At 44.7% G+C, this 72089-nt stretch overlaps 1 protein-coding gene across 1 annotated transcript; it reads left to right on the forward strand.

Moving 5' to 3' along the window:
- Nucleotides 1–2458: 2458 nt before the first annotated feature.
- Nucleotides 2459–57347, forward strand: NKTR (natural killer cell triggering receptor). Its single transcript, XM_066584850.1, has 17 exons — nt 2459–2544; nt 9605–9681; nt 17202–17276; nt 17460–17567; nt 19025–19069; nt 26209–26296; nt 28938–28967; nt 36634–36779; nt 38435–38657; nt 38738–38890; nt 41064–41154; nt 41801–41949; nt 43588–46239; nt 51352–51441; nt 54853–54912; nt 56954–57046; nt 57134–57347. The coding sequence occupies exons 2-17, from the start codon at nt 9624–9626 to the stop codon at nt 57204–57206; spliced, it is 4134 nt and encodes a 1377-aa protein (XP_066440947.1). The 5' UTR covers nt 2459–2544; nt 9605–9623; the 3' UTR covers nt 57207–57347.
- The last annotated feature ends 14742 nt before the right edge of the window (nt 57348–72089 follow it).

Raw genomic sequence — 72089 nt, forward strand, 5'->3', positions numbered from 1 at the left:
ATGAACGTATATCGGCTCGGTTTTCACGCTGAGCCGATATACGTTGTCCTCGTGTGCAGGGGGGGGGATGGAAGAGCCAGGAGCAGGAACTGAGCTCCCGCCCACTCTCTGCCTCCTCTCCGCCCCTCTGCACTATTTGCAATGGGGAGAGGCAGGCCGGGGGCGGGGCTAAGTGCAGCGAATTAGCCCCGCCCCGTCTCGCCTCTCCCCATTGCAAATAGTGCAGAGGGGCGGAGAGGAGGCAGAGTGGGGGGGGGTGGGAGCTCAGTTCCTGCTCCTGGCTCTTCCATCCCCCCCCCCCCCCCCTGCACACAAGGAAAACGTATATCGGCTCGGCGTGAAAACCGAGCCGATATACGTTCGTGGGAATGTAGCCTTAAAGGGGTTGTCCCGCGCCGAAACGGGGTTTTTTTTTTTCAACAGCCCCCCCCGTTCGGCGCGAGACAACCCCGATGCAGGGACTTAAAAAAAAAACCGCACAGCGCTTACCTTAATCCCCGCGCTCCAGTGACTTCTTACTTACCGGTTGAAGATGGCCACCGGGATCTTCTCCCTCGGTGGACCGCAGGGCTTCTGTGCCGTCCATTGCCGATTCCAGCCTCCTGATTGGCTGGAATCGGCACGTGACGGGGCGGAGCTACAAGGAGCCGCTCTCCGGCACGAGCGGCCCCATCCAGAAAAGCAGAAGACCGGACTGCGCAAGCGCGTCTAATCTGGCGATTAGACGCTGAAAATTAGACGGCACCATGGAGACGAGGACGCTAGCAACGGAGCAGGTAAGTGAATAACTTCTGATAACTTCTGTATGGCTCATAATTAATGCACAATGTACATTACAAAGTGCATTAATATGGCCATACAGAAGTGTATAGACCCACTTGCTGCCGCGGGACAACCCCTTTAAGGTGTTGAATGACAAATTCGTAAGTTTGTCATCCAGCCTTTCTAGAGTCCTGCACAGCAAACCCTCCAAGCACCATCGTGGAGCGCCAATGTCTGTGCATTTTGGACTGGTGGGGGTCCAGCTTCCACCCTGCCATGCGGCAGCTACATTGGCTTTGGGCAGAATGCCCACACTGCCACCTTGCAGGTGTTCTGTGTTCCAGGCAGATGAAGCGTATAATTATGTGTACACTGCGGATGAGATGCCGGATACAGGCCGCTCCATAGTGCAGTCACATCCTGGTCTGGCGACTTACGAACTGTCAGAAGTTCTTCCAATGCGCTGAGAGCCGCGTCACTGAACCCATCGGCACTACATGTCAGTAAATAACTGGCACGGTACCAGTAATGTCACAGGTGGGCCGTGCCAGAGACACGGAGGCGAGAGCGCAGCCGAAATATGAAAAGCCCCTAATTAATATAGGGTGGCCAGAGAAACGTAGACCGGAACCACAGCGTGATGGAAGCGGAGTAAGAGAATATCTGTTGTCATAGCAACCAATCACAGCGCAGCTTTCATATCTCAGGCCTCTCTCACACAGGCGCTAGTTAACGCAATTAATTAATCACGATATACCGCTGCCATTGAAATCAATGAGGCCTCACAGACAGTGCCGGATATGTTTTGGATTGTGGACAATAGACTTTAATGGAGGGGCCGAAATCCACACTAAATTCGCAACAGTAGCCAAAATCCCCCCTAACCCTCCCAGCATTTAGGCCTCCTTCACACGAGCGTCTGCACATTTTTGCGCACTGAACGAGCCTTTTTTTGCGTGTGCATCGGTGTATTTCGACGCCTTTTTTGCCCCCGCAGGACATGTTCATTTCTGTGCGACAAACAAAAACGCGCTGATCTGATTGAAATGGCTAATTAACTTTAATTAGTGTGTTCTTTTCCCTGGCCATTACGCAGTTTCACGCATCTCCTCGCATATCACGCACCCGCACTGACTTCTACGGGGGGCTTTGGTGCGCATATATGCAGAAAAATAAAACATGCTCTATTTTGTCTCGCGCAACCGAAACGCGGACACAAAATACGTAAATGTGAACGAACTCATTGAAATCAATGGTTTCTATTCTCTTGCCACCTTACGGGTCACCGGGCACCTTCAGGGTCGCCAACCATCCTGAAATTCCTGGACAGTCTGCAAAAGTAGGGCAATTTTTTTCCAGTATCAGTCAGAAGAAAAACCAGGCGCGCCGTGATTTTATTTTAGGCCATCAGTATTTGAGTAGGTCGTTATGACTGTAATTATCAGCATTCTGCAGCTCGCAGTAAATTCTGTTAATGAGATCCTATCAGCATCCGACCTAAAAACATGCATTACTCATACTCTGTGCTCATTCATTAGGCCGCAAGGCATGCTGGGAGTTGTAGTTCATCTGGCTATCACAGATTCCCCCTACTGTTCACACACTGGTATCTCTAGTATCTCTCCCAGTGCATGGCTGCAGACAGGCGTTCACAGCGGGCAGCCCCTCGGACGGCTCTACTCCCAGCTCTCCGTGCGGCGGAGGACCCCTGACGCTCCGCCCCTCTTGCGGAGTAAGGACATCGAGGAGGAGGAAACCGGACGGTGAATGAGACGCTGAGGGGTAAATACACGTCACACCGCACGTATATATATATACCCTCGTCACAGTGCTGTAGTGGCCCTCACTGTATACAGCCCTATATACTCCATACACACCCAGCACCCGGGGCTGAGGGGTAAATACACGTCACACCGCACGTATATATATATACCCTCGTCACAGTGCTGTAGTGGCCCTCGCTGTATACAGCCCTATATGCTCCATACACACCCGGCAGAGGGGTAAATACACGTCACACCGCACGTATATATATACTCGTCACAGTGCTGTAGTGGCCCTCACTGTATACAGCCCTATATGCTCCATACACACCCAGCACCCGGGGCTGAGGGGTAAATACACGTCACACCGCATGTGTATATATATATATATATATATACACCCTCGTCACAGTGCTGTAGTGCCCCTCGCTGTATACAGCCCTATATGCTCCATACACACCGGGGGCTGAGGGGTCGGTATGGGGTACTTTTACGGAGACCGATTGTTGCCCGCACAATTGCGCTTTCTTGTGACTGTCGGGCGTGTAAACGCCCGGTTCGCCTGTAACACTTCTGCGCTGTGTCTTACGTGTAAACTGCACTAACGGCACGCGGTGGATGGATCTCTTTAATTGTTATGGGTTCGGTCGTACATCCGTTTTTTTGGGCCCGCATTTCGGTTGTGCAAAAAACACCCCCGCAGCGCCGTATTCCGCCCCCGTTGGCTCATATTAAGCTTAGCTGGCCATTGAAATCCAAGACGGGAGGCCTGCGGGATTTGTTTTTTTAAATGTGCGTCCAAATACGTTACGCTCATCCTGAAAATGTGCGCAGAAATACGCCCGTGCCCGTGTGATAAACGTATCCATGCGTTTGGGGTGCGTTTAGCGTAAATGCTGCGAATTTTCGTCTTCAGAAAATCTACTGCAAAATCGGAATAATTTCCGCATCAAAAAATGACTCACAATCGTCTGCAGAGCTCGCCGCCGCCCGAACGGGTGAAATGCAGATCCGCAACAATGGCGCAGATTTTGACTTGGTTTTCAATACGAATTGCGCCTCAGATTTCCGCAGCATTTCCACCAAGGCCGCTCACACGTGCGTGCAGAGAGCACCGCGCCATACCGCAGCGTTTACCGCAATTTCACGCTGGTTTTTTTCGAATGCAGGTTACAGCATTTTACAGCGTTTTGTTAAGCCGCTCGTCATGGTGACGGGTGATGAATGCGTGAAAAAAGCAGCGTTAGAAATGCAGCATTCGAGCGCTGGTCTGCGAGGCCCGATGAGATCAATGGCGGCGTTTTACTGCGGTTAATGCCGCGATGAACACAAACATACTGCGTAATCCGTAAATATGGAGGCGCGTCCGGTCTGACCTCAGTGGAGTTCAGGGTAGGAGACCAGTGGTCAGTGTATTTCCAGCAGCCCATTGAGATGAATGGCGCGGTGTTACTGCGGGTGGGTGTGGCCAGCCCCAGTAATATGGAGAACGGTGGAGAGTGATGAAGGTCAATCGTGGTGCAACCTGTTTACGTAAACCCACCGTGTTGGTCGCGTCACCGAGGCGCCTCCTAACTTCTGCGTGGTTCTAAAGCCCCGTAAATACGGCGTAATTACTGCGCAAATCGCTCATCGGATCTCCCATGCAGACCTGAACATCATTTGTCTGGCGCCGCGTCGGTCCGTGAAATCAGGCCGTCGTTTATCTATAAAGGACGGCCTGCCTACTGTGAATACTGGCAAGCGTGGCGGAGCGTTCTCCCTGGCGCACTCCGTTCACTGAGCGCCGCTCCTCCTGTGTACAGCACAGCAGCGATGGTCGGCTAGTACCTGCCTACAGCTTCCGCATCCGTTCCAGCGCTATAGACAGACCCGTCCTCGCCGGCTCTTTCACGCAGGCGAGAAACGTGCGCAAGAAAGAAACACGTAAACATGCATGCATTTCTAAGCACACATTCGCGTTGTGAAATGCGCGGTACATGTTGTTTTTTGTGGTTTTTTACGCTTTGATCTGTTTTGCTCCCTTTTTGATGCCGTACGTTTTCCATTGATTGCAATGTTGAAAAATATATGCGTTTCTATGCGTTTCATTTGCGGGACGGAGGCGCCGCGGGCTGCGGTTTTCAATCTCACAAAGCAACGCAGGGAAATGTAGGCGTTGCTAAATGTAGTGAAACGTTTGCGCTGGAAGCCTGCGAGTCCAAGAAAGGCTGGTTTTCATATGGTTTTTGGCGTAAAAACATGCTTTTCCCATGCGGCCGCGTGGATGGGCCCTCGCCGTGCGTTGGAGAGTAGGTCAGCCCTGCTTAAGGACGGGGCGCAGCAAACACTCGGAGCGCTCTCAGCTGTGCCCCAGTAATGATGAATGGCCGGAGCTTGAGGCAGAGCGTGCTCTCAGCGCTGCGGGCATGCTCTCACTGCTGTCATGTCCCCCTCGGACAGCCCTGCTGATTCTGCTAGTCACTTATGTTGTGTAGTTTTTCTGTACGGACAGTGAAGCAGCAGCTCCCAGTGGGGAACAGGTTTGGGGTCTCCATGAGGTGGCGCTCCCCGCCGTGACTGACATCTTCCTCAGCATGCAGTATAATAGCCATAAAGATACCAATCCCAGAGAGCTGGCAGCACCTCACGAGTACAGCAGAGTCATCTGACGCCAGGCGCCGTATCTATATGTACACTATACACTTATATCATCCCTCACGTATCCTCATACACATGTACACCATACTGTTCTGTAATCCCCCTAATATTAACCATATGTACACTGCAGTCCTGTAATCCCTCATATATCCCCATATATATACACTATTCACTTCCATGTATGCACCAAATGGGCAATGTATAATTCCCCATACATCCTCATATGTTCCACATATACAGTCCTATAGTCCCTCATATATCCCTGTTATCCATATGTACACTGTATAATTCCCCGTACATTATACCTTCACATCCATATATGCATCGGATGCTCACTGTACAGATTTGTAACTGCTCATACATCCTGATATGTCCCATATAGATACTATACACTCCTCTAATTCTTCATGCCATATGTACACTATACAGTCCCATACCCCCTACATATCCTTGTGTTACCCATATGTACACTATACAGTCCCATACCCCCTACATATCCTTGTGTTACCCATATGTACACTATACAGTCCCATACCCCCTACATATCCTTGTGTTACCCATATGTACACTATACAGTCCCATACCCCCTACATATCCTTGTGTTACCCATATGTACACTATACAGTCCCATACCCCCTACATATCCTTGTGTTACCCATATGTACACTCTACAGTCCCATACCCCCTACATATCCTTGTGTTACCCATATGTACACTCTACAGTCCCATACCCCCTACATATCCTTGTGTTACCCATATGTACACTCTACAGTCCCATACCCCCTACATATCCTAGTGTTACCCATATGTACACTCTACAGTCCCATACCCCCTACATATCCTTGTGTTACCCATATGTACACTCTACAGTCCCATACCCCCTACATATCCTAGTGTTACCCATATGTACACTATACAGTCCCATACCCCCTACATATCCTTGTGTTACCCATATGTACACTCTACAGTCCCATACCCCCTACATATCCTTGTGTTACCCATATGTACACTCTACAGTCCCATACCCCCTACATATCCTTGTGTTACCCATATGTACACTGTACCTTCCCATACCCCGTACATATGCTTGTGTTACCCATATGTACACTATACAGTCCCATACCCCCTACATATCCTTGTGTTACCCATATGTACACTATACAGTCCCATACCCCCTACATATCCTTGTGTTACCCATATGTACACTCTACAGTCCCATACCCCCTACATATCCTTGTGTTACCCATATGTACACTATACAGTCCCATACCCCCTACATATCCTTGTGTTACCCATATGTACACTCTACAGTCCCATACCCCCTACATATCCTAGTGTTACCCATATGTACACTCTACAGTCCCATACCCCCTACATATCCTTGTGTTACCCATATGTACACTATACAGTCCCATACCCCCTACATATCCTTGTGTTACCCATATGTACACTCTACAGTCCCATACCCCCTACATATCCTTGTGTTACCCATATGTACACTCTACAGTCCCATACCCCCTACATATCCTTGTGTTACCCATATGTACCCCATACAGTTCAGTGATTTCTCATGCATTCCTCTGTTCTCCATATGTCCTATATAGAGTCCTCTCCCATATATACATTCTATGGTCTTACAGACTGGCTTATGTTAGCTGAGTGCAGTTTGCCATGTATGCTCTTGTAGACTGTATAGCAGCTGGGGTGTCTATAGGTGACCCTTCTTCGTCCAGCCCTCATCTGATATTTGGGATGTCCCTTATGGTGACGTACGCTGGATCTAGTTCTTTAGAGCAGCATGTGAAGTTAGAGGGGGATTTCCTCCATGCTGCCGGCCGGACGCGTCCCACAAGCATGCAGAGTCCTGGCTGGTAGCCGGACCGGAGGCCACAAATGCCAACCTCCAGCGCTCCTCCGTAAAGGACATCCATGAGCTCTGCCGCTCTCTCTGCTTGTTGTCAGTGAATGGGAAGATCCATCCTGACCGAATATAATACTTCTCGCTGAATAATAATTGTCGCCGTTTAGCCGCTCTCATACAGCCGTCTGCGTAAAACCATGTGTGATTCACACAGGGCTTTACTGCTGCGGAGCCGGGCTTATCACTGCATATGTCACTGATATTGTTCTGCGCACGACAGCTAATCTCGCGCGCGCTGTCATGTGCAGTCTTCCTTTTTTTTTCTGTTTACGTTTCCCGCGCTGTCGCTTCACAGCGGCGTGTACATACACCGCCCCATACGCAATACCTTGTGTTGATTATGTGCCTATAGAGAACAATGGATTCTCGCTCGTAGTACACAGCAAAATAGAACATGCTGCGTCATTTCTTGCTTTTGTGTATTACGCCATTCCTGCATGCAGATATGAGTGAAAAAGCATAAGGCAATGTATTTGATTGCCTGCGAATAACGTATATCACCCTCACGTACATCGTAATACGCCGTAATATTACGCTCTTGTGAGCCCGGCCTTTACCTGTGTCCTAATCATTGGTTACACTGTATCCGTTGTGAACTCCAGGCTGTATAACTCAGGCCGGGCTCAAACAAACGTATTTGCGGCTGCGTTTTACACGCACCATGTATGCATGCATAACACGCGGTAAATGGCGTCATGGAAAGTGCATTGATTCTCATTGTTCCGCGCACACTTGTGTATATCTGCGAAAGATGTGCGCGGAAAGAGAGCGCAGGATGTTTTTTCTTACCGCATATTACGCACATATTACGCCTGTTGTCCTCTATGGGTGCTTCCAAAATGCAGCGCATACCAGATTACATTGCATATGTGCTAGGAGACAAGAGAAGGAAATTGAAGAAGAAACCTGGAAGCGAGTGCAGGACGGCACGCGTAAAATACGCCGTACATGCGGAGGCATACGCGAGTAAAACACAAGGATACGCAGTTCCATATGTCGGTAAAACGCTGTGTTTTTTTTTTTGGGTCACAGCATATTACAATACAGCCGTGTGAGCCGACTCTACAGAGGATTGTCTAGACTGAAAACAATTGTAACAAGCTCTCAGCTGTGAGAAGTCATGATGAGTTTTCAGCTTTTGGATGTAAACCAGAATGTCCACATTCACTTACAGCAAGCGGAGGTCTTGAGACGCAAAGCCTATTAGAAAGCTGCAGAACGTTCCATTATACGATGGTTAAAGGGTCGCTCCCATCCATCACCGCTGGTTACAAGATGGCCGAACCTCGGCTGCACCTCGCTGTTTCCCTAACTCCCATAGAAGTCAATGAGTCACGCAAACAAAGTAGCACAGCGAGGTGCGTTATGCCTGCAGCTCTCCAGTGGGGCTCATTCACACGACTGTGGTTTTTGGCTCTTATTCCGGCCGCGGTGAATGGAGTCCGTGAAAGTAAATAGATTATCATTGATGCGTTCACATTAGAGTGTAAACCCTGCGGGTCGATACGTATGAGAAGTAGATCGCAGCACGCTGTATCTCTCTGCGGAAGCCCAATACTGTTGTTTGGCAGTGTACGCAACTCTGTCTATACACAATTCATTACATATGGGCGGCGTTTTCATATACAACCCCACTATGAAACAGCGGGGAATTTTAAAAAAACAGCGTCGCACTGCGCATGTCTGTATGCGTGAGATACGCGGTCATGTGCAATGCGCTCGCTGCCATATGCGGTCCCCCACAGTGTTTTCCTGATACGGTCGTCTGAATACACCCTCATTAGGCCGGGCTCTATACACCCGTGCGATACGCGGTAGCTCGTAGGCAAACAATTACGTCACCTTATGCAATTCCGCTCACATTTGCGTGTCAGAATTTCCTAATCCGCGAGCACAAAACAGAATGCAGTATGTTCTATTTTTCGCATACATACACGAGAAGAGACCATTGTTTCTCTCTTGTCACATATATACCCGCAGCCTATACACAATTACATTGCGTATGGGCTGCAGCTATACAGGTCTTTGCCAAGCGACGGCGCAAAAAATCTGAACGGAAAACACCAGATGTATGGCGCAGGATTTCCTGCGTGAGTACGTGCTCATGCGCGGTGCAATCACACCACCAAGCGTGGCCACATGGAGGGTCAAGGCCAGGTTCACAGCTGTAAAACGCTGGGGGGGGGGGGGCTGCGGCGTTTTGCGTTTACAGCCGAGTGAGCCCGCCTTATGGGAAGAGTAGAATTCCCTGTGCTGCACTGTTTGCAAACTCAGAGTTACGGAAGCTGCGTAGTGCGGAGCGCTCCGTTATGGCCATCGTCCAGATAGGACTGCACAATCCCTCTAAGCCCTTATAGGTCTCTTTCACCTGTGAGATGGCTCCCCCTACTGGTACCTGCGGGAGGAGCCTCATCTACCCACTTTAGCTGGCTGAGTTGTGAGATGACGATGGTTCCCACAGGAGGAAGTTCTGCTTTTTACACTTTGCAGTGCTGATAATCTGCTTTCTTCCGTGAAGGTCGTGTCGGAGGCGCAGGATGGCAGAGAAGGCTCGTCCCCAGTGCTTCTTTGAGGTGGAGATTAACAGGGAACCCAGTAAGTACAAGTCCAGCCACTTGTCTTGTCTGTGTGGAAACTTTTTTGATCTGTTTTTCTGTCTGCTTGTCTCGGACCAGCAGTCAACAACACGTCACTTTACAGCTGTTGCAAAACTACAACTCCCAACTATTGTAGCTATGGGGTTGCAATCTTGCAGCAGCTTGAGAGACACATGTTATCTTATTCTTTGTTTTTTACCATCTGTTATGCCTGCTTGTTCCTATAGATCTCCGCTGTCATAGAGACATATGTACAGTATAATGTCACAGAGGCTGAACAGGACCGCACACTACACTATCAACTCACGCCGTTATCTGCCATGTTTTGCAGAACCTTTTATTTTACCTTGCTGATAAGGGGGTTGTTGCTGGCTTCCTTCTATCTGTGATCAGCTGTCACCGGTACTGCTACCTGGGCTGAGTGCTTGCAGGGAGCATTATCGGTGTCCCATAAGGTTCAGGGCATGAAGTGGGAGATGTGTTCTGATCTGGCTTCTAAAAGGGTTGCCCAGCCTAATGCCCCTCTATATTAAGAAAATGCCCAATTGGGCTCACCTGAACCACGTAAAGAGGAAACGCTTGCATTTTCATAGGGCACAAATTCAGGTGTAGCAGATGGAGAGCACCGTATGGAGCTGTGCTCATCAGACACAAGTTTGCTGAAGCACAAACACCTGTCTCGGCACTCAGTACACATTTAATATCTGAATAAAAATGTCTAACCATTATATATACTAACCACATAAAAATATAAGGTTCTTAGCACATATTTTGATCAAAACATGTGTGCCCATCCGCCAATGTCCAGGTGACCATGCTTATGAATGGGTCCTAGTTAGAGATAAGTGAGTATACTCGCTAAGGCACATTACGCGAGCGAGTAGTGCCTTAGCCGAGTATCTCCCCGCTCGTCTCTAAAGATTCGGGGGCCGGCACGGGTGACAGGTGAGTTGCGGTGGGGAGCGGGAGGGAGAGAAAGGTCCCCCTCCGTTCCTCCCCGCCCCCCGCAAGCCCCCAAATCTTTAGAGACGAGCGGGGAGATACTCGGCTAAGGCACTACTCGCTCGAGTAATGTGCCTTAGCGAGTATACTCGCTCATCTCTAGTCGTAGTACTAACGGATACCTGTCTTTTGGGCCTGAGCCTTAAATTGATTCCGGGTAGAAGGATGCCAGGCTCTGATTAAAATGACTTGGGAAACTTAGTGCATAAAAGGAAGAAAAGCAAGAAAGGAATAACCCCACAGCCTAAGGACAGAGGTAACCTTAAAAAAAAACAACTCCACAGAGAACAAATGCCCTGGCAAAAAATTTAGGAAGAGAGACCGACCAATCCCAAGAACAGGGATACGTACTTAAGTAAAAGGTTAAAGGGGTTGTCTCGCGAAAGCAAGTGGGTCTATACACTTCTGTATGGCCATATTAATGCACTTTGTAATATACATCGTGCATTAAATATGAGCCATACAGAAGTTATTCACTTACCTGCTCCGTTGCTAGCGTCCCCGTTGCCATGGTTCCGTCTAACTTCGGTGTCTTCTTGCTTTTTTAGACGCGCTTGCGCAGATGCATCTTCTCCCTTCGGCTGGTCTTGGAAGCATCGGCGTTTTGGCTCCGCCCCCTTTTCGCGTCATCGCGTAGCTCCGCCCCCCGTCATGTGCCGATTCCAGCCAATCAGGAGGCTGGAACCGGCACACGTCATGGGGCGGAGCTACGCGATGATGCGTACAAGGGGGCGGAGCCAAAATGCCGAGCGGAGCCGAAGGGAGAAGAAGGGAGAAGACGGATCTGCGCAAGCGCGTCTAAAAAGGCAAGAAGACACCGAAATTAGACGGAACCATGGCGACGGGGACGCTAGCAACGGAGCAGGTAAGTGAATAACTTCTGTATGGCTCATATTTAATGCACGATGTATATTACAAAGTGCATTAATATGGCCATACAGAAGTGTATAGACCCACTTGCTTTCGCGAGACCACCCCTTTAAAGACATACTGCAACATAAGGTATAATAAGCGAGAGGGGGAAGGGATGGAGGGGGGGAGAGAGACAACTCGCAAACAAAACAAATTCACAAACACGATCAGCCAGTGTGGACTCACAATTGTTCATTTTGTTAACAAATGTTATATTTTCAAATACATGTAAACTTGTACCAGAGAACTCACAATTATTCTCAAAAAAAAAAAAAAGTTTTACATTTTGATCACAAACTTGTTATTTAAGACCCCCTGCGTGGGGACATTTCAGAATATATCTTACTGTTAAAATTGAAAACTTAATAAAATACTTTGAGACAAAAAATGACTTGGGAAAGATGGGTTTCCCACCTTTAACAGATACCTCTCTTTAGGCCTGAGCCTTCAGGGAAAGTAGGATACCAGGCTGCAGAGTTAAATTAGAACGTCATGGGGTAGATGGGTGAAAGGAGCGCCAACACAACTGGAGGCAGCCAGGGCTCCACAAACACAAGGTCTGCACATCCAAAAAATGAATGCCTCTGTGCATGTAAGCCATGCTGGGATCGAAATAGAAAAAGAGACTTGGAGATTTATGAGCCACGTGCTTCTGCTTGTAATGTATTGGCGCAGTTAGGGTTTACGTGTACATTAATGTGTTAGATGTGCAGCCGCTCTGACCTATAGATGGGAACGAAGACTTAAAGTTCTCCCATGGAATACATTTATCCCCTATCCACAAGTCCGACTGCCGGGATCCCCACCGATCCATGGAATGGAACAGCTGTGCGCATGCTTGACTGCCACTTCATCGGCATGAAGGAGGGCAATACGTTTGTCAATCTCCCTTGTCCCATAGAAGTGAATGGAGCGATAATCTAACGCGCGCTCCGTCCACTCCATTCACATGGCCGCTACTTGGACTGCACAGTTCCTGCGATCACTAGGGTTCCTAGCGGTCGGACCCCAGTGATCAGACATTAATGCGCTACTTTTTAGATAAGGGAATAAATGGCTTTAGTAGAAAAATAACTGTAAGGTCTTCGAGGTTGCAGCCCTTAATAATCTATAGAAGGCTCCGCCTCTGGTTTCCCTATGTTGCAGTACCCTCCTATTACACACATTTACAGGCTGCGCCCGTATTGTAAGTCCTGCGGGCTTCTATCCTGTGTATCTATGGAGGACGCAGTCATCAGCTTCCCCCACTAAGTTACCCCTATGTTCACATCTTGTTTGACTAAGGCCGATTTTGCATGGGCGAAATAATCACGTGATGCGAGAATGAGTAAAAACGCAGAATTATAAAACCAATGATTTTCTTCACATTTGCAATGTTTTCGCTAATGTGATGCTGCGAGAAAAAAAATTGCGGCATGTCCTATCGTTCTGCAATTTGCGTTTTTTTGTTTGTTTGTTTTTTATTTCTCATGTTTTCCTATGGAGCCTCCTTTTTTTGGCATCACAACGCACGAACTTGCGATTTTTAACATTAAAAAGTCCTATTGACTTTTGCGCAAGATAATCGCAAGCGGCACTGATGTTTTTGTGAGAAAAAGCAGCGCTGGTGCTCCAAAATCGCAGGAAAAAAGACACCATTTTGACTCAGTTTTCTCGTGGTAATATCATGATCACCCTGTGAAACTTCCCCAAGGCTGTATTCGTACGGGCGATTAAAAACATGCGAGTTCTGGGTGTTTGCAGGACGCACAGAACTCGCACGTAGTAATAACACATTTCTAATGGGTTCATTTACAGCGGTAGGTCCTATTTTCGTGAGAGTCTTGCACAATGACAGGACTTGCAATGTGTGGCGTCTCGCACGCACGGGGTGAACGTGTGCTGTGCGATGTGAGTCGTGCTGAGAATCCCCAGAGCAACTCGTTATCGACTCTGTGAATACGGCCTTTTCAGTGGATGTATAGCTGTTTTCTTCTAGAACGAAGGGATCCGGATATATATATATATTCACTAACGTCCCAGCGTAATATTCTCCAGTCCATATCCTACAACAAATACACCCATTTGTATTTTCTAAATTTGCCAAAATTGATTCTCAAACCCGGACAAATGTATACGCAAATAAACCGGCAAAACCAGAATTGGGTGAAATAATCCTGATTGTGTAAGAGGGAACATTTCAGTTTGGCTGTGTGCCAGATCTGAAGCCGTAGTACGCCGGCAGTAGTATCCCATGAAGAGTTCCCTACCCCCCTCTAACGCCATATGTTTGTACGGAGGGGTTTCATACATACTGTACATTATAGGTCATAGACCGATTTTCCTTGTGCATATAGAAAAAGTAGAAAACTATGAAAAAATAAAATATGGCTTCCCTGTAACTTTTTCTAATCATCAACTTAGTACCCAGCACTGTAGTCATGGCGTGGTACAATCTCCCGTCAGCGGCTGATCGGTCATTGTACTTCCTCCTGTGTATGAAAGAGGACACTATGAGGTGCCTTCAGCTGAACAAGCGGCTCCTTGTCATGGTTCCATAGTAGGGCCGGAGCAGCGACGCATGCAGACAATACATGGATTGTAGATAATGCCTTGTAAGGGAAAGGAAATCTGTTGATTTAAAGTGATGCCGCACCTAAAAGCTGTGTACTTTTATGCAATCTATCCCTCTCTGCTATCAGCTAATGCAAACCTGGATTAGGTGTGGTTAATAGGAGTTGTCTTCTCAAGTTCTTTTGGGCCATTTTTATGAAAATGGACTGAGGACCCTTAAGGCCATCACTGCAATTCTCACAACGTGCGTCGCTCATCTTTCCCAGACTTTTTCTTTAATAACCTACCTCTTCTGCATCGCTGTGTTCCTGCATATTGCTGCATAGATAAGGAGATTCAGATTTCAAGAGAAGCTAGATGAGGCACTTGTGGCTATTTTACTAGTGATTGCCATCGAGCTTTTTAAAAGGGAAATTCTCTCTAAAGCAAAGCACTATTTTTAAAGGGATTGTTAACTATTAATGGCCTATATTATATTGCAAGCCAAGTTCCCATTCATTTCAATGGGAACCTGGCCTGCAATACCAAGCTTGGCCACTACAGTGTGAACAGAGCTGCCTGTTTCTTACACATCAGCTTCGTGTAGAAGCACACTGGCACAGCGAACAGATGATCGCCAGGGGGTCCTTGTTGATGGACCTACGAATGACCTATTCTAAGGATCGGCCTTTAACCCTTTCTAATCCAATTTCCCTGCTACCCGCATCCTTCCCAGCACTTATTTATTTTGGGTGGGAAAGCACGTTGTGGATTCCTTGGAATTAGGCCACTTCCACATGGGCGATTTTTCTCGCAGCGTGACAAGTGGCATGTATGTAGAGCCCATGCTTGCCTATAGGTTCTTCCACACAAGCGATGTTTTGTAGCCTGTGACATTGCGAGACTATAAAATCGCGGCATGCTCTATACAGCTGCGATTTGCGATATTTTGTAGCCCATGTTTTCCTATGGACCCTTCCTTTGCGTTGCATCGCTTCACATGAAAACGCAGTTTTCGCACGGTGCAATGCAACCTAGATAGTAGGAAATCCTACTGTCAAAGCTTTAAAATAAGCCCTAGCTGCATAAAAAACCCACATACATCACCTAAAAAGCGCTGTCAGCTCCGCTGTGTCTTCTCCCTGGTCCCCGGGATTTGTTTTCAAGCATCTCTTCTGGTCAGGGATTGGAAAATCCCCACCTCCGGAAAGCGCTGCCTGTGATTGGCTGAGCGCCGTAGAGCTTCCTGCAGGCAGGGATTTTCCAATCCCTGACCAGAAGAAATGCTTGAAAACAACTGCCGGGGACCAGGAAGAAGATACGGTGGAGCTGACAGCGATTCTTAGGTGATGCATGTGGGGTTTTTTTGTTTTTTTTAAACGCAGCTAGGGCTTATTTGCAAGGTAGGGCTTATATTTTAATGCCCCCCCCCCCCAGCCCCCGAAAAGCACCTAACTTTGTAGCAACATGTGCAACTTTTGTAGCTACGCAAAATCGCAATACTGCCGCAAGAAAACGCAGCGATATCGCACAGACCACCAAAGCGATATCGCATCTCTTCTGGATATGTACAATATACACACTGCAGAGGAGAGCTGCAACATCGTAGCTCTCCTCTGCATACTGTAATGCGCATATACAGAAGGGAACTGCGATGTCTGATCTCTCGCCTGCATACTGTAATATACATATATAGAAGAAAGCTCCGACATCACAACTCTCTTCTGCATAGTGTTGGAAGAGGTCCAACACCTGTTTCTGACAGCGGACCTATGATGGGAAATGTCAATGTTGGACGAGGTCTGACACTTGATTGGAAAGGGTTAATGGCTTACAAGAGCACAACCCCTTTAAAGCATACCTGACTTTTCAGAATAAGTTGTCATTTATACATGAGGAATAACACTCTATCTGGCCATTACATGACTTGTATCCTGCATTTTTCTCCAGTTTTCCCTCTGCAGGCTTAATCTCTAATTCTCAGTTCTTTCTGTGCTAGTGGCTGTAGACTGCTGCTATGTTGTCTTTTGTTCCCTGCACATGGAGAAAATTGCAGATTCTGTCCCCTAACACAAAAAGCAGCATCATGCAGAATAGTGTATAGCAGTGCAGATGTGATTTCGGTAGCTAGAACATAGTAAACAACTTTCCATTAGCTCCACATTCTTGTGAGTTCCTTCCTCTCCCTAGACTTCTATGGGCAGGGTTAGACATCACAGTTCCATGAAAAATGCCCATAGAAAAAGCCCATGGCCATGAATGCCCACAGGAAAATTGCCCACATGGAAATTTGCCCACACATGTTTTTGCACCAAGTTATGGATCTGTGATATTTGGGGTGAGGATGTTCACATGATATGTGATCTGATTGTGATTTTTGAGTTGACTAGCACACCAGTCAGTAATTACCATCAATAGATAGATAGTCTGGTCTCGTCACTCGCTGCTCCTGCTGGTGACTGATTTCTCTCCGCAGCACAAGCAGCAAGCAGTGTGATCCGGAGAGTCTCTACCACTGCTGTCTGTACTCGGAGTTATCACTGTGTTATCGGTGGTCTTGCATAGGACTGCAGGGAACGTTCACTACATTAGCTGGCTTGCTACAATTAACACTAGCTAATGCTACATTTACAAGAGACTACTGTCTTCTAAACGACCGTACGAGCGAGTGACGTCGCTGCTAGTTATTAGCGCTCGTCCAGAGCGGTTAGACAGGCAGATCCCAGCTGAGTATCGCCGATTTCTCCCTCAGCGCTTCATATTCTATGTGAAGCCCTTGAAAACACACTGCAGTCTGTCATCCGAGCTTCCATAGTGCGCTGTCTTCTATCAGGAATTCAGTAGCATTCTGGATTTTGCTTTGGATGTGACTGGAGAAGGGAACGTGTCATTAAAAATCTGCTTCCTGTTGAGCCAGTCTGAACAAGCAGAGCTGCAGTGTAAAGTATGGGGGTGAGGAAGGCAGATCAGTAAACTAAGCTTCTGGTGGGAGTAGATGTGCAGTTTCCACAGACGACAGAACAGCAGCCTGAAGGTATAATATTATATCAGTCTTTTCTTTTCTTCCCACAGTTGGCCGAATTGTATTTCAGCTCTTCTCTGATGTCTGCCCAAAGACTTGCACAAACTTCCTGTGCTTATGTACAGGTAGGTGAATGCGGTTTATCCCAGTTGTTGTCCAGATATGAGCAGGTTTCTTTTTTTTTTTGCCTCCTCAGATCTTAGAAGTAACGACCGAGAAACGTATGTATGTGATCCGAGTCGCACCCTGTGCACCATCCCACACACCCGGGCCGTCGCTGATGGTTTCTCCTCTTTTTACCCTCCTAGGTGAGAAAGGAATCGGAAAAGTAACAGGAAAAAAGTTGTGGTATAAGGGTTCCACCTTCCATCGAGTTGTGAAAAGCTTTATGATCCAAGGTGGTGACTTCAGTGAAGGTAATGTGGAAGTGGTTATGTGATGGGGCGAGGGTCCTGGATATAATATAGTATCAGTATCAGTTAACACTTTCACTGCCGATGACATATGTAGGACTTCACTTCAAACGTTTGCAGCGGCTAGAATATTAGGGATAAAGCTTAGCTCTTGGCATCCTATTAAAGAGTTTTCCAGTTTCAAGAATTATTGGTGATGATGGGGGAAGAACACAGCAAACTACACTTGAGTCCTCCAGGCCAGTCTATTATGTACATTTTCTGCAGTGCTTACCTTGGTTATTTATCCATGTGAGCACTGCAGCCAATAGCATGTTTTGCAGCAGACATCAGTGATGTCCTGTAAATGGGTCAGGGCTTAAATTAGAAGCCCATGTGATTTTGTAAATGGGATGTCACCAGGGCCAAAGACCTACTGACGTCACGGGTCACATAGGCAGTAGTCCATGGGACGGCTGTTGGGCGCTTATGTGCCTCAGTCATCCCACATAAAGGTGCCTTTAGAGTTAAAAGTTACTGTACGGGTTAGAAGACAACTTTTGAATTCTCTGGGGATTTCATCCATTGGGGCCCCCACCAGACCTAAGACCAGGTTCCTGAAGGTTCTTGCTGCAGCTGAGCAGGCACATCACCGTTCCATTCTTTTCAGTGGGACTGCCAGAGATAGCCAAGCGCTTGAACTCAACAATCTATGGCAGTCCAATTGCAATCATCGGAGTGGTGGTGCATGTGCTTGACCGTGACCTCATTCATTGGGGACCTCTGTTCTTGGGAATGGTTGGACCCCATATATAATGAAAGCCCTCACTCACTGACTGACTCGCCACTAATTCTCTAACTTCCCGATGTTGTACGAACCTGAAATTTGGCAGGAGCATTCTTTAGGTCCTAAATGGGAAAATTAAAGGGGTTACAACTCAAAAATTCAACGCTAAGTGCAAAAGTATTGGCACCCCTGTGTAATGTAACTTCCCGATGTCAAACAAACATGAAATTTGGCACAACCATTCATTAGCTCCTAAATAGGAAAATTAAAGGGGTCACAACTCGATTATTCAATGCTAATTGCAAAAGTAAGTGCACCCCTATGTAATATAACTTCCCGGTGTCATACAGGTGTGAAATTTGGTGTGAGCATTCTTTAGATCCTTAATGAGGAGAGTGGGAGGGTTGGCACATTCTGCAGAGGGACATCCGTACATGCAGCTTGACAATAATCTAACGCTCCTCTGTGTGTATACATATTTTATTCCTCGGTTCCTCTAAAGTATCCTAGACTTCATAAAAATTTTCCGTGCGAACAACACGTAAACACCTCTATCAAATCAACTCGGGCGAGGCTGGGTATATCAGCTACTAGTGAATATATCTACAGAATTAATCAGCACAGAGTTCTGTATTTCTCTGCCCGCTTGTGTAATAAGACGACTAAAGGTGTTTGATGATATTTTGTATCTCAGGTAACGGGAAAGGCGGGGAGTCTGTTTTTGGCGGTTATTTTAAAGGTAAGGACACGGTCGTGTTTCCCTGTTATTGATGTATTTTTGTTTTTTTTTCTATTCCCGCTCTCCATGTGAAAAGGGTTAGAAAAACGTGTTTAATAAAAAAAAGAAAAATTCCAGCGTTAGACTTTCTTGCATGACTCTAATTTTTTGCATGATCCTTTCCATGTGCATGACCTTGGACCTGAATATGTTCAGAGTTTTATTTCTTAGCTGCTTATGTGTAGACAGGGATTTTCTAACTGTTTTATATGGTTATATTCAGTGTCATTCTCAGCATGGAGGTTAGGAACTTTTTTCATTGACAACTCCTATCTTCCTGCCTAAAACTGTCAACATATTCTTTTATTTATAGAGAATGTGATCTATTGCAAAATCCAAAGGTAAGAAAAACGCAAGCTCAGTAACTCGATAAATTCACTCTTCCCCTGCACCCTCCTCCCCCGCAGTCAATGGACTCTCTTCATCATTTCTCAAATTTCTGTTAAATAAAAAAAAACTAAATCCAAAAAATTGGGAGGACTGAACATGAATCTATTTACCGGTCATTTTGTCCATCGCTGTTACTGTCAGAACTTGTTTTACTGTCACTTTGTTTCCGACTAATCGTCTCAGTCCCTATATAGAGGAGCCTAGGCGGCTGCAAACCACGTGGCCCGTGTACAGTGGCTTCTGTTCTGTGATATGGATGTGTAATCAGCTCAGGGTTACGTCACATTCTTAGTACCAGCTCTGCCTAGAAATAGGTCTGGAAAAAGACAATGCTTTCCCAGGGTTTGCGTCTGTAGAGCGTGCATGTCCATAGGGGTTTCACTGAGGCTGGAAACGCACATGCAGGTTTTTGAAGCGCCATTTGCTCGCTGCATCTTGTAAGCTCAAGTCCTTGCATGTACTCCTGTGCAGGGAGAACCACCATTTAAAGGGGTTTTCCAGTTACAAAGTCATATTTTAGTACCAAATGACTGAAAGCAATAAAACACAGACCAGTCATCAGCCCCGGCGATCCAGCTTTGCGATTCCTCCGGTCTCTGACAGCGGAAGTCAGGTGACTGCTGCATGCCATTCTCTTGAGTGCCATGATGCCAGGAGTTCTGAATGGTGATATTGCGGCCTCTGATCGGTACGCCATGGTCACCTGACTTCTGCTTTCAACGGAGACTAGAAGGAAAGCGGGGCTGCAGCACTTGATCGCTGGGCTGAGGACGGGTAAGTGCCCTTAGTTTTATTTTCAGTCGTTTGGCATTAATTTTAAATATGACTTTGTAACCAGACATCCGCTTTAATGGCAAATGTTTACAACACCAGCGCAAAGACCCATCACCAGGATAAAATGAATTCCTTATTAGTGGTGTGGAGCATGCGAAGCTTCTGCTTTTAGTATCCGTGTGGATCTCTGTATAGTAATTTTTTAGGACATTTTTGGATCATTAATGAAGAATTAATTTCATCCTGGTGCTGTTTTCTTGTGCTCGGCTTCGATGCAGTGTTTTGTCAAAGCCAGAAGTGGGTCCAGCAGGAAGAAGTAGAAGTCCATCCTTTACTTTTGTTTCCTTTTGAATCCACTCATTAGCTCAAAAACTGCATGTGTGATTCCAGCCTTAAAAAGAACCCGTCGGGTTCTGTGAGCACCATGAAGTAAGTTTATGGGCTCATAGGACACGGGACAGTCGGGCCCAGGGGGCTGTGTTTTTATATTTCTGTCTCCCCATTCCTTCGCTGTCCTGCTGCTTGGTCCATGCATTGGACTCCTCTCTGCTTTCTGTGCATGCTTGCTGACTGCAGAGATGAGCTCGATGCATGGACCGAGCTGCGGTTTTGCAGGAGGACAACGAAGGAAGGAAAAAAGACATGCAAGTATAAAAAGCTCACTCCTTGGCTCAGTGACCCCCTGTCCTATGAGCCCAAAGACTTAGTTTATGGTACTTGTAGGACCTGACAGATTCCGTTTTAAGGGTTGAACCAGTTAATAATCATATAGTGAAACGTTCTGCAACTATTAAATATACATTGTGTTTCCTTCTCCTATGCAAGACTACTTACTGTCAGTGAAAAAGAGCAGTCAAAGCCTAAAAACCGTGTACAGACTCAGCGCTTCTCACAGCTGAGGGGTTTTTTCACAACCGTTAACTCTCCAGACAGGCCTAGAAATACTCCATGGATTTGTTTTTGTCCTGTCTAGTTTGTTACAAAACGTGTCAGTGCAGGGAGTCCCGAGGGTTCGGCTCACGGAGGACTGTCTACAGTGGTTGTAACTGTACCAAACCCGCAGCCGTGAGAAGTATAAGGGGGGATTCGCCACACAGCATATTTTCTGCAGGTGAAATCCGCAGTGGTTCATGATACAAGACAAGCGGATTCTGCAAGTCTCCTCCACATGCTGCTGCCGTTTTCTGAGCAGAAACTGGTATCCTGTGGCTTCTCCGATGCATAGCTTTCTTACACAGTTGCGGACATGCAGCAGGTTTCACCACTTCTATGTTTACAAGTAGGGTGCATGCTGCTTATTTTGCGCAAGGTAAAATTTGCAGCATTTACAATACAAGTTATGTCGATGCGATTTAAAAAAAAAAAAAAATCCCATCCTCATGGCGCGGAAAAATCTGTGTGGAATCTCCTGCGGAATTGACGTGCTGCATAATGTGAATCCTCAGCAGGTCAGTGCTGCAGATTTTCTTTGCTCGTTTCACTTTTTCAAATGAGGGGCTGAAATAAGCATGAAAATTCCCGGGTAACGTGGATTTTGATGTGGCTCCGCACCAAAACTGATTGCCGAAAATGGGCCAAGTGTGACGACACTCTTAAAGATGTATATTTTTCCCATCTGGGACTTTTATCGCATATCCACTTCTGAGATGCACAGCTATGTCAAATTTGGGCCCTCACCACCCCTGTCCGAGCTAAATGCTGTGGTCTGCTCCGAATTTATGGAAACAGCTGAGCAGGCTGCACTACACAGCTTCTGGAACTTGCATAAATGTCCATTACAGAAATGGCAACCTCTGCTGTTTCCCTAAGACGTTTATGGAAATATCCCATGGAAGTCCCAGATGGGAATACCCCTTGAATGTGGCAGGGGTGAAATTTGCAGTGAATCTGCAACAAAATATACATGTAACATGGGAGTGGATGTACCCTGTGGTCTGTATGGGTTTTTAACCTATAATTACAAAGAAAAGGCTTTAAATTCATTGACAGCAAGCTGCTATCTTTAAAGTGGTGATGAATCGAAACACAAAGTTGCAGGATTTTTCGCCATGCGATGACGAACCTTCATTTACTTGGGTAATCTCATTCCGGAGGGTTAGACTTCTGTACTTCTGCTGTAGCCATATGGCGAGGTCTGTATCCACTGAAGGCTTTCTTTTTGTTTTCTTTAAACAGTGTTCTCGTATAGGTAAGTGTGCACCACTCGCCGCCGCGCCTGACACTTCTTTCCATTCTAGTTTGCAGATAATGTGATTTCTTTTAATGTTTTTTGTTTTACTCGGGACTCTATTCAATCTTTAGCTCATTTAAAGCAAAGCTTTGTGTTTTACATCTATCCATAACATGAGTAGCTTTGAATTTGAGTTACATCATGATTTATACTCTAGTCACTCCCAGAGCTGCATTTACATTTGTTCGTACTTTTTTGGAATCCAAAAGCACAAACGCCCCCAGTAGTTTTGCTGAGCTCCTCTAATGCACTGCAATGGGGCCCCAATACCATCAAGGGGTCCAATTTGTATGAGAATTACTGCAAAGGGGGACTCTAGCAGAGTGACTAGTGCTTTCCAGTATTACACACAACTTTATCTAGTGTTTCATTCTCCTGACAGTAACCACTGAACATTGAAATGTACAGCAGTTGGACCCTCCTTTCTAAAACCATACTTTTGGGGTAGGGGTTGTAGGTACTAGTGTAGCAGGTCTCCACCAGAAGTATGGGTTGGCTGGCTTCTGCTACAAGTAATGCCCAAAAGCTCCCGCACACACGTCTTCACAGATTCCCGAGTTCCGACCAGAGCTGAGGAGCATTCCGCTCAGAGGCTACAGCCATGGCCACCATGCGTTTTCTTCACTACCAAAAGTAAGCCTGTGCATCGGATCAGAAACCATTGCTCGCTGGCGCTTGGGAAGTGGCCGTGCCATTGTCGGAAGCTCGGACGTGGGCATGTGGGCCACTCGGTTTTGGGAGCTTGGAGGTTGGTATGGCTGTATGGCATTGGGTGGAGGTGGGCGTGGTTGCCGCTCGGAGGTTGGTATGGCTGTACAGCTCGGAACTCTGGAATCTGTTAAGGCGTGTGTGCGTCAGCCAATCGGGAGCTTTTGAGCAGCTTTGGGCATGGCCTTGGCGTTACCTGTAGCCGGCCAACGCTGGTGGAGACATACTACATTAGTACCGTCGTTGTAATAGTCGCTACTACTTTGATAGTACATTTCTCACAGTGTAATATCTTAGAGAATACTCTGACCATTGAAGATGCAGGCAAGAGGAGTTGGAAATTCTGATGTCCAATAACCAACTGGAAACTACAAGAATTTTTAATGCATCTCTGGATGTGACTGGGAGTGTAAGACAAGATGCACCGTAACTCAAACCTAGTGCAAAATATTACATGTTCTATGAGGATCTCGCTGATCTTCAGAAGTGCAGCTGTATTTTAAAGAGAGGCTTGTGGCTTTATTTCTTGCCTTTCAGCAGTAGGGTATTGTGGACTTTCCCAATTTTCACATTTAGGGTATATTCACACGTAGTGGAAATGCTACTGATTTTCCACAGCAGAAAAATCTGCTACATTTCCATATCAACAAATCCATCAGAATCTGCACAATTGGTGCAAATTTTGACTCGAAATCGGCTGCGGATTAGCAGTCCTCTCATCTCCCAATACTGTCCGCTGCTGTACCTACAGAGCAGCGCCCACCGGTAGCTGCTACTGAGCGCCACCACCAATCATGTAATACAGAAGTATGATGCTAGTGTGCGCTGCACGCTGGGTAAAACAGCACGTAGTATCAGGAGGTGAGAGGAGCGCAGTACAGGATGAAATCTGCAAATCTGATTTTGATGCAGAAATGCTGCGGAAAATCTGCAGCATTCCACTACATGTGAACATGACCTGAAACACCATTTTACACTTTTCAATTTATCAAATTAATCTACATTAAAAGTTCAGTCACTTTACAGCCTGTGTTGTACTCCAGTGCTACACTCATTATTCTGCAGGCTTCAGAGTGGAAATCTCCCAGCTAACCACTGCTTGTTCTTTCTGAATACAACTTGTATTTCAGATGTTTTTGTCTTTACGCCAAGCTATGTAAGGCATCAGATTTACAACACAAGCTTAGGATTTCTAATAACAATCTGCTGACAAGTGAACGCAGCTCTGGAGTATAATACAGGATGTAACTCAGGATCAGTACAGGATAAGTAATGTAATGTATGTACACAGTGACTCCAGCAGCAGAATAGTGAGTACAGCTCTGGGGTATAATACAGGATGTAACTCAGGATCAGCACATGATAAGTAATGTAATGTATGCACACAGTGACTCCAGCAGCAGAATAGTGAGTACAGCTCTGGAGTATAATACAGGATGTAACTCAGGATCAGTACAGGATAAGTAATGTATGTACACAGTAACTCCACCAGCAGAATAGTGAGTGCAGCTCTGGAGTATAATACAAGATGTAACTCAGGCTCTGTACAGAATAAGTAATGTAATGTATGTACACAGTGACTCTTCGAGCAGTATAGTGAGTGAAGCTCTGGAGTATAATACAGCATGTAACTCTGGATCAGTACAGGATATGTAATGTATGTACACAGTGACTCCACCAGAAGGATAGCGAGTGCAGCTCTGGAGTATAATACAGCATGTAAGTCAGGATCAGTACAGGATAAGTAATGTATGTACACAGTAGCTCCACCAGCAGAATAGTGAGTGCTGCTCTGGAGTATAATTCAGGATCAGTACAGGATAAGTAGTGCAAATCACAGGGCTTCCTCCAGGGGAATAGTGAGTACAGCTCTGAAGTATAACACAGGATGTAACTCGGGATCAGTACAGGATAAGTAATGTAATGTACACAGTAACTCCACCAGCAGAATAGCGAGTGCAGCTCTGGAGTATAGTACAGGATGTAACTCAGGATCAGTACAGGATAAGTAATGTATGTACACAGTGACCCCACCAGCAGAATAGTGAGTGCAGCTCTGAAGTATAACACAGGATGTAACTCAGGCTCAGTACATGATAAGTAATGTAATGTTTGCACACAGTGACTCCACCAGCAGAATAGTGAGTGCAGCTGTGAAGTATAACACAGGATGTAACACAGAATCAGTACAAGTTATAGTAACCTAGTATGTAAGGCTGAAAAAAGACACCTGTCCATCCAGTTCTCCAATGTTGATCCAGAGCAAGGCAAAAAAAAAAGCCCCTAATAAAGTAGAAACTAACTTTCCCCATTTAAGGGAAAAAATGTGCAGCTCTGCAGTATAATTCAGGATGACACTCCGGATTAGTGCAGGATAGTTGATGTCATGTATGTACACAGTGACTCAAAACATTGTGTATATTATGTGTAGAAAGTGACTATAGGTGGACATATCGCATGAGGATGATAATCCAGTAGTGTCCGTTTCTGCCTTTAGGCCCAACATAAAGATCTATTTCAGTGAAGTAAACATGAGCTTTGGCATTGCTGACTATACAGTATATTCATTTACTGGTAGGAGTGTTCAGCATTGTGCATCTCTTCCCTTCGATAGTGGTAAATATCCTAAAGCCCTTTCCAGACCATACTGTACAGGATCAATGTAGCAAAACCCTATGTGGCTGCCATGTTCTGTCTAATATCTTGTATGATGTGGAAGAGTTGTGATACTTCTATCATCCTGTAGGGGGACAAGGGGGTTAGTATCCTGTCCTCTTGCTATCAGGGTCCATCATCAATACACTAATAACAAGTGAGGTTGCGTCCCTACATCTCTGTACCCGTCACCGCGGCTCTCGGTTTCTTCTCACTCATTTATGGACACTTGCGGACCTTGTTACCAGTCTTGGAAGTTTCTTTGTCTCTTTGTTTCTCTCTTTAAACTTACTAAACTTTTCTTTTTCTTTTTTTTTCCCCTTGTTTTTTTCTTATTTCACAGATGAAAACTTTATGCTCAAACATGATCGTGCATTTCTTTTATCTATGGCAAACCGAGGGAAGCATACAAATGGATCCCAGTTTTTCATGTAAGTCCTTAAATCTTCTCTTCACGCTCTTGGGATTTTAGTCATCTGACACACAGTAAAAATATTCTCATACTAGATTAACAGGAATGCGCTTGATAGTCTTGACACCCAGTAACTCTTGAAGATGACTGAAGTCCTATTCATACAGATGTAGCAGCGCCAAACACTTCAGCCGGCATGCTGAGTTAAAGGGGTAGTACCACAATTACAAGATAGGGGATAACTTGCTGATTTGGCGTGGGTCTCACAGCTAAGATCCCAGGTGATCTCGATAACGCGGGGGTCCTGTGTCCTCCATCCTCACTGTGGGGTTACTGCGTGCCCCCACAGTGATTCAGGTAAGCACACTAGCGCTCCATTCATTTTCAGTGGCACTGTGGAGATAGCCGAACAGCACCTGCTCGGATATTTACGTTAGCCCCATTGAAATGAATGGAGTGCCAATTGCACATACTCGACCAGTGATGTCACCTCGGAGGTAGAAGCAACCCCTGCAGTGACAAACGGGGCAGGACACAAAAGTCCCATTCTCAAGATCAGCAAGGTGAGACCCCCACCAATTAGCAAGTCATTCCCATTCTGTGGATAGGGAACTACTTGTAATTGCGGTACAACCCCTTTAATAATGCAGGTGCTCTACACGATGCTACACTCCTCGTGTAGTGTGGCTGTTACAGTTTGCTTTGCATGGCTGACCAAGGTACTCAAATAGCGTAGCTGGCCTGTATATCACACTAACACAATGCGTGTTAGTGCTGCTACATCTGGATGTTTTGTTGTAAATGGGTCCATCAAGGACTTTGCTTTGCACAGACTGTTATTTCATTTAGCCATAGCCTTCAGGAGCTGCCGGGAGCGAATGTGTCTGCTTTTGTACGTATGTACATGGTTGTGTGAGTTAGGCTGGTTTCACATCTGTGTCAGAACTTCCAGCCGGAGTTTTCGTCACCGACCCAATTCAAAATACGGGAAGAAAAGGCGCTTTTTTTTTTTTTTAAAGTCTAAAATCAGGCAGACCCCATTATAGTCAATGGGGTTTGTCCAGTGCTGTTTGGTTCCTTCCAGAAATAGAGTTGTTTGGCCGCAGGGATTTCTTTTTCCTGCTCCCTGAACGGAGAAGAAAGCGGAATCCCCAACGCAGGTGTGACGCCCCCCCTAATGGCATCCGATAGTCCAAACTATTTGAAAATCCAACAGCGTGTCAGTCTTAAGGCTTGGGAATGATTATAAGTGAATAAGGGTTTGCCAGCTCAATATTCATAATTTTTATTCTCAGATCCTCATTTTAGTAAGTTTATATTCTTTAATAGAAAATGTAAATGATGCGCCTCACCCTAAGATAATGCCGGGGTCTCCCATTTATATGCAATAATATGTTATTGCTGTATAAAAGGGTATGTATACTTTTGCTACAACATAGTAATGTATTAAAAAATACCGAAGCAGTGTTCCAAGTCTTTATTAGGTGCTTAGGAGTAACAAAAATAAGCTGTTTGCAAAACTGTACACACCGTCAAGACTAGTCACCAGTTCAACACAATGTCATGACATACTACTGTGTTTCTCCGAAAATAAGACGCTGTCTTATATTAATTTTTGCCCCAATACAGGCACAGTGTCTTATTTTCGGGGAGGGCTTATAATACCTAGTAGACGGTGTTTGGGTCCCTCACGCAGGGCTGCAGCGCTGCTGCAGGCGTCGCTGTACTCCTGAATGCCCGGCCTCCAGCAAGTGATTACTCTGATTGGCTGACAAGGCGCTCGATGAACCAATCAGAGTCGGCGCTCCATCAACCAATTACAGCCATTCATTGAATCATGAGTGCTAAATCCCGTAGCTTGATAAAGACATGTAGTCGAAACGTTGCCTTTTAATGACATGGAGCAATAAAGGAATGTGGATTTTACTCTACACCTTTGATGCTGCCGCCATCTTTATCTATTATGAATCATGAGTGCTAATGCGGTGCTTGATAAACCAATCAGAGCAATCACTTACTGGAGGCAGGCTATTCAAGCCCCGCTACCAGGAAGAGAATGCTCTGTTGGCGTTAAGGAGTATATGGAAGCCTGCAGCAGCGCTGCAGCCTAGCGTGAGGGACCTAAATGCCCACTACTGGTGAGTGTTGTTTTTTTTTCTTCATGTAGTTTAGCTAGGACTTATTTTTTTGGGAAGGGCTTATATACAAAGCCCCTACCCAACCACCACCCCCTTTAAAAAAACAGGGTAGGGCCTATTATCAAGGTAGGTCTTATTTTTGGGAAAACATGGTAGCAAGGTTCACAACATAACCACTGAGTAGCCATAATAGTCACACGTAGGATAGACATCAAATCTTGTGGTTTTTGAAAAGATGGTTACTTTGTGACACATCTGACCATATCCAGCTAAGAGGAAAGGTAAGCAATAGAGATGAGCGAGTATACTCACTAAAGGCAATGCTCGCTCGAGCAATTGCCTTTAGCGAGTATACTCGCTCATCTCTAGTAAGCAAACGTGTATAATGCAGTGCTAAAGGTTCTACCCAGCAGATATGATGAGGGGCATCCAAAGACATTTAACCAGGGTGTACATCAGGCATCACATTATTCGCAGACCTAGTCTAACATGCTGTTTTTTCCTCTTCAATTGTCAATGCAGAACCACAAGACCGGCGCCACATCTTGATGGGTAAGAGAACTGCGGAATATTATTGTTTACTTGTAGGATTATTATTTTTCAGCCGCTAATTTATTTCCTGCACAATTCTGTCTCCGTTCCATTTTGGGAGCAGAAAAGCTGAATTAAATGTTTCCTTTTTCCTTCAATGCTTGCAATGGATTTTCCGAAAAGCGCTCTGCTGTCAGTACACTTCCTCTCCGTTGGGATTCCATTACTTTACCAGAACAAATGGCGCAGTCTGTAGTGCTAATTATTCTGGTAAGATTATGGAAAGGAATCGAGCGTACAACAAAACGTGTTTTTAAAAACCCATTGAAAGCAATGTGAAAAAACAAATGTTTTAATTCCAGTTTTCTGCTCCTATTTTAAGAAAGATCTGTGCATGAAAGGCCCAAGGCAGATGGGGAATGTACCCCGTATACCAACCAAGCAGCTCGGGGCATCATGGCCTTTCCTACTGACATTCATATTAAAGGGATTATCCAGACCTATGTGAAGCGTAGTCATAGAGGAATGAAAAGTTTTGCAGCTTTCTAATATACTTTCTGTTAATTAATTTTTCACCATTTTAAAGACCTTTTGCTTGATGATACTAAATAAGAGAATTATTGTTTCATAGACAAAGGCTTAAAGATGTCTTGCTGACACAGATGCAGCATTTGTTACTGTGTATCAGTGCTCTGTCCTATAACAGTTTAATATAGCAGTACTATATTAAAACCAGTTTTTAGCCTTTGGATGTAAAGAAGGTCTCTATTCACTTAAAGTGGCATCACCTGATGAGCGGCGCTCGGCAGCGGTGCCGGATGACTGTGCGTGCTGCGCTTTTGGGACTGGTAGCATGCAGTATTACTAGATGACAGGAAGGTTTTGTGCTGGCTGAAATCTGCTGCATACCCGCAGCTGATAGCGGTTCACACTGATTTCTCCATTCCCGCTGCATGGAGATTGACAGCTTTCTCCCTATACTTCATGCTGTGGGCAGGGAGGGGCTGGCTGAAAAAAGACACATATAGTTCAGCCTATTACCCCCAATGTTGATCCACAGGCAAAAAACTCTGAGGTAGAAGATCATTTTTTCCCCCCTTTATCCAGATTCATTTGCAACCGTATACGGCCTTTCTTGTGTTTAATTACTTCACATCATTTGCAAATATTGATATTTTACTGTTCAATCCCTCCACAACCTTGTTAATTAAGTACACTGGTTGTTATTAAAAAAATCCCTTCCATAGAAGTTGTCAGAATGGAATGAAACCTCCTCTGTGTGATTGTAATGTTGATATAAGTAAATGATTACAATATCAGAGCAAAAAAACAATTTTTTTGCGGAAAAATGACCCCTTAAAGGGAGGTTTTAGGACCCTGTTGTACCGCCTCTAGCTAGGATACAAGATGTGATACAGACAGGCATGGAGGCTCTAGTACCCTGTTGTACCGCCTCTAGCTTGGATACAAGATGTGATACAGGTGGGCATGGAGGCTCTAGTACCCTGTTGTACTACCTCTAGCTTGGATACAAGAGGTAATATAGGTGGCATGGAGGCTCTTCTAGTACCCTGTTGTACCGCCTCTAGCTTGGATACAAGAGGTAATATAGGTGGCATGGAGGCTCTTCTAGTACCCTGTTGTACCGCCTCTAGCTTGGATACAAGAGGTAATATAGGTGGCATGGAGGCTCTTCTAGTACCCTGTTGTACCACATCCAGCTTGGATACAAGGTGTGATACGGGCGGGCATGGAGGCTTTAGTACTCTGTTGTACCACCTGTAGCTTGGATACAAGATGTAACGCAGGTGGGCATGGAGGCTCTAGTACCCCGTTGTACCGCCTCTAGCTTGGATACAAGATGTGATACGGGCGGGCATGGATGCTCTAGTACTCTGTTGTACCACATCTAACTTGGATACAAGATGTGATACGGGCGGGCATGGTGACTCTTCTAGTACTCTGTTGTACCACCTCTAGCTTGGATCCAAAATGCAATACGGACAGGCATGGAGGCTCTAGTACCCTGTTGTGCTGCCTTTAGCTTGGATGCAAGATGTGATACGGGCGGTCATGGGGGCTCTAGTACCCTGTTGTATCTCCTCTAGCAAGGGGAGGGGGGCAGTGTATCACTCAGCATAGGCAGCCATCACTAGTGCCAAACTAAACCAGGATTCCTTGCTGAAGACAATCCGATTACAGTCCGTAGTGGTCCAGTTTGGTCGTTCACGACACCACTGCAAACGGGCAACGGTCAGTGGCAAAGGCCGTACATGTAATGGTCGCCATGAGACCAAATGTCCTTCAACCAAGGACCATGAAATGATTCTGACAGACACAGGTGTGTAACGATGGCGCCACCTGTCTCTGGATGGCAGACAACGAAACAGTTGGAGCTGCTTGTGCTTGTCGGACAATCAGCCGATCCGCTCTACTGGTAGTCTGTCGAGGGCATCCTGAGCCCAGTCGCCTTGTGGGCTCTCACACATCAACTGGTCTGAACTGCAAAGGTAGCAGTCAATTCCTCAATACGACCATTCTAGGGAGTTTTGTTTTTTTTGACAGAGTGTATATTAAAAATAATGGGTAACCCAAACAGAGTATGTACTAATGATAACCCCCCCTCTGCTTTATATCAGTGACCAGTTACTTACCCACTTACACACATTCTTGCCCAGACCAAGCATTCTCATTTCATTTACCAACCTTTTATGCGGCATAGTATCAAATGCTTAGTTAAAATCAAGATATACGAAGTTCAACGAGTCTTCCCGGTCCAGTGTAGAATTTACCTCCTCGTAGATACTATGCAGATTGGTTTAAAAAGCGCGCGCCTTCATAAACCCATGGTGATATGGAGTTATACAGCCAATTTTTATTGAGGACCTCCAGGATAACATCTCTTAAAAACTCTTAAAACATTTTTCCCACAATAGAAGTAAGACTTACAGGCCTTTAGTTTCCAGGTTTGCTTTTTGCCCCTTTTTGAATATCTGCACCAGATTTACTATGCGCCAATCCAGTGGGGCAGACCCCGTTACTATAGAGCAGTGATGGCGAACCTTTTAGAGACCAGGATCAATTCAAAATAGACAGGTTGCAGATTGTGACTGCTTTTTGGATGCGGAAATGCTGCAGCATGTCCTCAGCAGAAATTTTTACATCCAAAAAGCAGTCAAAATCTGTTACTTTTGAAACAGCCCTGCCCATTTCTGCCACAAGTAAACATACCCCAGCGGTAATAGTGACACCACCACCCCCCTCCGCCCCCACACCCAGCGATAATGGTGACCTCTCAAACCCTCCCCCCCCCACGGCCCCCAGTGTAATGGTGGCACCCCTACAGCGGCCCCCAGTGTAATGGTGGCACCCCCACAGCGGCCCCTAGTGTAATGGTGGCAGCCCCACCCCCCGAGACCCACATACTTGCCCTCTCCTCCTGGTGGAAGCTCCTCTGCTTGGCGTTGCCGCTCGGCACTGATCCCGATGCACACTGTGACATTAGTGTGCTGCTGGACGCCTCCTCCCCTTGCTCTGGTGGAACCTAAAAGGAGACGTAAGGGGAGGGAGGAGGAGGATCCTGGCTGCACACGGACGTCACAGTGTGTGCCGGGACCAGCGCAGCTAGCAGCGCAGTGAGTGAATACCGTCAAGTAGCCGTGGCCCCTGCCAGTATTCACTAAACTGGTGAGCGGCCGATAGCGCGTGCTAGTAGGAAGGGCTCTGTGTACTGCTTCTGGCACGCGTGCCATAGGTTCGCCGCCACTGCTATAGAGCTATTGTTCCTTATATTTAAGGGCCACCTATATTTAACATCACATTATTTAATGCCCTTAGAACCCGTGTGTGTGCTATCTGAACCCAGCGATTTGTATATTTTAATCTTTTTAAGACGGCTCTGCACTTTTTCCTGGATAAGACTGGTGACATTTAATAGAGAGTTTACTTTATCACTCTGCATTTCATCAGATATTTGTTTCCTGAGTGAATACACTAGAGAAAAACCGATTCAACAGATTTGCTTCATCACCCTAATTATTTTTTAAAGGGCCAATACTTTCTGCTCTAACCTTTTTACTATTTATATATATTTGATGAGCAGTTTAGTGTTAATTTTACTCTATTTGGCACTGGGTTTCTCTGTCTCCACCTTTGCTGCTTTTATCTGCTTTTTACATAATTTTTTTCCTTGTAGCTTTTTAATGCTTCTACACTGTCTTCTTGTTTTAGTGGTTCAAACACTTTTTTATTGCTTATTTTCCCCTTTATACCTGTGAGGATATTGTCTCTGAGCTGATTGAACTTTGCTTCCTAAAGTTTAGTATTTTCATAGCTCCCCTGTAAAACTCCTTATTGAAAGACAATTGGAAATTTATTATATTATGGTCCCTATTTCCCAGGTGCCCCCCATCCTGTACCCTTGTTATTCTGTTAGGTTTGTTGGTTAATATTAAGTCCAAAATGGCTGTCCCTTTAGTTGGGTTCTGCAAAAGTTGGGGAAGGTAATCATCTTTAAAAATTGACTGAAACTTGTTACCTTTATACGATCCGCAGGTGTCAGCTTCCCAGTTTATATCCAGACAGTAAATGTTTCTCATAATAACTACCTCATTGTGTCTTGCTACTTCATCTATTTGCTTCAATAATTGATTTTCAAGGCTTCTGTTATATTTGGTGGTCTATAGAAAACGTCTTATGAGGATTTTAATGCTGTGTTTTCCTCCATGTATTTCTAACCATAGAGACTCCATATGTTCATCTCCCTCCCATATATCTTTCCGTAATGTGGGCTTTTTACGATCCGAACAGACTGTAACCCTGTAAATTCACCGATCAGTCACTGCTTTTATCCAACCAGGTCTCCGGTGTTCTCACTATATCGTAGTTTTCCTTAGACATTATTATTTCCAGTTCGTCAGTCTTATTGGTCAGACTTCTAGCATTAGTCACCTGTATGGTTTTTGATTGTTTTATTTTAAGTGTATTCTTACTGTACTAACCATTCTCACTGCTCCACCCCCATTTTCATTACTTATTCCCAAGTCATTTTCTACACTATCTTCTCCTCCTTCTTTTTGGTTGCCCTTCTCTCCTGTCCCTAGTTTAACCCCACCCCGAAGAAACCTTGGATCCCCGGTGTTTAACACTTTATATGCCACAGTCAGTGCGACTATGGCATGTGAAAGGTTGAAAGAGGGAGGGGGCTCCCTCTGTAATCCATCGGACCACCGCATTGTAATTGCTTTGGCACCCGGAGGCTTGAATACAGCCTCAGTGTCTGCCAGCTACGGTGGCCTGTGAGGCTTAGCTACATAGGCTTTTTAATGCACTTCTATATTGAAGTATAGTAGTGTATTAGAAGAAATATAAAATATGGTGATAGTCAAGTCCCTTAGTGAGACAAAAATAAAAAGTTAAAGTATAAAAAAACTTTAAAAAAATGTCAAAATCTCACCTGTCCCCTTTACTATGTGATTAAAAAAAAATCACATATACCGCTGCAGTCATAGTGATGCAGAGAAAAAAGTTAGTACGTTATTTAACCCATACAGTGCACGCCATGAAAAAAAAATAACTAAACGCATGGCAAAAACAGCTAATTTTGCCTATCTTGCCTTAAAAAAACAGGATAGAACCTACTCAAAATGTTGCATGGATTAATGCAAAGTGCAGCTCATACCACAAGGAAAAAAAAACCTTTCAAAGCATCATTGACAAAAAAAAGGAAAATTGTTAGGGGTCTTTGAATGCAGCGATGAGCATAAAAAAATAAAAATAATTAAATTTGGTATTGGTGTAATTGTACTGGCCTGTAGAATCAATATAGCATATTATTTATACTATACACAGTAAACACAGCTAAAAATAAAAAATTAGAGAATTGCAGATTTTGTTAATCTTGCCTCTAGAAAAAAATAAAAAGCAATCAATGTTATGTTCCCAAAAATTTTATAAATAAAGACTAAAGTTCATCCCTCAAAAATCAAGCCCTTACAGAGCTCTGTTGATGGAAAAATAAAAACGCTAAGGCCCCCTGTCCACAGGCGTTGCCGTATCCCGCAGCAGGGCTCCGCCGCAGGAGCCGCTGCCCGGGAGCAGGAGCCGCAGACGAATCGGGGTAATTCGCAGCATGCTGCAAATTGCCGGCCACGAGCGGAGAATCGCAATGATTCTCTGCTCGTGGACACGGAGCTGGAGCTTTCCATAGCAATGCTATGGAAAGCTTCAGCTGGTGTGATTCACTGCTGTGGAGAGGGCGCCTATGGCTCTTGGACTGCGGCAATGCAAATCTTTGTGTACAGAAATGGCAAAACAAAAAAAAATAGTATAAACTCGGTGTCCCCGGAATCATGCTGACCCAGAGAATAATGTTATCATGTTACTTATTATGCACCCTGAATGCCATAAAAATGAAATCCCAAAAAATAAATGACGGTGTCTCTCCCCCTCCCCACCCCCCAATCCTTCTAACAAAAAAAAAAAAAAAGACTAAAAGTTATACAATACATTATATGTACCCAAAATGCTGCTATTGAAAAATACAGCTTGTCCCGCAAAAAACGAGCCCTGATTTGGCAATGTAGACAGAAAAATGTAAAAGTTATGTCTCCTGGAATGCAACGATGAGAAAAACTGAAAAATTAGTTGGTCGTTTAGGTGCAAACAGACGTTGTCAGTAAGGGGTTAAACACTCCTCCAACCTCCCAGCCATCTTCTCTCCCAGCACAGCTGCCCCCTCCCGATTGAGATGCAGCCCATCTCATGGTTCTGGCAGGATGAACCTGATGAGCGAACGCCTTTAGTGGTTAATATGCACTAAAGATCTGACTTATGTGCCAACTGGAATTCATATGTTTATTTTTTCAAAAAGTGGCACTATAGGCCTCCTTCCCACAAACGGATTTACGCCGTGTAAATTCACGGCAAAAATCCGCTGCGTTGCCCCCTGCTATTCTATTGAACCTAATAGCTCAATGCTCACGATGTGAAATTCCACAGCGGAATTCCGCACCGTGAAATCTCCCGTCCTCACCCGCGGCATGCTCTATTTGCCGCGGGTGTACGCGCTGACGGCTTCCATTGCAGTCAATGGAAGCCGTCCGTTCACGCCAACTCCCGCTGTAACACAGCGGAAGATAGCGTGAAAACGCTTTCCCGCCTACCGCCGCCGCGTCATATTACGCGGCCGGCGAGTCACGTGACACAGCCGGCCGCGTCATGTAACGCGGTGGGCGTGTCACATGACGCGACGGCGGTGGGCGGGGAAGCGTCTTCACGCTATCTTCCGCTGGTAAGTATGGGGTCTCTGGGGGGCGCCGTGACGGGCTTCACTGCGGAATATTACGCGGCGGAGCCCGTCACGCTCGTCTGAAGCCGGCCTTAGGATGTTTTTTATCCAATTTTAATGTTACGGAGGATAATAAAGCGATGCATTTAGGTGTAGATTTAAAAAAAATAAATTTCCCGTTTCCTGATATCTGATGCTTTCCACAAAAAGATTGTGTTTCCCAGAATGCACTTTAATATAAACCAGGTGGAGAAACAATGTGAAATACTTGCCTGCCTGCGAGACGGTTTCTGACGCATGATATTTAGTAACTTTTAGCACTCTGCTTTTCGCTGAGACCTTGTCTTGTATCCGATAATATTGTGTGGGGTTTTAACTTTTGCCTTTTCATTTTTTTAGTGTTCACGTGGTGTTTGGGCTTGTGATCTCTGGTTTTGAAGTGATAGAACAGATTGAGAATCTGAAGACAGATGCTGCCAGCCGACCCTATGCTGACGTTAGAGTCATAGACTGTGGAATCTTGGGCTCTAAATCCACCAAAGATGGTGAGTCCATCACACAGATGCCTTTAGCGTTAACAACCTAAGGCTTTGGTTGCAGGGCTCCGGAGTGAAAAAAATGACCTCGGAACCATTGGCTCCTAAGCTGAAAATTTTTGAGCCAAAATAAATTTTTAGTCGTCAAGTGTGTAAGTGTTTGGCTGTCTGGAACCGCGCCTGCACCACTGCCGCTCTGTTAAGTATCCTCCGGGTTGCAGTGAGGCGGGGGGAACACGGACCCTCCTATTTGGGTTCGGTGGGGGTCTTAACTCTGAGACCCACACTGATCACACTTTGCTACGGATAGGTAAAAAAGTTGTTGTTGGCACGACCTCTTTAAAGGGGTTGTCTGGTTAGTGGGTGAATTTAGAAGTTTTCAACCGTTCAGTGGATGGATGAAAACTGATAGATTGGTAGGGATAAATTAAAAAACGTTCTGTCTGTCAGAAGATGGCGGCAGAAATTAAATTTTTTTCAAACATTTTATTATTTAAAAGTAGTGCAGCAAAAATAAAACTTTATAAATTTGGCATTATCGTAATCGCACTGTCCCATAGAATAAGGTTATCATATTTGTTGCAGTGAGTGTGCCATAGAAACAAGAACCACCAAAGATGGCGGAATTTCGTTTCTTTCTATTTCACTCCTTAATTTTTTTTTAAAGTTTTTCAGTCCATTATATGGTACATTAAATAGTACCAGTGAAACATACAACTCGACCTGCAAAAAACAGTCGTCTGACAACTACGTCGATGGTTAAATAAGAGTTATGACTTTTTAAAAGTGGGTAGGAAAAACGAACATGAAAAGGGAACACGTTCTTAAGGGGTTAAAACAAAAAAGACTTGGTGCATTTTACTGTAAGTGACATTTACGCATCCTAAGCACCACCCAGTAATCAGCTACACATCAGAAGTGAGGGCTCTTCGGTATATTATACACCAGGGATGTCCAACTCGAGGGCCGCATGTGGTCGAGAATGGAGATGTATGTGGTCCACAGGGACAGATTGGCCGTTTACTGCAGCTGCAAAATTCCTGGTGGGCCGACTGCTCTGCCCATATATACCCCCAGTCCGTTCCCGCTCACTGTCAATGGACACCAGGTATGCTTGCTCCCAGTATATTGACACCTAAGCACGCCCCTTCAAACTATATTAAATTATATGTGGCACGTCCCCTCACAGTATATTGACACCTGGTGTGCCCCCCACTTAACACGTTCAAAGTTACCCCCTCCAATTAAGCATACGTTCACGTGAAGGGCAGTTTAGATGCAGTATGCACTGAACCAAAAATCACTTTTTTGTTGCATTTTCAGCAAATCACAAATGTGACACAACTACCGCAAAATGCACACATATTTCTTATGCGCTTTTTGATGCGTTTCTTTTGCCCCGCCACAAATGCACCCTAACATTGCCCGAGCCTGGTGACCCTACTGTGCCTGACTCAGACCGTGGCACGGAGTATTTAAGAAGAGGAATGTGTTGATCTTCCTGAAAGTCAAGTAGTGAGAGTTACTTAGTGGAAGGAGCTGGGGGTTACGCAGCACAGTATGTTTGTGGAGAGTAGTTTTCTAATCTTACAGGATGTAGCGAGAAGTTTGTAACATTTACAAACAAAGTTACAATTTTTAAAAACATCTTGTGAATGTTCCAGGAAAAGTTAAAGCAGCGACCTCTGCACCTGCAGAATCAAATTCCAGTTCCAAGTCGTCTTCTCCATCCTCATCATCAGAATCTTCATCCTCAGAAAGTGAGGCAGAAGTGGAGAAAAACAAGAAGCGAAAGAGGAAAAGGAAAACTAAAGTCAAACACGCCAAGAGAAGGCGCAAAGAAGGTCGGCGAGAGGTCAAGGAAGAAAAGCCGCAAAGTCATCACAGGTGAGATTTTATATTTGCATCTGATGATGCTACTTGTCAACCTTTGACAGACTTTAAGAGCTTCTCGTTCTGTCTCCCAGCGCTCATTCTGAAAAGAACGGCACAGCAGAAGATAAAGACTCTGGCACCAAGAGGGACAAACCTGTGGTGCGGCCAGAGGAAATCCCTCCAATTCCTGAGAACCGCTTTCTGCTTAGAAAGGACGCTCCTATGAACAACCCGGAGCTTGAGCAGTAAGACGCCTCTGACTATTATGGAAAGCTAATGCCTGTGCGAGAAAGCCTTTCCTCCTGCCTTTTTTTTTTCTATGGTTTCTTCAATGTTTTCCTTCCTTCTTTATTTCATTTTTTTTCTCAAGTCCCTAAATGCCCATCTGCGTCCATACATCTAACACTCCGATTTAACTTCCTAACACCAGTGTTTTACCGGTGTTTGTAAATACTGGTTCTACCGGCAGAGACTACATATGGCTGCGAGTGGACTGTGCATGCCTGCACCATTTATGAATAGGGAATAACTTACAGGACCATGAAAACCCCTTTAACTTTGTGATCCTCTGATCACTGTAGTAAAACACTGCAATATTACTGTATTATCCCAGTAATTGTTACACTGACAGGCAGATTTTTAGCTCCTGCCTCTGGACTAAGAGACTTCAGTATACAGCAGATCTGGGATCCATTGTTGGGCCCTTGTTCACCAATGAGGCTTAGAGAAGTCTGTGCATTTTTCAGAATTTTCCATATTTCTGTTTATATTTGATTTAAAACTACATCAGATTTGCACACAAGTCCTAAAAGAAGATAAAGGAAACTAAATCAAACAATTAAGTCAAAAATATTGGACTTGGTCGTTTATTTGAGAAAAACTATTCAATATCGCATATCTGTGAATGGCAAAATTATGTGAACCTCTAGGATTAGCAGATAAATTGAAGGCCAAATTGATCAGGTGTTTTCAGTCAATGGGATGACAATCATTTGTCAGTGGGTGACTTGTTTGATAGATCCATGTTCTTTAAATAAAAGTTTGATAGTCACAACGTGTTTGTGTATCACGGTACAAACAAAGAAGAGGACCTCAGAAGAAGAAGTTGTTGATGCTCAGTGGCTTGGAAAAGGTTTCAAAACCATCTCTAAAGAGTTTGGACTCCACCAGTCCACTACCCAGGAGTGGTTGACCAACAAGATCATGCCAAGAGCAAGGTATGAGTTCAGCATCAGGAGAACACTATATAACAATGGTGTGCATGGCAAGATTGCAAAGAGAATGCCGCTGCTCTCTAAAAAGAACATTGCTGCCTGTCTGTAGTTTTCAAAAGATCACCTGGACAAGCCAGGCGGCTCCTGGAGCAACGTTTTGTGGACGAATAAGACCAAAAAAAGAGCTTTTAGGCTTAAATAAAAAGTGTTATATCTGGAGAAAAAACAAATACTGGTTTACAGCATAAAAAACTTCATGCCATCTGTGAAACACAGTGGTGGTAGTATCACGGTTTGGGCCTGTTTAGCTGCATCTGTGCCAGGATGGCTTGCCATCATTGATGGAATAATGAATTCTGAATTACAGCAGCAAATTCTAAAGCAAAATGTCAGGGCATCTGAGCATGAGCTGAAGCTCAATAGAACGTGGGTCATGCATCAAAACAACACAAGGCACAGGAGTCTTTCTACAAAGGAATGGTTAAAGACGAATGAAGTTAAAGTTTGGGAAGGGTCAAGTCAATTCCTGACCAGCATGGCCAATTCCTATGGACATGCTGTGGAAGGACCTGAAGCAAGCAGTTTGTGGGGGTATATCCACCAAAATATCAAAGCTGAAGCCGTTTTGTATGGAGGAAGGGGCTAAAATTCCTCCAAGCCGATGTGCTAAACTAAGCAACAATTAGCGGAAATGTTTAGATGCAGTTAAACGGCCAGGATCAGAGTTTACTCCTATGCTGGCCATTAGAGCAGTGAGTCATCAGTCTGAGCTAATGGAGAGGGAAGCTGCTGCTATGAACTAGCAGCTCCCCTGCAATAACACTTGTATACAGTAACTGCCTTCTCTTCTTGCTTGAGCATAGCTCGGCACAGTCAGTGAAAGGGTTAAGCCAGGTAGGATTTAGATATTGGTATGGATGGTCAATTGAAGCCAAGTAAGAAACTTTTATTATTTTGTTCCAGTGGATCTGTTCTGGTCATGTGATGTATATAGTGGTGCACGGCATCTTGCAGTGATTAGTTGTCTTGTAACGAGTCGTACACATTTGTGTCCATCACATGGCCAGGGCAGGAAGTAAAGGGGGTTCCTATGTTTATGCTGAAATTGTAATATCCCAAACCATTGTAAAGCAAAAAAATATATATATTTTATAAGGTAACTTGAAAGTCTTGGATTTTTACAAATGTGTTGCATTTGTTTTAGGAAAGCATCACCTGTAATTCCAGAAATGAATGAACAGGCCAAAGGCTGTATTACGAAGTCTGGTAGAAAAATCAGAGGCCGGGGCACAATAGTAAGTGATGCATTTTATAGTGCAGGGGTCCTAAAGCACTTTTTTTTTTTTTAATCAGTACAACTGTTTTCCTTTGACATCCATTTATCTGATTATTATATCCTCTAAGGCTGCCTGTCCACAGGCTTGTTTTATTGCGTTCCCTGGGGCAATAATCTGGCGATGGGAAACGCAGTGAAAGCTCTCCATAGCATTGCTATGAAGAGCGCAGCCCCCCTGTCCACGAGCAGAGACTCATTGCGATCCTTCGCTCACGGCCGGCAAATCGCAGCATGCTGCGATTTGCCACGATTCTCCGCAGTCCTCCGCGATTAGCCTATCTGTCAGGCTGACAGCGGAGATCCGTCTGCCGACTCCTGCTCCCGGGCGGCGGATCTCTGCCGTGGGATACTGCAACACCCCTGGACAGGCAGCCTTAGAAGTGGTAGAAAGAAAAGGTCCAAATGAGATGGGTTTCATATGAAGATTGTCTTATTAGTATGAAAGATGCAAATAAATTGCATCATGTACATTTTGTGTTTTGAAAACTTTTCTATGCAAGTATACAATGAAACATTGCTGTAAAATCACTATTTTCTCCTTCGTGAAAGGCACATAGGTTCAATTTACAAGATGATAACCTCGTTGTTCTTGTAAAACTTTCCAGCGATATCACACACCTCCACGGTCTAGATCGCGATCAGAGTCCAGTGGCGAAAGGGAAAGCAGTGAGACCCCTCCGCATTGGAAGGAAGAAATGCAAAGATTGAAGTCCTATAAGCCACCTACTGGAGAAAAGTGGAGTAAAGGAGACAAGTAAGAAATGAAGTACTGCCCTGGAGTTAGCTACTGTGTAATGTATATACAGTATAGAGCTGCAGTCACAATTTTGTAGGCTTCAGAATTGAAGTCTAGCATTGACCGCTTGGTCTTGGTCTGCTGAGAGATTGCTCAGTCAATTTATATTCAAGGGAGTACAGACCCACAATAACCTTATTGACTGTTTCCTGTAAAACAAAGCTTACTGACTGTGTCTGATAACAATCAACAGACTCCACCTGTCAGTGGACTCCAACAGCACAATAGTGGTTGCTGCTCAGGTGTATAATAGTCTGTAAAGGCCCTTTTACGCGCAAAGATTATCATTTGAACAAATTAACCACTTTTTTCATAAAATGCTGAGCATTTAAACGTACAGGTAATCATCTGAAATCCTTTCGATTTCCCTCATTAGCTAAAGTAAACACTGTATATGTTGTTTGCGCAGGTGGGTGTGTGTTTATGCGAGGAAAACTCTGACAGGCAGGTTTTTAATTAGTGTGAAGAAACACCATTGCCTTTTGCTGGCATGAGTAAACTATCTTATAGTCTTTTAAAGCCATCTAAACAGAAGGAAAGTAAACTACTGAACGACTATTTTTATGCAGGCTGAAACTCAGTGATAAGCGACAAGTGATTGAGTAGTGCACGATGGCTGCACGTTTACACGTACAGATTATCGCTCACTTTTACTCGTTTGAATGCAACATAAGAAATATGTATGTACATAGTTATTCTATGAGCAGAATAGTGAGTGCAGCTCTGAAGCATAATACAAGATGTATGTCAGGAAGAATATAAGATAATCAATGTACTATATATACAAATTAAGTGTAAGGGACAGCGCTCCAGCTCAAAAGAACCACAGAGGTATAACCAAATTTGAAGAAAAAGCAGGACTTACCCGGTGCCAGTGGGATAACCCAGGGAAGGGTCACCCACCAACACCTCCACGTCCCGGTCAGCGTGTAGAAAATCCACAAATTGGATGGTCCACTGGTATAGTTCCACAATCCTGACTTGTAGACAGGAGAGCTTGCCCAGCCAGTCGTTCCCCCTGTATGGGGTCCGACCATTAAACAAATCGTCAAAAGTAAAAAGGGGAAAAAGGAAGGCTCGGCGCTGCAGTAGAAAAAAAGACCCAATGGGAAACTAAAGATCAAATTAATGATCTTTAATACAATCTTGTACAACGCATTTTGTCACGAACGCAACTTTTTCAAGTACTTATACTATATACAAATTGACTTAAATATTTACGTAGATTTATATTTGTAAAGTGGTGTTCAAGGGGCATCTTAGGAGCCAAGATACTATGATCCCGATTACATTTATGGTCTGGTGGCTAAGATTGTGTCTCTAGATGGAGTTAAAACACTGTAATATTTACTTTTCAAAACTTTCAATATCACCATATCGTGACATTCTGGCAGTGCAGTAAATCGTGCATGCATGTATACAGTTAAACCCTAGTTGAGACAGCGGTAGCTCCTGCCAATGTACTACCAGGGCTGTTGTGCAGAGAAACACATGTTATGGTTGGGTGGGTACCTGCTTCGTGGAGCTGTTGCTGGAATTTGAAAAAATGCCTACACAAAGTAACTCAGTACGAATACCATCATCTTATCTTTTTAGACTCAATGAACGCCTGCCCAGTCGTTGGGATGAAGGAAGTCCATCTCCAAGATCAAGATCAAATTCGTGGTCACATGACAGTTATCATTCAAACAGTAGCAGGGAACGCACTTCACGCTCCAAAACCCGGAAGAAAGATAAAAAGATAAAGCATAAAAAGAAATCCAAAAAGGTTAAACATTCAAAAAAGCACAAGAAGAAGGAAGAATTTTCAGGATCACATCAAGAAGAATCTTCAAGTAGGAGGAGAAAATATTCCCAGGAGCGAATAGAAAGATCTACTTCAAAGTCCTCTAGAGATTCATCCAAAAAGGGCTGGTCTCGATCCGATAAAGAACAGAAATCCTCACGCCATTCCAGCAATTCCCAATCGAGATCAAGATCCTATTCAAGAGCAAGTGGAAAATCAAGAACCTCTTCGAAATCTTCTTCTAGAAGTAGATCCCGTACCAAATCAAGATCCAGGAATAGAAATGTGTCCAGGTCACACTCCAACTCTCACTCTTCTAAACACACAAAAGCATCTTCAGCATCTCCTCGTAAGAAACATTTGGCAGGTAGCAAATCTGGTAAAGGTGTCCTGCCAGCAAAATCTGCTGTAAACTCGAGTGGTAAGTCAGCAGATGAATCTCTTCTTGCCTTTGTAACAAATGAGAACATTCACGTAATTTCACTTAGTGACAGTCCTCCTCCTTCCCGATGGAAGCCTGGTCAAAAGCCCTGGAAGCCTTCTTATGAACGGATTCAAGAAATGAAGGCCAGTGCCTCTAATGTCCTTTCCACACAAAGCCGGTACGGTCCAAGCAAGGTCAAAAATGATTCTTATCGAAAGAGGCACTCAAGCTCAGAAAGTGAACGCAGCGATTATTCTGGCAGAAGTTCAAGTTATCATCATAAGTCGAATGATCGCTCCTCTTCTAGATCCTATAGTAGATCTTACACACGATCCCGGAGTCAAGGTAGTTCGTCCTCTCATGCTGAGAAAGTGGTTACCTCCTCATATAACAGTTCTTCATCTAGTAGGTCCAGTGATGAAATAGTCCATTCAGAGGCCTCCTCATCAAAGAAGACCAAATCAAAAATAAAGAATAGACCCTGTGAAGAAAAAGTTAAAATGGAGAATTCAGTTTCTCCAAAAAGCATGGGAAGCCACTCAAATTCTGACTCCTCTTCCTCTGACACAGAAGGAGAGGAGTTCACCAAAAGATTGCTGAAAACCACAAAGGCATTACTTGTAAATCATAACTCCAACAGCAGCAAAGAAGAAATAAACAACTCTGTAGAAGAGTCTAACACGGACTGTCACATTTCAAAAAGTGATAAAGATGGCACTCCGGTAGTCGTGTCGAACCCAGACAACATTCTTGAAAGTGATGAGTTAAAGGAAACTGTTGAGAAGGTCATTGATGAAGACTCCATTTCAAATTCTCAAAATGTAAATGTGACAGAAGAAGTAGCATCTTCTGGGAAGGAGGAAGGTGAAGCTAGTTCTGAGTCAGAAACGGAGGAAGTAAAACCCTCAAAAACACCACCATTAGAAGCATCCCCACCTGTTTCTGAGAAACTTTCCAAAACGCCACCATCTGAGAGCTTGAGCCCTGAACATAAAAGCAAGTCAAAGAAACACAAGCGACGCTCTAGTAAGAAAAGTGTGAAGAAGAGCCATTCTAAAAATAAAGGAAAGGACAAGTCCAAAAGAAATAAAGAAAAGAAGCAAAAAGCTCAAAAGAAGAAACAGACCTTCCACTGGCAACCACCGCTTGAGTTTGGAGAAGAAGAAGAGGATGAAGAGATTGCAGGTGGAAAACCTGATATGCAGATGAAAGCTAACAACCCAAAAGACTTACTTGTAGAAAAGCCATCAGCTACAGAGAGCAGGAAGGCAACCAATGGGTCTCTACTCATTGACAAAATTATCACAGAGCCAAAGATCGTGTCTCTTACATCTGCTGTGAAGACGGAAGATGTCGAGCCATTGTCAAAAGTAACAAAAAGTCCTCATAAACCTGCTACTGTTGAGCCGACAAGTGACGATATAAAAGGTTTTACATCTCACCGATCGTTACCACAGATTAAACTGGGGACAACTTCTACAGGAGGCATTTCAGGAGGAGCCAGCAGTGGAAACTCTGACCAGAAGTCTTCTCCATCTGCAAATACTGCTTCGCCCCCAGTAGAAAGCGTGCAAGTCAAAGAAGAAAAAACTCAGGATGTTCAATCTGTATCAAATAGTGCAACATCTGTTGAAAAATTAGAGGCTGGTCCCTCTGAAATTGCATTTGTGGATAATAAATGGAAGCCGGTCCAAGGTCCTACCATTGTTCAACCCCTGAAGCCAACTGCTATGCCAGCAGTTACACAGGCTGAACCAGAGAAGAAGACTCAAGGTCTGAGAATTGAGATTAAAAGTAAAAACAAAGTTAGACCAGGGTCACTTTTTGATGAAGTCCGGAAGACAGCTAGACTTAACCAGCGTCCCAGGAACCAGGAGAGTTCTAGTGAGGAAAGGTCTTCAAGCCATGAAGATAAAAGCCAATCGAGCAGTAAGGCCAAGAGTAGAAGCAAATCTCAAACACCTTCAAGTCACCAATCAAGATCTCGATCTTCTAGCAGGTCCAGGAGTCGATCTCTTCGGTCTAGCTCTTCATCCAGGTAAGAAATTCCAAGTCCTGTACAAGTGCATGTACTTCTCCCTGGGTCTACAAAATCATGTTGGCTTGTCCTGGCAGGCCACTTCTACCAACCCTGGAGTGGTCTTTTGGTGGTGGGTGGTGCAGGTTGTCGGTCTGCATTGATGTCCTTTGGCATTGCTGTTTGAGAGCTGAGAGCATTTCACTTCAGGCTTATTAGCATCTAGCTCACTGGGTTTTCTGCTGATTCGATGGAGAACCGTATTACCTCTGTAAAGTAAGCTCTGGGAACCTACAAATAAGCCTGTTAGGATTGTTAATATGACTAGAGAGAATCCTATATACAGTAGCAGTCCAACATTATTAACCTCATAAATCACTGTTTTTTGGTAGAAGTGATATTTCTACATACCAGGTAATTAACTTGTATGTGTGGTAGAATAATAGAAAGCAATAGAGCCATCAATTAGGACGTCCCGCTCATTCTGATTGACTCATTAATTAAAAGGGGAGTTTTCAAAATATCAGAGAGGAGTTAAATTGGTGAAGTCATTAATTCTGTGGAATAATGGGTACATTTTGGCCCTTGTTTAAGGTAGGAGAGGGGCAAATGTTCCACAGGTTAGTTTTTTCTGAATTGGGTTGTTCCAGATATTGTACTGATGGATGGACTTTGATTAACCCCTTAAGGACAGCCCTTTTTTTAATTTTCGTTTTTTCCTCCTCACGTTTAAAAAAAATCATAACTCTTTTATTCTTCAACGTACCTGTCGACTGTACAATAGAGCTGGTGACTCCTGATCCCCCTCCATACAAACCCCTAACCTCCTTGATGTAAATGTATGCCCTGGAGCATTAAGAGGTTAAAAACTTAATTGGAGAGGGTAAAACCTATAGAGAAATGCAGCAAATTATAGGCTGCTTAACTAAAATGATCTCAAATACCTTGAAGTGGCAACCTGAACTTAAAAGATGCAGACGGAATCAGGGAACTACTGTACAAATGGACTGAAGAACAGCCAAAATGCCAAAGACTCAGCCAGCGATCACCTGCAGAAAGATCGCAGAAGATCTGAACTTCCCAGTGAGTCCTGCTACAATCAGGAGACGATTAGGTGAAGCAAGAAATCCCTTTGTTGATAAAAGACGCCCTGAATGGGTTACAATTTGCAAAGGAACACATTGACTGGACCAAAGAGAAATGGCGCAACATTTATTTATTTTGGTTCTAGTGGCCATAGACAGCAAGTCAGCCGACCCGTGAGCACCGAACTTAAGCCACAGTACACTGGATAGACAGTAAAGCATGGTGGAGCAAAGATCCTGTTATGGGGATGTTTCTTATATTGCGGTGTTGCGCTGATTATTCGCATACGAAGGATCATGGATCAGTCTTAATATATCCGAATACTGGAGGAGATCATGTTGCACTATGCCAAAAAAGAAATGCCCTTGAAATGGGTAATTCAACAGGACAATTACCCAAAACACAGCAGTAAGCAAACATCTTGGTTACAAACAGGATCGAGGTAATGGAATGGACGGCTCAATCCCATAGAGAATTTGTGAGGTGACATCAAAAATGGGGTTTATAAGGCAAAAACCAAAAAGTAAATCTTCCTGGACTCTTTCGAGGTGCCAGACGTTGGTAGACTCCATGAAACGCAGATGTCAAACCGTTCTCAGAAACAATCATTATGTCACTATTACTATATTCAGTAATTCGAAGTAAAGTGAAATCTTACACACTTTTTTGAGTTTTTATATATTACGTTTTTGAGTTTTTATAGAAAAATGACGGCACTTCTATTTTTTGAACAGCCAAAAATTACTTTTTCCCATCTGTTGTATTGAGGGACACAGTTCAGGACCATGAATATAGCTACTGCCACTAGGAGTCTTACAATAAGCAAAAAAGTGTTTGTGACTTCTACCAGCTATACCCTTCCAGCAGACACCAAACTAGCCAGTTTCAGCTTAGTGTCCAAAGGAGTCAGACCACTTCTTCCATTGATCTTCAGTTATTTCTTCCAGACTCTGGGAATACTGGGCTGGCATTAGACTCTCCCTGTTACCCCACTGAGGAGGGTGACAGAATGGCGTCAACCACTTTGTTGCCGACCTGGACCTCAGAAGGCAAGGAGCCACGGTCAATGTTAGTTTGGGTAAATTTTAAAATGGAGTTACATCTCGATGTGTTTCAAGCACTCTTTCCGAAATGGGGTCATCCAGACGTTGATATGATGGTTTCAAGATTAACCCACAAACTTCCAATGTACGTGTCCCGATTTCTGGACACTCCGGCTCAAGCAATGGATGCCCTAGTATTCCTAGTGGACCACATTTCAGTACCAGTACATCTTATTTCCCTCCTACTCATACCTCGACTTCTCAAGAAGGTTAAGATAGAGAGAGCCTTCCTTTGATTCTCATTGTGCCAGACTGGCCTTGCCATTCGTGGTATGCGGACTTCGTTGACACTCTTGTCGCTCCTCCCTCTTAGGGGAGATCTTCTCTTACAAGAACCCCTTACCGCCCAAGTCTGTCCACGCTTCATTTAATAGCATCGCTGTTGAAGCCGTGGTTCTTATAGCTTAGGGCTTTTTAGAACTCTCAAAGTCCTCTTAAGTTTTATCATAGTTTCTGGAAGACCACCTTCCTTTGGTGCGAACGCAATTTCCATCTTATTTATTTTTCATTTTCTTAACTTCTGTCTTTCATCCAGGAAGGGCTGGACATGGGAATTGGCCTTCTTTCTCTGAAAGGTCATGTATCTGTATTGTCTCTTTTTTTCCAGCGCTTCCTGACCTCCAAGTCAGCTGTCCATACCTTTCTACAGGAAGATGCTCATGCCACTCCTCTGTATTGTTTTTCCTTCCCTTCTTGGGACCTTAATTTGTTAGTGGACATGTGCAAGGGTCACCCCTTTGAGCCATTGCGCCTGTTACCTGCAAAGTAGGATTTTTAGTAGCGATCACTTCTATCTGCATGCTTTCTGAACTCGCAACCTTGTCTTCCAAACATCCATTCACTGACTTCCATCGGGACATGGTGGTTCTAAGTCCTATGTCCTCTTTCTTACCCAAGGTGGTGTCAGTCTTCCACATCAATGAGGCCATCGTCTTGTCTTCCTTCTGTCCCTATGCCATGCACCTGAGAAAATCTGCTCTCCATAAATTGGACTCGGTTTGAGCCTTAAGGATATGAGGGGTGTTCATTAAAGATTTCCCCTGACCCACTTCCTGTGGACTGAGAGCAACGGAACTTGGCACGGTTATTAATCCTTCTCTACATAGGTGCCACCCGGGGGCACACACTTCTCACATCTCTTTATGCAACTGTAAACTCCTCGCTTGTAGAAGTCGACAAGTTGCTCTAAAAGCCACGTTGTGACTTTGGTAATCAGTCTTATCATCTGGAAAATGCTTGCCCTTCAAATTGACTTAATTGTTGGAAAGAGGCGCAAGTCTGATGGTGCGAGGTCGGGTGAATAAGGAGGATGCGGTAGAATTTCATACCCGTAGCAGCTTGCTTCCATCTGGGTAACAGGTGAGTTGTGTGTGTTGTAGAAGGTGGACACCTTTGGTGAACATGCCACATCTCTTGGTTTTGATGGCCTCCCGCAATTTCCGCAGCAGTGAAGCATAGTATGCCCCAGTAATCATGGTACCCTTTGCTGGGAAATCCATCAAAACAACTCTGCTGGTCCCAAAAGACTGTGTGCATGACCTTGCCTGCCGAGGGTTGGGAACGTGCCTTCTTTGAGGCGGTGAGACCGGATGCTTCGATTGCATCAACTGGACTTTAGTCTCCGGATCATAGTGATGGACTCAGCTTTCATCCTGTGTTATCAGTCTGTTAAAGTCCCCCTGGTTTCCATAGTACATCGTCAAAAGAGCCTGAGAGCATTCGACTTGTTCCTGCTTCTGGAAAGGTGTGAGCAGCTGGGGAACGCAGCGAAGCGGATAACTTATGCATATGAAGATGGTCTTGGATGATTTTTCCCACGGACCCCACATAAATCTTTACATTTTGGGTTAGGTCACAAATGGTTACGCTGCAATTTTCCAAAATGGTGGCCTCCACTTGCTGGATGGTGTGTTCATCGATAGCGGAGTGGGGTCGCCCTGGAATTGGAGCCGTTTCCACCAAAGTACGACCACATTTGAATTGACGATGCCAGTTCTTGACTACATCATATGATTGGTAATCCTCCCCTTAAACCTCTTTCATCTCATCGAGCGTCTCCCTTGGTGTGCGGCTTTTCAAGTAAAGGAACTTGATGACTGCTCTGTATTCGACTGGGTCCCTTTATTAGACCTCGCACCACCTCAGCACCTGTAAAAGAAAGACCATTATCAGTTCAGCGAGACTTATATCATTACACATGTGCAGTTTCAGCATCCTGCGATAAATAGAAGGGGGGCAGGAGAAATCTTTAATGAACGCCTCTTGTACCTCTTCCTTCAGGCGTTCTGATGCTCTTTTTGTGATTCTAGATGGCCCGATTCGTGGCCTGGAGGCTTCCAAATCCGTTATCTCATGATAAATCAGGTCAGCAATAGTAGAAGCCTATCCTGGCAAGGGCAGCGAGAATCCCTTCCGGGTTCCTGCCCACTCTACTTGGGCAGTAGGTACCTCTTTGGTGGTGCATAACGGTGCCCGCCTCCTCGAGGCAGTAGCTATGCCCATGGTCCTGAACTGTGCCCCTTAATAAATGAGAAGAGAAATGCATTATGTCTTGGTGAGTAGTACGGTCCATTATCATACTGTGGTGCGTAAAATACGCAATAAATATACAATACATGCGTATTTGCTGCACGCCATTATTACGAATGTAAAAAAAATAAGCGTGTAATATGCAGGCTGAATATGTTCGTCTGAGTGAGCCCTGAGACGGAGAAACGCCCTGGGAGGAGTTTATTGTCCAAAGTAGAGATTCCCTTTAAATCCACAACTGACCCACAGACAGCAATCAGGATGGGGTACCAATATATACCCCTTCTCCATTCAGCCTCCCCACGCTTATCATGTGACTTGCTCGTCTTGTGTCTAGGAAATAATCTCCCAATTGCAGAAGTGCCTGGATAATTGGGTCTATGATGAACTTAATTAGTTGTGTTTTCAATCTCAGGTCAAGAAGTTACACTAGAAGTCGCAGCAGGAGACGTCCCTACAGATCGCGGACACGGAGCCGGTCTTACAGCAGTTACAAGAGTTATAGGTATGACTCGCTTTGGCATTTAGACATTTCAAATCCTATCCAAGCGCTGAAGGTAGCAGCACTTCATAGACAACCTCACGATGTAAAGATCTGGGGTGCGGAATATTGGATTGGTCATTTCAATGTAGTGTGGCGTGTAGGGAGTCCATATTGCTTCTCCTCTTAACTTTCCCCATAATCATGATGGCTGACGTCTGTTCTTGAAGTCTCTCCTAGACTTGAGAATATTAACATATCAGTTAAGTGTTCCGGCCCTTGCATAACAATAATCCAGGAATGCATTGGATCACTACTGGGAATCTACTTAACCCATCTCTTCCAAGCTTTTTCCTGTAGATTGTTAGGCTATTGCCAATCTCTTCTCTCTGTCCCTCCCTGCTGTGGGTTGAACTTTCTACACTGCTTTAACATGATGCAGGCTGCGGCACAGTCTTCAGGCTTCCTTGTACCTTAACCCATTAGTGACCGCCTATGTCTTGTTATGCCTTAAATCTGCGTAATTGGCTTTTTACAGTGGTGTAGGTTTTTAAGCCAGCACAGGTCTCCTATGCCAGGAAGAGCGTAGTCCAACCGGGATCCTGCTGTGATGGCCAGGAGCAGAGAAACATTAGTTTCTGACCATTTAACCCCCTCTATGTCAGAATCAATAGTGAACACCGCATGTAAGCTGGTGACGGGTAGAGGGGTCTCCTTCTGTCACTTAAAGGGGTTGTCTCGCGAAAGCAAGTGGGGTTATACACTTCTGTATGGCCATATTAATGCACTTTGTAATGTACATCGTGCATTAAATATGAGCCATACAGAAGTTATTCACTTACCTTCCCTGCGCTGGCGTCCCCGTCTCCATGGCTCCGTCTAACTTCAGCATCTAATCGCCCGATTAGACGCGCTTGCGCAGAAGGGTCTTCTGCTTTCAGGTCTGTCCGGCAGCAACGGCGTTCTGGCTCCGCCCCCTTCTATGCGTCATAGCGTAGCTCCGCCCCGTCACGTGTGCCGATTTCAGCCAATCAGGAGGCTGGAATCGGCACACGTCATGGGGCGGAGCTACGCGATGATGCGTGGAAGGGGGCGGAGCCAGAACGCCGCTGCTGCCGAACTGAGCCGAAGGCAGAAGACCCTTCTGCGCAAGCGCGTCTAATCGGGCGATTAGACGCTGAAGTTAGACGGAGCCATGGAGACGGGGACGCCAGCGCAGGGAAGGTAAGTGAATAACTTCTGTATGGCTCATATTTAATGCACGATGTACATTACAAAGTGCATTAATATGGCCATACAGAAGTGTATAACCCCACTTGCTTTCGCGAGACAACCCCTTTAATGGCACTCCGTAATGCGATTGTAAGATGCCAATGGGTTTCCATGGCAGCTGGAAGCCTGACTAAGGCTTCCATGGCTGCTATGTAGCTCAGCCGCCCTGGCTGACAGAAGAGGCATGGTTCACTGCATTACAGAAAGAATACGCTAGTCATCAAACAATTGCATCTTCATTTCAAGGGGTTAAAAAAAATTGCGCAAAGAAAAGTTAAAGGGGTTGTCCCGCGCCGAAACGGGTTTGTTTTTTTCAAACCCCCCCCCGTTCGGCGCGAGACAACCCCGATGCAGGGGTTAAAAAAGAAAACCGGAGAGTGCTTACCTGAATCCCCGCGCTCCGGTGACTTCTTACTTACCTGCTGAAGATGGCCGCCGGGATCTTCTCTCTCGGTGGACCGCAGGGCTTCTGTGCGGTCCATTGCCGATTCCAGCCTCCTGATTGGCTGGAATCGGCACGTGACGGGGCGGAGCTACACGGAGTCGCTCTCCGGCACGAGCGGCCCCATTCAGAAAAGAAGAAGACCCGGACTGCGCAAGCGCGTCTAATCTAGCGATTAGACGCTGAAAATTAGACGGCTCCATGGAGACGAGGACGCTAGCAACGGAACAGGTAAGTGAAAAACTTCTTATAACTTCTGTATGGCTCATAATTAATGCACAATGTACATTACAAAGTGCATTAATATGGCCATACAGAAGTGTATAGACCCACTTGCTGCCGCGGGACAACCCCTTTAAATAAAATTCCGTTTAAGAAATCCAATGTAAACTAAAAGTCAAATTTCATTTTTTTTCGTTCTACTGCTTCACAAATAGTCACAAGTACCCCAAATAGATATCGATGAAAACTACAACTTGTTCCTCAAAAAAGAAGAGCTGACGTGTAGCTACGTAGGTCGGGAAAAAAAACATTATGGTTCCTGGAATGCGGAAATGCAAATTCAATTTTTTGTTCTTTTCATAAGTTTTTTTTTTTTTGTAAAAGTAGGGCAAATTTTGAAAAACTATAAATTTGGTATTGCTATAATTGTCTAAACCTGCAGAATAAAAGGAAAGGGTTTCTTTATGCCATACGGTGAATGACGTAAAAATAATTAAAAAAAAAAAATCTATTCTAGAATTGCTACTTTTTGCTAATCCTATCTCATAGAAAGCAGAATGAAAAGATCAAAAAGTCCTTTGTGGCCCAAAATGTCACCAATAAAAACTACTTGTCCAGAAAAAAAAAGTCCTTTTCAAACAGTTTTGTTGAATAAAAACATTAAAAATTCTATGGGTCTTGTAATGTGGCAACAGGGAAATGATTTTAGATTTTTAAGTGTTTTTAATGTACAAAAACTATATAAAGTTGGTATTGCTATAATCGTGCTGACCCAGAGAATAAAGTTGTAACGCATTTTTTACTGCACGGCGAACAGAGTAAAATTCAAAAACAATAGTAGAATAGGAGGCAGGTGTGTGTGATATAATATAATTTTTATTTTTTTTTTACATCACTCGCCCCCCCTAATGTACCCAAAAGTACTGTCATTAAAATAACTTGTCCAGCAACACAAGCCCGTATCTGGCTGTGTTGACGAATAAATAAAAAAGTTATGCCTCTATCAATACAGCGATGAAAAAAAAAACGTGAAAATAGCTCTGTGAAGGCACAAAATAGTCCTGTGACCTAAGGGGTTAAATTTGCATCTGTTGAATGATCTATGTAACTACAGGTTCTGCGAGATGTGATATGCCCATACATTCCTAACCTGATGTCTGGGCAAGGCATCACGGGACAGGTTTACCAATTATACAGTTATTACTTTTTACACTCAAGGTGGCTGACAGCAATATGCATATTCTCTTTTGCTAAACCCCATCCATTAGTCACTGATACCCTATGCAGACTGGCAAATAGACAAGTGTTTAAGTGCAGTTTTCCTTTTTTTTTTTTCAACCTTTTAGTCTTCCCTAATAAATGTATCATTTTATACTAATTAATGCAGGTGTAGAACCCTATCAACGTAAATTATCAGGTCGTTAGTAGAAAGCCAAACTATTCTAGAAATGATTCTCCTGTGCTGCATAAAAGGTATAACTAATGTATACTCATTGCAGAACCTACAGCAGGAGCCGCTCAAGAAGTGTCTCCTATGATCGTCACCGCCGAAGATCCAGGTATGTCCATATAAATGAAGATGCTTTTCATATATAGAGAGATTAAAACCATTCAGTGTGCACTCTGGTTTGATGAGCAATCACAAATGGAGCCCCCACCTCCAGACTTTGCTTCGAAACTTTCACACTTAATACTGCTTCTTATGTATAAGAATATAACTACTATAATACTGCCTCCTATGTACAAGAATATAACTACTATAATACTGTCCCCTATGTACAAGAATATAACTACTATAATACTGCCCGCTATGTACAAGAATATAACTACTATAATACTGCCCCTATGTACAAGAATATAACTACTATAATACTGCCCCTATGTACAAGAATATAACTACTATAATACTGCCCCCTATATACAAGAATATAACTACTATAATACTGTCCTCTATGTACAAGAATATAACTACTATAATACTACCCCCTATGTACAAGAATATAACTACTATAATACTGCCCCTATATACAAGAATATAACTACTATAATACTGCCTCCTATGTACAAGAATATAACTACTATAATACTGCCTCCTATGTACAAGAATATAACTACTATAATACTGCCTCCTATGTACAAGAATATAACTACTATAATACTGCCCCCTATGTACAAGTATATAACTACTATAATACTGCCCCCTATGTACAAGAATATAACTACTATAATACTGCCTCCTATGTACAAGAATATAACTACTATAATACTGCCCCCTATGTACAAGTATATAACTACTATAATACTGCCCCCTATGTACAAGAATATAACTACTATAATACTGCCCCATATGTACAAGAATATAACTACTATAATACTGCTCCCTATGTACAAGAATATAACTACTATAATACTGCTCCCTTATGTACAAGAATGTAACTACTATAATACTGCTCCCCTATGTACAAGAATGTAACTACTATAATACTGCCCCCTATATACAAGAATATAACTACTATAATACTGCCCCCTATATACAAGAATATAACTACTATAATACTGCCTCCTATGTACAAGAATATAACTACTATAATACTGCTCCCCTATGTACAAGAATGTAACAACTATAATACTGCCTCCTATGTACAAGAATATAACTACTATAATACTGCTCCCCTATGTACAAGAATGTAACTACTATAATACTGCTCCCCTATGTACAAGAATGTAACTACTATAATACTGCCCCCTATGTACAAGAATATAACTAATATAACACTGCCCCCTATGTACAAGAATATAACTAATACTGCCCCCTATGTACAAGAATATAACTACTATAATACTGCTCCCTATGTACAAGAATATAACTACTATAATACTGCTCCCTATGTACAAGAATATAACTACTATAATACTGCCTCTTATGTACAAGAATATAACTACTATAATACTGTTCCCTATGTACAAGAATATAACTACTATAATACTGCCTCCTATGTACAAGAATATAACTAATATAATACTGTCCTCTATGTACAAGAATATAACTACTATAATATTGCCCCCTATGTATAAGAATATAACTACTATAATACTGTTCCCTATGTACAAGAATATAACTACTATAATACTGCCCCCTATGTACAAGAATATAACTACTATAATACTGCCTCCTATGTACAAGAATATAACTAATATAATACTATTATTTCCTTAGTATTAAAAATCTTACTGGCATGATGTGCAGTCTATGTATTACTCCACTTTACAGTTGATTTACATCAGCGTCGGAGGTTCCATCCGGAACCTCTATTGATGCTTTCCACTAGAAAAGAGGACAAAATGCTGGACTGCTGACCGGAAATCAAATGGAACCTCGTTCTCGTCGATGGTGGGCCATTTGGTGGTGTTTTGTTTTGTCATAAGAAGAAAAATAAACCTTTGTCCTGGTGGTGCAGAGTTCCTGTTCCCCGAGCAGAGCAGGAAAACTGACCTCCCCAATGCTGATGTGAACGAGCCCTTAGATATACATGAAGCTTGGTTGCCCTTGATAAATGTATGATCCGTGTACAAACCTTGCACGTTGTGTCATCTCTTCAGGAGCCGATCGCACACATATGACAGCTATGACAGTCGCAGCCGTAGCAGAAGCCCCATGTATTACAGATCACGCAGCTACAACCGCCGGTCCAGGTACATTCTGTAATTATATTAATAAGCCGCAGTTTTGGCCATCTGGACTCCTTTTTCTGATAAGAATCTGCTTTCTGTGCATTCCAGAAGTCGGAGGTCATCGTATAGCGGCAGTGATCGCAGTTATAGCCATCGCCGTCGTCACAGTGGAAGAAGCTGAGACCATTTCTTCTGTTGTATTCCTATTACTTGTGACATATGTAAAGCATCTGAGGAAGCCTCTACTGGACCAGCGGTTTTTTTTTGTTTTTTCATTCAGCATCCTTAATGTGAAAATGGCGGCCGGATCACATCTGAAGCTTCAGAGGAGGAGGAGGTGTAGCAGTAGCCACCGTGTTGGCAATAATAGTTTACTTTACTTTTAGATGTTAGGCATGGTGCCAGAATGAGGGCATAGGGCTCAGGGAATACAGCCGTTGTGGTTACATGGGTTCATCACTGTATAACAATGCTGTCAGTGAATAGAAATTGTATTGTTTACAAACCAAAATGGCCGCACCGCTCCTCCGACTACTTGATGTACGCTGTGCACTAGTTTGCATCATTTGTCTAAGGGCCCTCCTAAACTGGACGATTATCGTTCAAAAATCGGTGATCGTGCGAATTCGAAAGATAACCGTTCAGTGTAAAGATGGCCAACGATTGAGCGATGAATGGGAACGCATTCGCTTCTCTTTCGTTTATTTCATGCAGTGCTAAAAATCATCATTGCGTTTCTACAGCAGTCGCTCAGTCATTCACATTCACTGTTGCTGCGCCCTGATCGATCTGAGGAGTGGAAATTTTAACGATTTATCTGCATGTGGAAACTGGCCGAATTTTAAAGCAAACGTCTCTGTCCTCATTCGCTCCATGTCATAGGACCGTAAGACCTCACATGTTGCTTTGATTGGCCAGTACTGTCCATGTGAGCAGCTCTGGCCAGTCAGAGTAGCATGTAGTGTCTTAAGGCCCATTTACACGTAAGCGATTGTCGCTGAAACAGATGAAAGTGCACAATAATCACTGCGTCTAAACGCCAGCCATCGTGCACTCTTCGTTCGCTTTTCGGTTGTCGCTTAGTTTCAGCCTGCATCCGAGTCATCGGCGCCTCGCTCACTTTTCGCTACGTTTAAACCCTCTCTTCTGTGTTTCACGTTGGAATGTGAAGCACCGAAAGAGAAGCGATTAATTCTCAGCGACGATCTGTTTGTCTAAACATACTTCACGACCGCGAGCAACTAGTGTTGACGTGTCTCACTCGCACGCTTTTCAAACCAGAATTTGCTCATGTATTAGACTGCTGTAGTACACTAATGCACAGTGTGCATCAGGTACTCAGAGAAGTGGTGCGGCCATCTTTGTCTGGCATAGGAGGGTCGCTTTAATGCATTGACAGCAAGCAGAGATCTTGAAAATGATGGGAAATTGAAGCGCAAAGGGCCTAAGCTTTGAAGACCTATGACTGTCTTGACATGGAGCCCCGTCCTGGCACGCCTCTTAAAATATTGGGCACGTCTTGGCCCGCCAGAGCGCCAACAGAAGAAATCTATGCCAGCTATGAGTTGTTGGAGATTCCGGCTATACTTTTACACCAGTTTACTGGCATAATTTAAATGAGATGTGATAGACTATGGCAGTCTCCCCCCCCCCCCCCCCCCCCCCCACACACACACACCTTATTTTCTAAAAAGTGGTGAAGCAGGCAGAAAAGTTAAAAAGTCATATTTTTGCATGAAATAAGAATTCTGGTGTAATACTATTAAAGGGGCCTTCTGAGACTGAGATACTAATGATCTGTCCTGAGGATAGGTCATCGATATCAGATTTTTTGGGATCCGCCACTTGAGACCCCTACCAATAAGCTTTTCAAAGAGCGAGTGCTCTCATTCACTAGTCACATGACCTAACAGAAGATCATTCTCATTCAAGTGAATGAAATCAAGCTGCAAACCCAACACAGTCGCTATACAACACTGTGCCTAGTATAAGAAGAAGAGGCCATGGCGCTTTAGGAGACCCTCTTCAAACAGCTGATCGTCAGGGGTCCTGTTCTTCAGACCCCCATCGATCAGCTATGAATACAGATCATCAGTATTACAGACCCCGAAAACTCCTTTAATAGATTCCCAGCCCCCCCACCCCTGATTTCTGTATTAGAAAGCTGCAGTATAAGGGTCCTTTTCAGTGAGCGAGAAATCAGTGATTGCAAATGAGCTAATTAGACCATGCTTTCCTGGCTAACCCGATTTCCTGTTTGTGTTCACCTGGCGTCTTTTTTCTGCTGCATAGGCTGATGGAAGCTGTCACATGATCTCTCTAGTGCATGTGATTGGCCAAGAGAGCTTGGTCTAGTTGATTCGCATGTTCAGGTTTTTTTTGGAGGGGGGGGGGGTGAGAGTGTGCACAATAAGTTATATTTACTCTATAAATACGTCTCAGGCTTTATTTTATATATCTATAAATCTCTTTGGAAAGCTGCTCTATGCCAAAAGAGCTACTTTATATAGAAAATAGGAAAGTTTTTGGATAAAGTTGGAAGATTCCGAGGAAGTCTGATTATCCGCCAGACACATGGATACAACATACGGCCAACTGGGGAAGTAAAAGACTTTAGATTATCAGATCCCATTAACTGCCATCCACAATGTGAAATAATCAACTATTGTTGTGGTTGTGATGGCATCCCTCCATGACTCACGCCGCGGTGATTGGCCGCACTGCTACAAGCAGGTTAAAAAGGTTAGTGAGGTTTGTTATTGTCAGAAAGCCCTTTGGGGGTATTACATTGGAATCCCTGTACCCGGATGACCACCATCAGTATTATATGGATGAGCGTACCCCTCCTAGTCCGGCTAACGCTGCGCACAGACATGAGATCATTGCCGCCAAGATGAGCAGCAGCAGATTCCTTTCCCTGCTGCATGTAAAAGTTGTCGCATTAAGGCCGGCTTCACACAGACGTATTTGCACGCGTGATATGCAATGAATAGAACCCATTGGTTTTGATTCATATGCATGTATTTAGCGATCCATTTCGGGCCACACAAAACAAAAAAAAAATAGAACATGTCTATCTTTTTGCGTATTTGAAAACTAAAGGTCCCCATAGAAGTCAATGGGCGGTGCACAAATGTGCGAGAAATACGCAAGGAGATACGTGAACACATCTAAAACTCCTTAAACGAATCGGCCTTTTCAATCAGTGCGTCTTTGTGTCCCACGCACAAATGGGCATGCCCAGCGATCAGAATAAGTACAGTAAAATAAACCCGCAAAAAAAACCTTGTCCATAGCGTAATATATTCGTGTGAAACCGGCCTGAGAGCCATTAAAGGGACACTAAACTTAGTCTGTTTTTATCTACTGGACTAGTCATCTGTTCCCTGTTATCCGTCATTCTAGTGGTAAGTAGTGCAGAGAACTCCCTCTCCCCTCCCAATCATTACGTTGTCCCATATCTCCAGTGCTAAAAGACCTTTCTATATTACACCGCTGTTACACCTTGCAGGCTAGTGGCGAAGTGTCCCTTTAATGCCGCCTGCCATACCGTATGTTGCATTTGCCAAAATGTGGAGTATTTTGCTTTTCATTCCTTCTGGTTATTAATGTTCGTCCTTTATGTATTCTCACTCTGTGTTCGTACATGTAAAGGCCGTTTTATACGCGCACGTTACAGCATGCCCAGCCACTTAATTTCATGTGGTTTGAAGGCGGTTTCAAACCTCCGAAGAATTTCTAACAGCCACATAATAAATGGCATCAACTTAGAAAATTTGGCGCAATACCTGCGGCACATAGCAGAGTCCACCATCGCCATCATTGTTCCTTAATGTGTTTTCCCAGTGTCACATCACATTTTATGTAACTGTACCCTTTAGTGTTAAACTGGCGAAGAACCGTAGCGGGTCTTTTATATCCGCAGGTGGTAGGTTCACTATTATTGAGTTGCATCCTCATGGGCTCGGCACATGATATATAGTTCTTGGGGGGGAAATTAAAAATTGTACTTTTTTTTGTAAATATGTTTTCAGCCTTATATTCAATTTATGGTTTGAATATTCCTTGTAATTAAAATGGTATTAAAAGACGACGGCGCTGACCCGTTTATTTCTACTTTAAAGGGGTCATTTTACTATTAAGGATACTTTGTTGTACATATAAAATATGGACAATGTTATCGATTCACTGATGTGTTAGGACTAGAGATGAGCAAGCGTACTCTGTAAGGACAGATACTCAAGCGAGTATCCTCCTTACCGAGTACCTGCCTGCTCGCCCGCAAAGATTCGGGTGCCGGCGTGTGTTGCTGGAGGGAGAGTGGGGGGGGAGTGAGAGATCTCCCTCCCGCCGCTCTACGCCCCCCGCCGGCACCCGAATCTTTGCGGGCGAGCAGGCAGGTACTCGGTAAGGACGATTCGCTCGAGTATATGTCCTTATAGAGTACGCTCGCTCATCTCTAGTTAGGTCATGTCTACAAGATGGTGCCACCCGGTGGTCCGTGAATAGCAATGTGTTTACCTGACGACCTGAGTGTTGGAGGACCGACATGCTCAATCCCTCCTACCACAATCGGGTCTCCGAGCCTCTGTTCATTGCGGGGCAGTCCAAAAAGATAACTTTCTACCCTGCAGCCGTCTCATTATGACACGTGGGATAACAATCAGGTAACACCCCTATCATGGCCAAAGTTATGAACACCTCTGTGAACTTGATGGACATCCTGTTCCAAAATCTATGGGTGATCATGTGAGGTTAGGCAGCTTTTGCAGCTCTACCAGACTTTACATGTATAAAGAAGACAAAAGTATTATATGAGTCATAAAACCTAAGGTTGCCCCTTTCCTATCTATTTTCGGTGGTGGCGGGTGTTGCGGATTCCTTGGAATTACTTAACAGAAATACTTAAAAATGTCATGAGGGTTTTGTTAGCAATTTTTGGAAAATTCTGGGTAGTTGATATCGGGAAGATAATTTGTAATCCTGTGAAAATATGTATATTTGTATAACTGTTTATGTAGAACGCACAAGTATATAATAAGACTATTCATTATAATTTCTCTAATGATGGATATCTCTCTCTGTAATCCAATCATGCATTTATCGCTGATCGATCTTTTCTTGCACGCAGTTATTGTCCCATGTAAGAGGAGCTTAACCCTAACCTATTCATGTTGCAGATTCATTAATGACCAGCATCATTTCCAGCTACTCTTCTAGAAAGCTTCCTGACCTAGTCCCGGGCGCTGCCGGCCATCACATGACATGTTGCTTTATGTTGCTCCACTTTTAATTGCTGAAGGTAATTATTAACCTACCTCCTGCAGAAATCATTTCACGGCCGTGGATTTACACATTTCATCCCATTAGAACACCGGACGTAGAAATGCAGCAATCACAACTACCGAATATGGTGCCAATATAGCTTAGTGTTCCAAATTCACCAAGTCCCAACGCATGGACCCCACCAGTTTTAAAATCAAGCACATAGCCAATCTCCATAGACAAACATAGGCAATGAGTCTCACTAAAGAGTGGCACTAGTGGCCACAAGTTAGTTCATGAAACCCCTGCTCTGTTGTATAACGCGCACAACCTCAGGCGTTGATATCCGAGAGCTTCATGAATGGGTTTCCATGGTGGAGCAGCTGCATGGAAGCCTATGATCAGCATGCTCAATGTCAAGTGGCTGCAATGGTTGTAAAGCACAACCTCACTGGACTCTGGAGTAGTGGGAAGGAAAAACGAAGGGTGAAGAGGAACTTCAGTGGCTGCATCTCGCCACGATCTCAACCCTATTCAACTCTCTTGGGATGAATTGGGACACCAATTGTGAGTCACACCCTCTTCTCCAACATCAGTGTCTGACCTCGGCAAATATTGAAGTAAAATAACAGGCAGAGCACCCTGCAGAGTAGAAAAAAGGCACGTGGGTCGATGTAGTGTAAGCTTGCAAGAGGTGTGCGCTTACCTGAAGTTGTGGCATAATGGATATGACCAGTCCTGCTGGAGAGGCTGTCCCGCAAAATCGGGCACAGACATTGTGATGAAGAGAAAAGGTGGAGGATCTGGCGCAACCTTCATAGGTGAAGACAATACTAGAGGCTAAGGGGAAAAAACTTTTTTTTTTTATAATGGAAACCAGCAATTATGTGTTTCAAGGCAAAACTGCCTCTTCCTTAGAAAGCTGAACAGGTAGGAAGAGAAGCAGCTTGGGTTTTGTCCTGCTTGGGGAGAAGTGTTACCAGCACTTTTACCCTTTGGTCAATAAATGGTACACAACTTCCCACAGCCACCCCAAACTGTTATGGAAAGTCTTCCATGATGTAAAGCAAAAATATTGTTGTACCGTGCCAGGCAGAAATAGCTATGTGATGCGAAATGCTTCTTACAAAGTATGATGCAAAGGTATCATAGAGATGACCGAGTTATTGGCTAAGGAGAAAAATATTTACAAGCTTTCGAGGCTGAAGATGAGCTGCTGACCTTCCACAAAAACTTCAATTTTCAATCAACTATCAGGCTCATGTCAACCGCTCACAATCTCAAATACATTTCCTGGACATGACCATATACATCAAAAGCAATCTCTATCAGTGAAAGCCCTCACTCGCCACTAATTCTCTAACTTCCCGGTGTCATACAAACATGAAATCTGGCACGACCATTCTTTAGGTCCTAAATAGGAAAAGTAAAGGGGTCTCAACTTGATTATTTAATTCTAAGTGCAAAAGTAAGTGACCCCCTATGTAATGTAACTAATATCACACATCTGAACCACACAAACATGAAATTTCCCACGTCCATTCTTTACATCCTGAATAAGAAAAGTTAAAGGGGTTGTCTCGCGAAATCAAGTGGGGTTATACACTTCTGTATGGCCATATTAATGCACTTTGTAATATACATCGTGCATTAAATATGAGCCATACAGAAGTTATTCACTTACCTGCTCCGTTGCTAGCGTCCCCGTCGCCATGGTTCCGTCTAATTTCGGTGTCTTCTTGCTTTTTTAGACGCACTTGCGCAGATGGGTCTTCTCCCTTCGGCTCCGCTCTGCAGCATCGGCATTTTGGCTCCGCCCCTTGTACGCGTCATCGCGTAGCTCCGCCCCATGATATGTGCCGGTTCCAGCCTCCTGATTGGCTGGAATCAGGCTCATATTTAATGCACGATGTACATTACAAAGTGCATTAATATGGCCATACAGAAGTGTATAACCCCACTCGATTTCGCGAGACAACCCCTTTAAGGGATCGCAACTTCAATAATCAATTCTAAGCGTGAAAAAATCCACAATACATGAGAGTTCTTTTCTTATTAACCTTAAAGCCTAGGGAAATGATTTGTATACTGAGAAGAATCTACCTCACCTCTACTTGTATATACTGAGGACAATGTAATGCTCCTCTGTGTATATACTAAAAATAATCTAAGTCACCTCTGTGTGCATTTACTCAGCAGAAGAAAGCGGCCATGAACTGCAGAATGGAGCATGCCTTTAAGGCTAAGAAGGGGCTGCAACCTCCAGTCTGGGTGTAAATTTGAATAAAAGGGGAGTTACATTTAAGGGTAAAAGTGAGGAGAGTGGGAGGGGTGGCACATTCTGCAGAGGGACATCGGTAGATGCAGCCTGAGGAGAATCTAACGCCCGTATATGTGTATAGATATTTTATTCCTTAGTTCCTCTTAAGTAACCACAACTTTATAAAATTTTCTGTGCTAACAACATGTAAACGCCTGTATCAAAGTAACTCAGTCGAAGCCGGGTATATCAGCTAGTACAATATAATCATCAGTCTACCATAAATGTACAGGTATTCCAGCATACTGTATCTAAAGGTCCTTTTACACAGGACGACAGCTGTCCTAGTGACTATTACTCCTGTGCTTTCCAACAGGAGTGTTCGTTGCTCTGTGAATGGAGGCGAAACAGGCAAGAGACCATTCCGTCCCGCCCACCTCCATTCACAGTAAACAGGCAGTCATTCATAGATGAACAAGTGCCTATTCAGACAGCTTGATGCAGCGGCAGACCAGCAATGATTTTTAGGTTTGCATAAAACGTACATTCAGACATTTATCGCTGATCGTTATTTCACTGTAAGCGTTTACATTGCACAATTATCGTGCAAACTGCCAGATCTAACAAGCTGCTTGCATGATAACTGCTGTGTAAAAGGGCCTCAAGATGGAACAGCTGCCAGCCACGACACAAAACGTCCATCATTTACAGACTATGATGCATCAGAATCAGTGAATACAGAAAATGTCATCTCTTAGGAATACGTTCCTACAATAGGGATACCATCCACTGGGCACAGATGAGCAGATCCACAAGGATTCCATGGAGCATCCTCTTGGAATAAAAAATGAAGGAAGAGAACAGCAGGGTGCTCCTAGTGGTCACATACAAATTTTCCAGGTGCACATGTTTGGGAAAAGCAATGCTGATCTGCAACCCATACTCCACCAAGACAATAGAAGAAAAAAATAAATATTCCCAAGATTTACCTCTTCTTATAAAATAGTCGCCAAACCTAAGGATTCTCCTCTTGAGAAGTTCCCTCTCAGCACCAGCAGAGACGGGCACTTTCTCTTGCAACAGTAGAAGATGCAAGACCCATTCCCACACCATACAGCATGTGTCAAACACAAGGCCCGCGGGCCAAATCCATCCACTGCCTTGTTTTATGTGGCCTGCGGTGTGCCGACAGCCGCTCACCACTGTAGCGATTACCAGCTGGAGTGCCGCAGCTCCCCGCTGGTAATCACGCTGGCAGCGCTGATCCCGGCGCACACCTGACGTGTGCAGCCGGGATCCTCCTCCCCTGAGTCCCCTGCTCCTCCGTACCGCAGGAGGAGGGCTCAGAGAGGAAGCAATCCGGGCACACACACCGATGTCAATGTGCTCCTGGGCATAGCGCGAGCAGAGGGGGAGCTGCGCTGACAGCAAGTAGGAGGTATGTATATGGGTTGGGGGGGGGGACTTATTACTGAGGAGGGGTTAATATTACTGACAGGGATAACATTACTGAGGGGGGTTAATATTACTGATGGGGATAATATTACTGAGGGAGAGTTAATATTACTGTGGTGGTCGCTATTACTACTGGGACTACTGTGGGGTACCCTGTTACTACTGGGGCCACTGTGGGGGTCACTATTACTAATTACCCCACTATGAGGGTCACTATTTTTACTGGGGCCACTTTTGAGGGTTACTATTAGAGCTCGTTTACATGGGTGTAATCGTATTTCGGTCGCACTAATAGGCTGCGTATTTGCGCGATCGAAAATCGCGTATTCCTGCGTATTTGGGCACGCAAAAAAAACACAGATGGGCCTACTGAAATGGTGCACAATATGCAGTAAATACACAGGTTTCCTGCGCATTCACCACGTATTTGCGCGGCCCATTCACTTCAATGGCCTATTGGGGTGCGTAGTATGCAAAAGAATACGTCATGCTGTGTGAAAATATACATGTGAATGAACTCACTGAAATCAATGGCTTCTATTCACTGCATATTATGTATGCAAATACGCTTGTGTGAATGAGCCCTTACTAGACTGTCTTAACAATTGGCCCATTGAAGGTCACCATAAGGTTGATGTGGCCCTCGGTGAAAATGAGTTTGACACCCCTGCCATACAGGACCATAAAATCACTGACGCCTTCTCCTTGTACACCATACCATATTTACCCCGAACATGCTACGGTGTACAAGGTATCTGGAAGGAATATACATTAAAGGAAAAAAATAAGCTGCAGTCTAGGAAAAATTTGCACAGACCTACTATAAGAAAGTCTTAACTGCATCGTAAGAGGTAGGCCGCCTGCACACCGGCGGAAATCCCGCGGCGGGATTATCCGCGGGATTTCCGCCACTAGAAGCCTGCATAGGAGTGCATTACAATACGCACTACTATGCAGACGGCCGCGGTTTGGCCGCGCGAAATGCCGCGGCATGTCCTATTTCTGTGCGGGGCTCGCAGAGCCTCGCACAGAAACGTCACTCACCCGGCCGTCGGCTTCGATCTGCACATGCGCCGGTAGCCAGCACATGAAAGAGCCGGGGCCGCCAGGCGCTGGTGAGTACGCGCTCCTCCCTGCAGGCGCTGGGGTCGGGTCCCGCAGCGAGAATTCTTGTCGCCGGATCCAACCCACCTGTCTGCAGGCGGCCGTACAGAGCAGAAATTTTGAGAATTAAAACTGTTAAGAGCTTTCCAGACATTAACCCCTTTTAATCCAGTGTTGGACCTCATACAACATTAAGATTTCCGTGCATAGCTCAGATGTCGGGTGAGGTGCGACACGTTTAACATTGTGCAGGACAGAGTTCCGATGTCAGAGGCTGTCGTGAATATGTACTATTACAGTGGGCAGGACAGAGCTCCGATGGCTGAGGCTGTCCTGCGATAAATACATGACCATAAAATCAGTGTTGGTCTACTGTTACATCCTTGAGTTTAAACAGGCAGTCCTTTATGAAGACTGCCTGTTTACTGTGAATGGAGGCGGGCGGGCGGGCGAGAACGATCCGTAGTATTGTACCTTGACGCCACCAGAACTGGTGGTTATCCACCAGGGGGAAGGCTGTTTGACAGCCAGGTGACGGCCCCTGTTTGTGATTGACTACAGTGTGCACTCCCCGTGCAGGTCCTGGCAGTGAGAAGTCTATTGCATGGTCCGGCCACTAAGTACTGGGGTCCAGCGCCTCCAGGAGCTGGTGAGGGGAGATGTGAGGCCACCGTCACCCACAGTGACAGCGCAGCTGCCAGGGTGGCGGCTACACTGACAGCGGGGGCAGGAGCAGGGGCAATGTCCAGCACCAGCTACACTGAGAGCGGGGGCAGGGGCATGAGTGGCGCAGCACATAGTAGTATGTAGTAGCTGTAGTCATCTACAGTGACAGTGGGAGCAGCAGCACCTTAGAAGAAGTTTGGTGTCGCAGGAAGAACGGCAATTGCAGGTCGCAAGCGGCTACAGTAAGAGAGGGCGCAGGAGGACGGCCGCTGCACGTCATGCAAGCTATAGCGGGGAGAATGCCAGCTGCCTCGGCAGGGGAAATGTCACCGGGACACTCACGTGAGTGGAAAAGCCAGATGGCAGCCGCACAATTTTATCTGGAAACCGGAATGCTGAGGACCTGTGAGGCTGAGGACGTGCAGCCAGCCCTCCAGCCAATGAGAAACAGGGGTGTCACCTGGCTGTCAAACAGCCTTTCCCTGGTGGACACCCACTAGTTTCGGTGGCGTCAAGGTACAATAATACCAGAAGGATCTCCACCCCTATTCAGTGAGCAATAATCGCTTCTGGCACTTTAAGTAAGAGCCTAGAGATTGAGGCTCGAAACATGTAAGAGGAGTTCTGCTTTTTATCTTTTGCTCTGGCATTGCTTTTTAAAATCATGGAATAAAAGTTCCGTTTTATGCAAGGTTTGGGTGTTGGAAGACTGTGTACAATGACAGCAGTGATCATTGCTGGGACAGTTGTCTGCCACTTCAGCACCTGACAGTTATCCTGCATAAAAGGGGTTTTAGTTTACTGTATGTGCCCATATGTATACTTCAGTGTAGGGCTGCAAGCAGATGCTTGTCGTTTAGAATCATTTTCTACTTACAGTAATGGAAATCGTCTCTCTTCAATGACTTACCCGTCAAAGCAGCCAATCGGAACTAATAGCTGAAGTGTAAACCATGGCGGCAGGATGGCAGCTGCCTAAGGGTGCTCTTCCATGGACCATCTATTTGCTAAGAAATCGCCCAAATTACTGATTTTAAGTGATAGTTATCCCGTGTAAATGTGGGACCTAAAGAAACGAAGCGGCAAGTGAGCAACTTCTCGTTCAGTATAAACAGGTAGTTGCTCATCTTTGAGCGGAGAGCCGGAAGTGATCTTTGGCGTGCTTCGCCTCCGTTCACTGAATGACAGCGCCCACAAGTACCCTAAACCTGAGATTTGAGGCTATAATAGACAATGCAGCTCTTTAAGACAATCGCCCCTTTTTGTGATCTGCTTTTGTAAGCAGACTGACCATCAACTATTTCAGGTACACTCCACCATTCATCAATGCAATTTTGGGTGGTCATCTCAAAAGGAGAAGTGGAACTTAAAGGGGCTGTCCAGTTGTGAACTAATACCTGTATCAGGGACCCCTGGTGATCTGCTGTTCACACTAGGAACAGTGTGCTTGTGCACTTGATGATTTCTGCAGGAAGCAGACAGCCCCATTCCCACTGCAATGGCCAGGCCTGGTATTACAGACAAAATGAATAGCCTGTAATAACATGCGTGGCTGCTGCAGTGGGAAAAGCACAGTCTGCTTCCTGCAGAAATCAGCTCAGTGCATGAGTATAACCGCCCGGTGAACAGCTGTGGGGATCCTGGGCTGATCTCCTATTGATTGCCTGTCCAACAATACTTCACAACTAGACAACCCCTTTAAGACCAGCACAGCAAACTATTAAATGGTCTATTTGTGAAGGCAAGACTGCCAGCGTCCATAACTAGATCTTGACCAGATTTTCTCAGGGTGAAAGTCGGGCTTATCGCGACCTATGATTTTACCTCCGTCGTTATAAAAAGTACAAGGCCGTTTCAAAAAGAGAGTGAGCAAATTTTGCAGCGTTTCCGAATCCAAAAAACAGTCTAAATCTGTACCAATTGTGTGGATTTTGACTGGCTATCGGCTGCGGATATGCAGCTGATTTCATACTATGCGGCGCTCCCCCTCACCTATTCCGTAGGCTTCCCACTGTCAGCGCTCCCCGGCTTCCAGTTCCCAGCAGCCTGTAATGGCCTCACCTGACCAGCAGCACCGCACCTGACCAGGCCGTTGGGAAGCGGGAACCAGAAGCCAGGAAGTCTTCGGAGGAGATAAGGGGGAGCGCCGCATAGTATGAAATCTGCTATAATCAGAATATGCGGCTGATTTCCAGTTAAAATCCGAAAATGGTACAGATATTGACAGTTTTTTGAATGCCATCTGCAGTGACCTCAGTAGTAATCGAGGGTGCATACTGTTGCGCAAGATGCGTGCACGTCGCACATTTAGAAGCCCAAATTCTGGATCTAAATCAGCAACTGGCAACACTGAGAGCCATTGACATCATGGAAAGGAGTTTGGTACTCACTGAGCAGAAACTCGCTGGGGTAGAGGTTGGGGCGGATGGTGCTACGGAAGAGCAGGGGGAGCAGGCAGCTAGCTGGGTGTCAGATAGAAGGAGGCATAGAGGGAATAGATCCAGGGAGGCTGGTCCTGAACTGGCACAACCCAACATGTCTGCAACGTTGGCAGATGAGGGCGATGCCATTACAGAGCCAGCACCGCTGCAGCACAACAGGCCCTCTGAACGCCAGGGGGATGACTGCTCCAGTGAGACGGGGACGGGGAGCGTAGGGCAGGCTAGACAGGTTCTAGTGGTGGGGGACTCAATTATTAGGGGGACAGAGAGGGCAATCTGCCATAAAGACCGGGATCGTCGAACAGTGTGTTGTCTTCCTGGCGCTCGAGTTCGACACATCGCGGATCGAATTGACAGATTACTGGGAGGGGCTGGTGAGGATCCAGCGGTCATGGTGCACGTTGGCACCAATGAACAAGTTAGAGGTCAATGGAGGGCCCTCAAAAATGATTTCAGGGACCTAGGGTCCAAGCTCAGGGCGCGGACCTCCAGGGTAGTTTTCTCGGAAATACTACCTGTACCTAAAGCCACACTAGAAAGGCAGAAGGATCTTAGGGAGGTAAACAAGTGGCTCCGGAGTTGGTGTAAGAAGGAGGGATTTGGGTTCCTGGAGAACTGGGCTGACTTTGCTGTCGGCTACAGGCTCTACCGTAGGGACGGGCTGCATCTTAATGGGGAGGGTGCAGCTGTGCTGGGGGATAAGATGGCTAGAAGGCTGGAGGAGTGTTTAAACTAGGGACTGGGGGGAGGGCAAAAAGAGAAATAGTGGGTTAGCCAGTGTAAATAGCGACCCGGGTCCAAGCAAAGGGAATGGGGGTCGAGCAGGGGGTGGGGTTAGTACAGTTAGAAGTGATAGATCAGCCAATAGTACGAATAGCAACAAAACAAATTTAAATAACAAAAAAAACTATATAAATTGTATGACCACAAATGCAAGAAGTCTGATCGGTAAAGGGGGTGAGCTTGAAGCGAGAATGACTGATGAAAATTATGATATAGTCGGAATTACGGAAACATGGCTTGATGATAAGTGCGATTGGGCGGTGAATTTGCAGGGGTACAATCTCTTCAGAAGAGACCGAAGGAACCAGAAAGGGGGAGGGGTATGTCTGTACATCAATTCGAACTTGAAGCCGAGGCTACGGGAGGATATAGGGGTAGGAGAAGAACAGGTGGAATCTCTGTGGGTAGAAATACAGGGAGGAAAAAATAACAAAATCCTGATAGGGGTCTTCTATAGACCACCAAAAGCAACAGAAGAAACTGATAACTTACTATTAAGGCAGATAGAAGAGGTGTCAAAGCGTAACGAAGTAATTATCATGGGGGACTTTAATTATCCAGATATAACATGGGAAAACGAAACCTGCAAATCACACAGGGGTGATAAGTTCTTGAGAGTAATTAAAGACAATTACCTGAACCAACTGGTACAGGAACCAACAAGAGGGAGGGCCATTCTGGACCTAGTACTAACTAACAAACCGGAACGTATAAGGGGGGTGCAGGTTGAGGGACACTTGGGGAACAGCGACCACAATATAATCAACTTCCAGCTGTCATTCAATAAGAAGCCTTATCAAGGAGCGACAAAGAAACTAAACTTTAGTAAAGCAAAATTTGATCAGCTCAGAACTACTATCGGTAACATTAATTGGGACAACATCCTCAAAAATGACGGTACAGAGGACAAATGGGAAAAGTTTAAAAGGATCCTAATCACCTCATGTGAGCAGTTCATTCCCTTTAAAAATAAAAGAAACTCAACTAAAAGGAAACCAATGTGGCTCGACAAGACGGTAAGAGGGGCAATAAACGAAAAAAAGAAAGCGTTCAAACTACTAAAGCAAGAAGGCAGCGAAGAAGCGCTAAA

The sequence above is a fragment of the Eleutherodactylus coqui genome, chromosome 12, assembly GCF_035609145.1.
Source record: "Eleutherodactylus coqui strain aEleCoq1 chromosome 12, aEleCoq1.hap1, whole genome shotgun sequence".
Classification (NCBI taxonomy): Eukaryota; Metazoa; Chordata; class Amphibia; order Anura; family Eleutherodactylidae; genus Eleutherodactylus; species Eleutherodactylus coqui.

What these genes read in the sequence shown, in the direction of transcription:
- NKTR (XM_066584850.1), top strand. Translation starts at nt 9,624, where the DNA reads ATGGCAGAGAAGGCTCGTCCCCAGTGCTTCTTTGAGGTGGAGATTAAC. An exon ending in AAGCCGCAAAGTCATCACAG is followed by an intron (nt 38,658 to 38,737) that starts GTGAGATTTTAT and finishes TCTGTCTCCCAG; the next exon opens with CGCTCATTCTGAAAAGAACG. An exon ending in CGTCACCGCCGAAGATCCAG is followed by an intron (nt 54,913 to 56,953) that starts GTATGTCCATAT and finishes TCATCTCTTCAG; the next exon opens with GAGCCGATCGCACACATATG.